The sequence below is a fragment of the Lucilia sericata genome, unplaced genomic scaffold (genome assembly GCF_015586225.1).
Source record: "Lucilia sericata isolate MDLA Ls3-8-SP2 unplaced genomic scaffold, ASM1558622v1 Contig000136F_arrow, whole genome shotgun sequence".
Lineage (NCBI taxonomy): Eukaryota > Metazoa > Arthropoda > Insecta > Diptera > Calliphoridae > Lucilia > Lucilia sericata.
In genome coordinates this window covers 295279-367367 of record NW_023994168.1, presented here as the reverse complement: position 1 = coordinate 367367, position 72089 = coordinate 295279, and positions in this window count along the sequence as shown.

The window sequence follows — 72089 nt, the reverse complement described above, 5'->3', positions numbered from 1 at the left end:
AAAAAATGTCAAAATTCTTCAAGTAAAATTTGAAGATTCTAGCTCTAATAATTTCTCAGATATACGAATTTTTCTATTCAATTCATATGGGGGCTTCAAGTCCCCCCAGATGAAAGTCCCCATTTTTTCCTCCAAAATGTTCAGATGAATATTTAAGTTCTCCGTGCAAAATAATCATATTGACACTAAAGTGGCTCCGACAAAATTTGAGGACTCTAACAGTTATATTATCTCAAATATACGGATTAAATATTTTCTTAATATGGGCGTGGCTCCCCGCCCACTTGGAATTTGAAAATAAAAAGTAGACCATTACCTATTCCAGACATGCAGGAATACGCTGTGAAAATTTGAAGAAAGTCGGTTCAGCCGTTTAGTAGTCTATAACGTTCAAACATACAAACAAACACACATATAAATATGGTGAAGGGTATATAAGATTCGGCACAGCCGAATATAGCACTCTTACTTATTTTAAATAAGTATTGGTTATTTTGCGTTTATATCATATTTAGGAGGTATCACGTTTCAATTTCTAATTTCCGCCAGTTCTTGATGAAATCTTTCACCTTGTTCATAACTTACTTTGCGAAAATAACAACAAATGAGGGTGTAAAAAGTGAATTTTTATTGACATTTTACATCCCATTTGTTCAGATGCTTCCAGAAATTCCTTTATTACTTCCCAGCAAAAATAAAACGAAGTACTTCCAAAAGAATAACATTTATCACCACTTCAAAAGTAGCACTAAGTGAATTGTTTTACTTTCTGTGGAAATGATGTTTAATGAATTCCGAAGAGGCAAAAATAATTCAATTTTTTCAATGCTGAAAATATATTTTTTTGTTCTTCTTTGTATGAGATAGAAAATGTTATTTTTGGGCTTTTGTATTAAATGTGTCTACCTATTACCCTTATTGTTAATATCACTTAAGTAAAATTAGTTGTATTCTATAATACTACAATTTCACTTCCGAATAACTTCCAAAAAAATATCATAACAATCAAAAATCGATCAAATAAAAAAAGACATCCCTCCTATGAGAAGACTGTTCAAACCATCACTTATTCAGGCTTTTTTCGATTTCTTTTTCGCTTCTTTGGAAGTTTATAATTCCCAAGAAAGTTTTTGCAGAAAGAAATGAAGATTTCCATGCCATGCGTTCTATCTCATTTAATTTGCATGAAAAACTTTTATCAAAAAAAATATTTCTGACTTGAGGCCCAAAAATATACCTCAAATAATGAAATTATGTATTAAAACTGATGGTATCGAAAATTGGAATTTTAATACCTTCTTTTATTTTAGCTTCACTCAGCCTAGAAAATATTGATGAATAATCCTATATTATTACGGTGACCAGACGTTCTGTATTATACAGAACAGTACTGTATTTTAGAGAGCCCTGTTCTCTATAAATTATTCTTTGCTAAAAAACGTGAAGATGTTCTGTATTTAATTTAGTGTTCTGATTTGTTCAGTATTTTGTTATTTTTTCAGTTTTACATAAAAACGCATAGAAAAACACATAAGGAATACATACATAAATATTAAAAAATTCTGACACAAATGTAGGTAATACAGTTTTTTCAACTATAAACATTTACCAACGCAGTGTCGATATCAACTGTCATCTACTTATATTACATATATATAAAATTCTAACGTTACTGACTGATTCATCATCGCACAGCATAAACAGAAGCTAAAGAGCTGAAATTTGGACAGGAGGTTGGTCTCCCACCAAATAGATCCACTAAGACGGGATTTCGAATGTTTAGGGGGTAAAAAAGCGTAAATTCGGTTACCTCATATCTCCTAAACTATAAAAGATACAAAAAAAGTTTAAAGCTTATCGTCGTTCATTTAAAAAATAAGCGTGTGTCTGGTACTTTTTTCAAATTCTCCCCCTTTATGGAACAAGCGGGTAAAAACGGTTTTTTTATTACTTTTTTTGCACATCATGTATCTTTTAAACTAGAGAACATTCAAAAAATATTTTTGACTCCTTCATAACATGACGAAAAAATGTTTAAGGGGTGAAAATTGTACCTTTTTTGGTACTTTTTTCATAAAACATTGTTTTTGGTTTATTAATTTATACATATGAATACATAATAACGGGCTCCCAATACGTTGTTGCAACTTTTTGGAACAGAATTTTTATTTCCTTAATGGGGAAGAAAAAAGTACCAAAAGGGGTAAAAACGGGAAATTTGATTTTATTCAAACACAATGATCCAATTTATATAAAACTTTTAGATCTAGAAACACTAAATATGCTAATGGGGTGTTATTAGGAACACCGGTACCAAGTAAAATTTTTTGGTACTTTTTCATTCTCCAACTGGTACTTTTTGAGTTTTCTATGATATGGAAATCGAAACATGAAATTAATAATAAATGGACTTTTCGGTACTTTTTCGTTCTACAAAGGTACTTTTTTGAGTTTTGTTTAAAATTAAACCTAGAAACATAAATGTAAGCATGTAGAGCCCGGAGTAAATGATAATCTATAAAAGGGCACTTTTTCGTTCTTTGACTGGTACTTTTTGAGTTTTCTACAAAATTTTAATATAGAAACATGAAATTAATCACTTAGAGCCTGGAGTAAATGAGAATCTATAAATTTTTTATAATATTAAACCTAGAAACATGAAATTAAGCATGTACAGCCCGTATTAAGTGATAACATGTAAAAGGGGACTTTTTGGTACTTATTCGTTCTTCAAAATGTACTTTTTGAATTTTCTCTAAGCTACAATTGATTATACCCTACACCACTATAGTGGGGAGGGTATTATGCGTTTGTGCTGATGTTTGTAACACCCAAAAATATTGGTCCTACACCCACCTTAAAGTATACCAATCGGCTCAGAATCACTTCCTGAGTCGATTAAGCTATGTCCGTCTGTCCGTCCGTCCGTCTGTCTGTCTGTGTGTCCATGTAAACCTTGTGCGCACTCTACAGGTCGCAATTTTTGAGATAATTTGATGAAATTTGGAACATGCACTTCTCTTGGTCCAAGGACGAACGCTATTGAAAATGGTTGAAATCGGTCCATTATTTCACCTAGCCCCCATACAACCGGACCCCCCGAATAGGGCTTTTGACCTCATAATTATGTTAAATGAGCTACTATCTCTACAAAAATTGGAAAAATTTAGTTTTATATATGTCTTAATAATTCTAGTGATTTTCGTAAAGATCGGACATTATTTGACCCTTGCCCCCATACAAAGTCCCCCTCAGAAAATGACTTGAATGTCCATTCATCATTTATAAACAATAGTATTACGATGAAATTTGCCACAAATAGATTTTATATAAACATAAATGTCGACATTAAATTTTATAAGGATCGGACCAAGTTTTGCCTTAGCCCCCATACAACCGGACCTACCGATTTTGGCCTTTTAGCTCATAACTACGACAAATATACTATCTTCCCAAAAATTGGCACAACTAAGTTTGATATAATTATAAATAACACTGTAATTTTTCGCCATGATCGGAAATAAAAAGGAGCCTATTGCCAGATATACAGGAATACGCTGTGAAAATCTGAAGAAAACATATAAACACACAAACATATAAACATACAAACATACAAACAAATACACATTCATTTTTATATATATATAGATAATTCCCAATAATACATTTTATAAGGATCGGCTCAATTTCTGCCTTAGCCCCCATACATCCGGACGTCTAATATACTACTATCTATCTAAAAGTTGGCACAATGTGGTGATGTTTGTAACACTCAAAAATATTTGTCCTTATTAAGCTATGTGCGCCTTTGTGACCGTGTAAACCTTGTGTGCACGCAACAGATCACAATTTTGAATATAATTTGTTAAAATGGGTCACATACTATTCTCTGGATCCAATGACGAAGGCTGTTGAAAATTATTGAAATCGGTCTTTTATTTCTCCTAGTCAGCATACAACCGTACATGAACAGACATTATTTGGAACCTATATAAGTTTAACAGAAATGCTTCATTATTGAAATTAATCACATTTAATATTCGCAATTGGTGTAGGGTATCATATGGTCGGCCACGCCCGACTATAACTTCTTACTTGTTTTTATTTTGTAATAATTTTTGAAAAGGTCTGCTTATGATTTTTATTTTTAAAAGCAAAACAATAAATCGCAAATGTAAATACAATATTAGGACACACATACACATATACTTTCTTCAGAAATCATAGCTTGGAATCCAAAACCAAGTATTTTTTCTTTCTTCAACGGTACTATTTGAATTTTCTATTATAATGAACCTAAAAACATAAAACTAAGCAATCAGGGACTTGATTGAATGAAAATTTTAACTAGAATATTTTCTGGTAATTTTCCGTTCTTTAACTGGTACTTTTTGAATTTTCTATAATATTGAACTTAGAAACATGAAATTAAATAAAAGAGGTCTTTTGGTACTTTTTCGTACTTCATCTGGTACTTTTTGAGTTTTCTAAAATATTGAATATATAAACATAAAATTGGACACGCAGCTTCCTGATTGCGTAAAAATCTGTATGCGAGGAATTTCTGGTTGAAAATCAAACATGCATCATCCTGATTTAATTAAAATCTATAAAAAGGCACTGTCTGGTACTTTTTCGTTCTTCAACTGTTTTTTTTTTTTAATTGTCTGTAATATTGAGACTAGAATCATAAAATCAAACTTATATAAAAAGGGACTTTTTGATATTGCAGATATGTGTTTATATGTATGTATATACATTTACAATAATAATATTTATTTTATTCCATTACGATGAGGGTAGCGAAGCACACTGGGTATAGCAATTAATATAATGTTTTAAACTTTATTGACAATTGAAATTTTGACGGTTAAAAATAACCTGATTTAGAAAATGGCGTTTGGTGTATTTTATTTTCTCCTGTTCTGTATTTTGCTGAAAAGAAAAAATGAGAGTATGAATCGTGTTCATTTTTTAAAAACAAGATGGTGAATGACCTGCATTATGTCGGACCATGTTCTGGATCATATACTCCCATAATTTAAGTAAATAGTTAGTTAGTTTGAAAGGAGGATGTATATACATCAAATCCGAAGAAATACACCTAGGCCTCTATCGGGCCTGTTGTGCGCTCCTTAACCAGTGCCTCAGGTGGGAATCGAACCCACCACCTCCGGTCTACCAGCCTAGAACACTAACCACTAACCTACCGGAGGATTTTTTTAGGGTAAACAAAATTTGCTAAATTACTCAAAATATTAAGAAACAATAATTTATTAGTTCTTACTCTTGGATGAGCCATCCAAGACTAACTGCCAACCTGAAAGACAATGGTGACGGTTCAGAGAGGAAAACAATTGATCTCTATTTGTGTTCGTCATATTTAAAAATCTGTTCAAATAATGACGTATTGTCCGACCTTTGAAACGTAGTTTTGAAAACGGGATCCCAAAATCTCTGTCTGTCTCCTAGATAGACTTATGTATGTCTCTAAGAAGATCACAAAATTCATTTTAAGTAATTAAATGTCGTCCCTCCGATACTGTTCAATGAATAAACCACATACATATGTACATTAGGATGGGTGGAAAATACGCTTTCCTCTCCGATCAGTGAAATTATGTCAAATGGAAGACTGTAAATTATTATTCAATTATTTTGAGGGTAACAACCCGCGAATCTCCGTCATAGTTTGTAAATGCGTTTATATGGGAGAAAATTAGATTTTTTGGAGTTTTTTCACAAAATGAGGCTATAAGTACGCAAATCACTTAAACGCAGATAACTCATTACAAAATTAAGATATCCATAAAAACTTCTTGGTTCTTATTATTCATTGTACTCATAACTACGTTATTGAACAGTTAGTTTTTCTCAATGTACAATATCTTTTGCAAAGTAAATAAATATTCTGAATTATTATTAAACATAACAATTGTGGCGAAGAGGATCGTGAATAAGAAAAATCCTGACGATTTTTATTATTGAACACACGTAAATAAACGGAACAACAATGTCTGACGAGAAAATCGTAAAATTACTCGTAGATCACCAAACGTCTATAGACAGACAAACAGAATTATTGTTTTAACTAACTCAACTCTGCATTGCACAAGGAGCAGGTTCAGCAAATGGTAAAAATGAACGAAAGCTACTAATTTCACATATGAGCCAGAAAGTGGCCTAGTTTTCGAATCATGGTACAATCAATACAGTCATGTTTTCGAACGGGAGGCTGATACACTTGATGATACATGCAGAGTATCACTACTATGGAGGAAGATGTCAAACCAAGTGCATGAACGCTTCAAAAACTACGTTTTGCCCAAGCATCCGAGAGGCATAACATTCACAGAGACAATTGAAAAGCTAACAATTCAACGTTGACCGATTCAAGTGCTTAATTTTTGTTAATTCAAACGCGACTACTAAGATACCTTAATGATGGTAAGGATACAGTAAATTTGGACAATCTTGTCGATGAAACGCAGAAGAATTTGGATTTGAAAACCGACACAACGTTGATTGAACAACAACCACACGCTATACAGGCTATATCACAGCCATCCGATCAACACAAAATGACTCCAAGAACACCATGCTGGTTTTGTGGCGATCTTCACTACGTCAGAGATTGCCCATATTCCAAACACACAAGTGTAAGCAGACAGGTCACAAAGATGGCTACTGCGCTACCGCCAGTCAACGTAAGCCAGCAAATCCCAAGGGGAAATCATTTGGACAACAGTCAAACTACAGAATAAAGACAGTATTTTCTACGAATGCTATCAATTTTAAGGCTTTACGTAAGTATGTCACTGTCTCAATCAATGAACACACTGTTCAGTTGCAAGTCGATACAGCATCCGACATAACGATCATTTCCACACGAACATGGAAATCTATTGGCCAACCTCCAACTTGTGACACAAAGGACACGGCCAATGACGCCAACTCAAACTCAATTTCACTTTTAGCTCAATTTACATCAGCCATCGGACATCGACTGGATTCAAGCATTCAATTTATGGGACACTCCTATAACATCATGGTGCCGTCAGATAAATTTTGAGGACAACATAGCAGCATTGAAAACCTCTTTCAGCAGAGTTTTCGACAACACGTCCTTGGGTCCCTGCACCAAAACAAAGGTACACATACAATTGTTACCACAAGCTAAGGAAGTTTTTATACCAAAACGGCCAGTTCCATACGCCGCTCGTGCGGAAATCGAAGAAGAACTGCAACGTCTACAAAATGCAGATATCATAACACCAGCTGTGTTATGTGGTGATTACTCTACAGGTCTGAATGACATTATTGAATCAAATCAATACCCGCTACCAACTCCAGAGAAAATTGTTTCCGAAGTGCATGACTGTAAAGTTTTCATTCCGCCTACCTACAAGCGGAAATAGATGACGAGAGCAAGGAATTAGTGACTGTTAACACACAAAAGGTCTATTTCGTTTCAACCGTTTAACACCCGGAATAAAATGAGCACCTGGTGCTTTTCAACGCATCATGTACCAGCTATGAACAGGCATAGAAGGTGCCACAGCGTATATTGATGACATCATGTTAGCCAGCAAAGACTTGTCCGAGTATAAAGTAAATCTTCAGAAATTACTACAGCGGATTGACAAGTTTGGTTTTCGACTCAAATTTGAAAAATGTCAATTTTTTAAAAATCAGATTAAATACCTTGGCCAAATAATAGACTCTGTTGGTATTCGTCCAGATCCGGAAAAAAAATTAAGGCAATCCAGGACCTTAAAGTACCCGAAAACGTATCGGAGGTACGATCGCTGTTAGGATCCATTAATCATTATGGTAAATATGTGCCTAATATGAAGAAGTTAAGAAATCCATTGGACGATCTTCTTAAAAAGGACTCCATTTTTAAGTGGACATCAGAATGCCAAAATGCCCTTGACGAATTTAAGAATATTCTCACTTCGGATTTGCTTCTTACGCATTATAATCCAACTTTACCCATACATGTAGCAGCCGACGCCTCCAGTTACGGCATCGCGTCACGACCATTAACTGCCCCAGAGAAAAATTATAGCCAGATAGAAAAGGCCCTAATTTTTGCAGTGAAGAAATTTCACCGTATGCTTTTGGGACGTAAATTCACCTTACATACCGACCATAAACCTCTGCTGACAATTTTTGGATCCAAAAAGGGCATTCGGGTCTACACAGCAAATCGTCTGCAAAGATGGGCGCTAACGTTGTTGGCTTATGATTATGACATTACACAAACACTAAGGATTCATAAGCTCCCATAAAAAGCCATCCGATGATTACATTATAGCTTCAATAAATCTGGAAAAGAAATTCGAAAACGATCTTAATGAGTATTTTTCAGTGCTTCCTGTTACCCATAACATAATTGTGAAAAGTACTGAAAAGGACAAAACACTTCAGAGAATATTGCATTACATGAATACCGGCTTGCCCCACAAATCAAATGATTTGGAACCAGAAATTGTACCATATTTTAAAAGAAGGGCTCCCTGTCCTTTGTCGATGGATGTTTACTTTTGAACACTCGTATAGACGTACCAGGATTATATCGTAAACGCATTTTAAGACAACTACATCGAGATAATTTCGCAATTGAAAGGTGGAAATCATTGGCCCGGAGCTACGTATACTGGCCAAACATTGATAAAGACATCGAAGAGTTCGTAAAAAAATGTGACAAGTGCCAACTTGCAGCGAAAAACCCGGTGAAGGCATTTCTACTCTCCTGGTCAATAACTGAACGGAACCTTGAAAGGGTTCACATAGATTATGCAGATCTCGTAAATGGTAATTATTACCTAATTATCATTGACGCATATTCTAAGTACCCGGCAATATACGAAACGAAGACCATTACAACATTCGCTATCCTCAAATTTTTGAACGAGTACTGCAGCCAATTTGGAAATCCCTAACAGTTCATATCCGACAACGGCACACAGTTTTGTTCCGAAAATTTCGAAAATTGGTGCAAAGGTCGTGGCATTCAACACACCAGAACAGTTCGATTTCACCCAAGCTCAAACGGCCAAGCAGAACGATTTGTGGATACATTAAAGCGAGCTTTAAAAAAATTTAAGGGAGAAGCCACGATGACGGAGATACTTAATACGTTCCTTGAAGTATATCGTTCTAAACCTAATGTAAATTCACCAAATGGAGCATCTCCAGCAGAAGCTTTTATTGGCAGAAAAATGAGAACCATTATGGACGTATTGAAGAAGCCTCAACCCCCATCAGAGGAGAGAAGCGAACAAATGGAGCTACAATACAATCGTTAACATGGCACAAGACAAAGACACTTTGAAAATGGTGATACTGTTTTCGTCAAGGAATTTAGAAACAACAAAAGCTTTTGGGTTCCTGGTGAAATCGTAGAGAGGGTAGGAAATGTTATCTACAACACAACTATTCAAATTGGAGACCACCATTATAAACTCATCAGAGCACACGTCAACCAACTACGACCAAGATCGTCGAATGATGTTAACTCACAGATAACTTCTAATGGAAAGTTAACTCTCGACGTTTTTATGGAAGAATTTAATATACCTAATTCATCAGCGGAAGAAACCTTTTCGACACCTCCAACTACTCCTCCTCCAAACAGTGTTCCTAGACGTATCACCGCTAGAAGACAACCAATGGACAGTGAACAACCAGAAGGGAGATGTTACGGCAACCCTAACAAATGTATAAGAGTTCGACCATCTGGCAACTTCATTAGATAAACTTCTTTTTATTCTTTTATCATCTTGTTCTTATTATTCATTGTATTCATAACTACGTTACTACAATATCTTTTGCAAAGTCAATAAATATTCTGAATTATTATTAAACATAACAATTATTATTATTATTATTATTATTATTATTATTATTATTATTATTATTATTATTATTATTATTATTATTATTATTATTATTATTATTATTATTATTATTATTATTATTATTATTATTATTATTATTATTATTATTATTATTATTATTATTATTATTATTATTATTATTATTATTATTATTATTATTATTTATTAATATCAATTCAAGATAAAATTGACTTTTCAAAATGGTATAAAACATTAACCTCAAAGGAAAATTTGTAAGGGTTGTTAATGGAGTTGCAATTTTGTGGATGTAAACAAAAACTTTGATTTTCAGGTAATAAATTAACAGTAAAATGTTAATTCCAAAATAATTGAAACTGTTTTATATGTAAAAATGTTAATATGTTGATAATTATTTAAAAAATATAGTTAAATTATTTTACAAATTAATTTCAATATCTCATGGAGTCCATAAATGTGAAAAAGTACTTACAATAGGTAATATTTCTTCCCTTTAAGTTGAAAGCATCAAAAAACAAGTTAGAGTGCTATATTCGGCTGAGCCGAATCTTAAATACCCTCCACCAGGTATTTTTATAGTAATACTTTTTTAATTGATCAAATATTTGTAGAAATAAGTTTTCGCATGTCTCAAATAGAAAAACCCCAAGATTTAAACAGCTTAAATCTGTTACAATTACAAGATTTATTGAACATTACAAACCCCATTTTCTTTTATATTTTTATAGCGACCTAAAATATGCTTTAACGATATTTAATAATGTGCATGTGTGTGAAAGATTTAAGGATTTTCAAAATACATATATATAATTTTGTTCTACACAAATTGATAATGCAATTAGTTAAATACGGTTAAATTTCTTTTAGTGGAAGGACTTAATATGGGAGATATGACCAATTATAAACCGATCGTAAAAAATTGTATTGTAATTTAGTAATAAATAATGTGTGTTCAAGTGATTTTCTGAAGGAACATTTGCATGGGACCGACCGCACCCATGTTATGGACCGATCGTGAAAAAATCTTGAAATAGAATTTTTGTATACCAAACTAATATTTGTGCCAAATTTTGTATCAATAGCTTTATTTGGTAATGAGTAATGTGCGTTTGAGAGATTTTCGTAAAGGCGCTATGACCAATTATGTATATAAAGACAAAATTTCAAAATTCTGTATCTATATCATTATTTGGCAATGAATATTGTGCATTTAAGTGATTTTCTGGAGGGGACCTAGTATGAGAGCTATAACCAAATATGGACCGATCGTAAAACAATTTTATAGTGTAATTTTTGTACATAAGAGAAATATTTGTGCTAAATGTATGGATATCAATATTTTGTAATGAGTTATGTGCGTTTAAGTGATGTTCGGGAAGGGTCCTTGTATGGGAGCTATGATCAATTGTGGACCGATCGGAAAAAAATTTCATAGTAATATTTCTGTATATGTGAGCAATACTTATTCCAAATTTTATATGGATATCTTAATTTAGTAATGAGTTATGCACATTTAAGTGATTTTCGGGAGGGGACCTTGTATAGAAGCTTTGTCCAATTATGGAGCGATCCAGAAAATTTTTTCTCTCAATGAATTGACATAAGATTTTAAGTTGTAAAATGTTTATGAAAATATCAACATTCTGACGGAAGTTATTAACAAAAAACTCATTTTAGATGATAACTTTCATGAAATTATCTTGCATAGTTTTCGAGAAAATTACATCAGAATGTGTAAAAAATGCTTATTTTTTCGGAGTTGTTTTAAATTTTGATTTATAACTTTTGTCAATGTGAACCAATTTCATTTGCAATACCAAACTGTACCGGATAATAATGAATGTTTTGGGTGAATTTGGTTAAATTATCTTGCTTCGTTTTAACGTGAGCGTGTTTTACACAGACAGATAGACGGACAGACGGGCATAGCTAAATCGACTCAGAATTTCATAAGGACCCAGAATATACACTATCAGACAAAATAAAGTGCAAAAGCACTCATGCTATATTCTTTCAGCGAAAAATCGGTTAAATGATTATTGAATATGGAAATTTTTTTCAAAATCATTTGGTTAATATACAATGCTACAAAAATAACAATAAAACTAAATTGTTGTACTTAAAATTTTTCTGTATATCATCTTAAATTAAAGTAAATTCACTTTTTTGTCGGACAAAATAAAGTGTAAATTTTATATAACACTAGCTATACCCAGTGTGCTTCGCTACCCTCATCGTAATGGAATAAAATAAATATTATTGTAAATGTATATATATCTGCAATATCAAAAAGTCCCCTATTTAAATTTATGTTTATATATTCAATATTTTAGAAAACTCAAAAAGTACCAATGAAGTACGAAAAAGTAACAAAAGACCTCTTTTATTTAATTTCATGTTCCTAAGTTCAATATTATAGAAAATTAAAAAAGTACCAGTTGACGAACGAAAAATTACCAAAGGGTCCCCTTTTATAGATTCTCATTAACTCCGGGCTCCACATGGTTAATTTCATGTCATAAAAAACACAAAAAGTACCTTTTGAAGAACGAAAAATTACCAAAAAGTCCTCTTTTATATGTTCTCACTTACTCCGGGCTCTACGTACTTAATTTCATGTTTCTAGGTTCAATATAATAGAAAATTCAAAAAGTACCTTTTGAAAAACGAAAAAGTGCCGAAAAGTCCCCTTTTATAGGTTATCACTTAATCTTGGCTGTACTTGCTTAATTTCATGTTTCTAGGTTCAATATTATAGAAAATTCAAAAAGTACCTTTTGAAGAACGAAAAAGTACCAAAAAGTCCCCTCTTATAGATTCTCATTTACTCCAGGCTCTACATGCTTAATTTCATGCTTCTAGGATCAATATTATAGAAAATTCAAAAAGTACCTTTTGAAGAACGAAAAAGTACCAAAAAGTCCCCTTTTATAGATTCTCATTTACTCCAGGCTCTACATGCTTAATTTCATGCTTCTAGGATCAATATTATAGAAAATTCAACAAGTACTTTTTGAAGAACGAAAAAGTACCAAAAAGTCCCCTTTTATAGGTCCTCACTTAATTCGGGCTCTACATGTTTAATTTCATGTTTCTAGGTTCAATATTATAGAAAATTCAAAAAGTACCTTTTGAAGAACAAAAAAGTACCAAAAAGTCCCCTTTTATAGTTTCTCAACTAATCCAGGCTCTACATGCATACTTTCATGTTTCTATTTTCAATATTATAGAAAATTCATAAAGTACCTTTTGAAGAACGAAAAAGTACCAAAAAGTCCCCTTTTATAGATTCTCATTTACTACGGGCTCTAAATGCTTATTTTCATGTTTCTAGGTTCAATTTAATAGAAAACTCAAAAAGTACCAGTCGAAAGACGAAAAAGTACCAAAAAGTCCCCTTTTATACATTCTCATTTACTAAGGGCTCTACATGCTTAATTTCATGTTTCTAGGTTAAATTTTATAGAAAACTCAAAAAGTACCAGTCGAAGGACGAAAAAGTACCAAAAAGTCCCCTTTTATAGATTCTCATTTACTAAGGGCTCTACATGCTTAATTTCATGTTTCTAGGTTCAATTTTATAGAAAACTCAAAAAGTACCAGTCGAAAGACGAAAAAGTACCAAAAAGTCCCCTTTTATAGATTCTCATTTACTAAGGGCTCTACATGCTTAATTTCATGTTTCTAGGTTAAATTTTATAGAAAACTCAAAAAGTACCAGTCGAAGGACGAAAAAGTACCAAAAAGTCCCCTATTATGGATTCTCATTTACTCTGGGCTCTACATGCTTAAATTCATGTTTCTAGGTTAAATTTTATAGAAAACTCAAAAAGTACCAGTCGAAAGACGAAAAAGTTCCAAAAAGTCCCCTTTTATAGATTCTCATTTACTCCGGGCTCTACATGCTTAATTTCATGTTTCTAGGTTAAATTTTATAGAAAACTCAAAAAATATCAGTCGAAAGCGAAAAAGTGCCAAAAAGTCCCCTTTTATAGATTCTCATTTACTAAGGGCTCTACATGCTTAATTTCATGTTTCTAGGTTAAATTTTATAGAAAACTCAAAAAGTACCAGTCGAAGGACGAAAAAGTACCAAAAAGTCCCCTTTTATAGATTCTCATTTACTAAGGGCTCTACATGCTTAATTTCATGTTTCTAGGTTAAATTTTATAGAAAACTCAAAAAGTACCAGTCGAAGGACGAAAAAGTACCAAAAAGTCCCCTTTTATAGATTCTCATTTACTAAGGCCTCCGCATGCTTAATTTCATGTTTCTAGGTTAAATTTTATAGAAAACTCAAAAAGTACCAGTCGAAAGACGAAAAAGTTCCAAAAAGTCCCCTTTTATAGATTCTCATTTACTAAGGGCTCTACATGCTTAATTTCATGTTTCTAGGTTAAATTTTATAGAAAACTCAAAAAGTATCAGTCGAAAGACGAAAAAGTACCAAAAAGTCCCCTTTTATAGATTCTCATTTACTAAGGCCTAAGGCCTGCTTAATTTCATGTTTCTAGGTTAAATTTTATAGAAAACTCAAAAAGTACCAGTCGAAGGACGAAAAAGTACCAAAAAGTCCCCTTTTATAGATTCTCATTTACTCCGGTCTCTACATGTTTAATTTCATGTTTCTAGGTTCAATATTATAGAAAATTCAAAAAGTACCTTTTGAAGAACGAAAAAGTACCAAAAAGTCCCATTTTATAGATTCTCATTTACTCCGAGCTCTACATGCTTAATTTCATGTTTCTAGGTTTAATTTTAAAGAAAACTCAAAAAAGTACCTGTGTAGAACGAAAAAGTAGCGAAAAGTCCCTTTATTATTAATTTCATGTTTCTATTTCAATGTCATAGAAAACTCAAAAAGGACCAGTTGGAGAATGAAAAGTACCAAAAAATATCACTTGATACCGGGGTTCCAAATAACACCCCATTAGGATATTTAGTGTTTCTAAATTTAAAAATTTTATCTAAATTGGATCATTGTGGTTGAATAAAATCAAATTTCCCGTTTTTGCCCCTTTTGGTACTTTTTTCCTCCCCATTAACGAAATAAAAATTCTATTCCAAAAAGTTGCAACATCGTAGTGGGAGCCCGTTATTATGTATTCATATGTATAAGTTAATAAACCAAAAACAATGTTTTATGAAAAAAGTACCAAAAATAGGTACAATTTTAACCCCTTAAACGTCCGAATATCCAAAAAGTACTAAATTCATATTTTTATTTTTTCGTTAAGTTATGAAGGAGTCAAAAATATTTTTTGAATGTGCACTGGTTTAAAAGATACATGGGGTGCGAAAAAAGTACCAAAATAGAGTTTTTACCCGTTTATTCCCTAAAGGGGCCGAATTTTAAAAAAGTACCAGACACCTGTCCGTTTATTTTTTAAATGAACGGCGATAAGCTTTAAACGGTTTTTGTATCTTTTCTAGTTTAGGAGATATAAGGTTACCGAATTTACCCGTTTTTACCCCCTAAACATTCGAATTTCCAAAAATCCCGTCTTAGTGGATCTATTTGGTGGGAGACCAACCTCCTGTCCAAATTTCAGCTCTTTAGCTTCAACCGTTTAGGCTGTGCGATGATGAATCAGTCAGTCAGTCAGTCAGTAACGTTAGAATTTTATATATATAGATAGATTATTTAAATTTCTTGTATATCAAAATTTTTATCTATTTTGGTTTTGATTTGAATATCTGGATCTACTTAAGCCATTTTGCTAATTTTTTTCCCCATTGTTTTCCGCAATCGCCTTGCCTTCCCCTTGCTTTCCCCATATGATTATTTTGAAAGAAAATCCGTTTTTATTCCTATTTCATCGGAAGTTTTTGATCAATTGTGGTCCAAAATTAATCTATTGGATTTAGGGCGGTGCTCTGAGCAACTTATTCCAATTTTTCAGTGTTCTTTCCTACAGTAATGTTATTTTTTAACTTTATCAAGTGCTTAAGCTTATTATCTTGCCGAGATATAAAGGTGCCCAAGTTCATTTCGAAGGCACTGATCTTAAGATTTGACTGTAATATGCTCACATAGTATTCACTGGAGCTTTTTGAATAAATTTCCCCTAGATTCCCCATACCTGGCGTTAAAAATTGGACACATACGAAGAGTCAACTGACCCATATCTTCAATCTTTCACCAACATATTTAAAAGCATGGACATTTTTTTTCGATTTTAGTATTTAATTTTGTATTTTTTAGCTCAAATTTTCGTAGTTGGTCAGATGAGTCCCAATTTGTACCGAAAAATTATAAATGTCGACAATTAGTGTGAGCAAAACAATACCTAAGGTTTTAAACATTATAGTGGAGGGCTATCGGTATTGGTACATTATTCATTTTTAGATGCGGAAATCTTAGTGAAAATGATGTAAACAATAACAAATGAGCAATTCACGAGCGTATTTAATAAAAATTTTGAAATAAATGCCGTAAAAATGTGTTTGGGATACTTAATGCCTCAACAGATTCATGACTTCAAACACACGACAAAGGTTAAAAACATTATTGTAAGAAAAAAACACTGAAAAATTGTAATGACCTGCTCAGAGCATCGCCCTAAATCCAATATATTAATTTTTGACCACAATTAATCAAAAAATTCCGCTAAAATAGCGAACAAAAACGGATTTCTTTTCAAAATAATCGTTTGGGGAAAGCAAGGGGAACGGAAGGTGATTGCGAATAATAATGGTAAAAAAATTAAAAAATGGCTTAAGTAGATCCAAATATTCAAATCAGAACCAAAATAGATGAAAAATTTTTGATATACAAGAAATTTAATTAATGATATATAAAATTTACACTTTATTTTGTCCGACAAAAAAGTGAATTTACTTTAGTTTTATATGTTATACAGCAAAATGATAGGTAGAATGATTTTGTTTTATTGTAATTTTTGTAGCATTGTATATTAAATAAATGATTTTGAAAAAAAATCCATATTCAATAATAATTTAACAGATTTTTCGCTGAAAGAATATAGCATGAGCACTTTTGCACTTTATTTTGTCCGATAGTGTATATACTTTGTTAGGTCTCAGATGACTATTTCTTAGTGTTACACACGGAATGACAAACTTATATATACCCTCTATCACCACTGATGGTGGTGGAGGGTATAATAAAGTTTACTCATTAAAGGGTTAATTCATAATTTTGTATACTTAATATACAATTATACCATACACCACTATAGTGGGGAGGGTATTATGCGTGTGTGCTGATAATAAATTAAAAACCCACTACGATTTTTAAAGATTCTAACTGTAATGGTTTCCTAGATATACGTTTTGTGCATTAATTTCATATGGGAGATTCCACGCCAGGATTATAGCTCTAATAGTTTCCCATTTATACGAATTTTAGTATTTATCTCATAAGTTAGGTATCCTGCCCCTAATTCTAGTCCGCCACTTTGTTACACAAGTGTTCACATGGATGTCAAAGTTCTTCGTGCAAAATTTGGGAATTCAAACTCTAATAGTTTCCCAGACATGCAAATGTTTGTATTTAATTCATATGGGAGGTAACATCCTGCTCTTTTTAAATAGTTCCGCAATTATCCCCCAAATTGTTCATATGGATTTTAATGTTGACCGTGAGATAGAGAATTTGAGAATTCTATCTCTGATAGTACCCAAGATATACGAATTTTTGCATTTCATTCATATAAGAGGTGTCAAAATTCTTCGTGTAAAATTTGAGGATTCTAATCTAATAGTCTCCACGACATGCAAATTTTTGTATTTAATTCCTATGCTAGTCCGCCAATTTAGCAGCCAAATGTTAACATGGATGTCATATAAAATTTGAGTACTCTAGCTATTGCAGTTTCTGAGATATGTTAATTATATCCTACACCACATTAGTGGGGAGGGTATATTGGGTTTGTGCTGAAAATGGTTATGATCGGTCCATTGTTTCACCTAGCCCCCATACAGGGCTTGTAAACCTTTTAATCAAAGTACAGGTCGCAATTTCAAGATAATTCAATGAAATTTTGCACATGATCTTCTATTGTACTAGAGACGAATCCTATTGAATATGGGTAACATCGCTCGAATGGCCTAGCCCCCATACAACTGAACCCCCTGAATAGGGCGTTTAAGTTCATAATTATATTCAATAAACCCGTATTTCGACAAAAAGCTGCAAAACCACAATACTAGCCTTCATGACCCTGATGAATTTTCTGATGATAGGGCCTCATTTGATTTAAATGTACGCAATTTTTATCAAACAAAATGGCGAAAGTTTATTTGAGACAAAGTACAATTCAACTTTTATGCTTTATTATGAACACTAAACCACATTTTATTTTTATAACTGGTGTAGGGTATTATATGGTCTATTAAAAAAAATTTGCATTACATTCAAAACAAATTTCAATAATTTATTGCTTTATAATTTAATAATTATTACAAATAGGGCCTTAATTGCATGACTTGCAATATAATAAACATAAAACTGACTTTTAATTTTCTTAAAAAATCAACTATTTGTTTAGAAATTTTAAGATATTTTTATAAAAGGGTAGAATTTGTTTAATATAATAATCCATATAAAAATCCTACCTTTATATTAATTTTCCTATTTTAAAACGTAAAATTATGGCTTGAGACGTTAGTGTTCGTTTTAGTCGAAATTATTGAAAAATAACATTGTAAAAATTTTTTACAATGTTATTTTTCAATAATTTCGACTAAAACGAACACTAACGTCTCAAGCAACGATGTCCATTTCATAGCACAATTGTGCTGACTAAAACACACACATATTCTTATTCTCTTTTGTTTAGTCGTCACTGAGCCAGCGATGAATGCACATGTGTAGCGGGTGTACGATTTTATTTCAATATTTTTGTTTACAGCACTGAAAGAATTTAATATGGCATGCGAAAAATATTTTATGATTAAGTATAAATGCGTTTGACAATACTCAATGTCTATTATGTTATAAAACATTTAAGGAAATTAGGGGATTTGTTTTAAAAAGACATTATGATTCTTTTCATAGTAATATGGATAGAGTTAGTGATAGGGAAAAAGAAAAATTATTTTTAAAAATTAAATTATTTGTTTGGAAAAACTTAAGAATTGGTTATCTGATAGGGAAGCCAACGAAAAGAATTTAGATGATAAAAGTTTAAAAAAAGAGTTGTCAACTCTTATAAGTTTAGATATTGTTAAACATGATAGACCATTTTCTGATGGAATATATATTAAAAATATTTTATATAAATGTTTTGAAAAATTGAAGTACAATTTAAAGTTTATAAAGTCCCTCCCGTTATCTCGGAATAGCGTAGTTCGGCGAACAGATCAACTAGGAATTTTTGTAGAGTCCGCTATTACTAAAAAATAAAAAAACTGTGAATTTTTTCATTTTGCATAGATGAAAGCACAGATATAAATGATTTGTGTCAACTTATCATTTGTGTCAGATGCGTAGATGCAAATAATAACGTTTTTGAAACAATGTTTTCTCTTGAAACATTTCATGGAAATATAACGGGAAAACTGTTATTTGATATTACAAATGAAAAACTTTTTTCTTTAATAAATATTAAAAAATTAGCAGGACTTTGCACGGATGGTGCTAACGTAATGACTGGTAAGTATGAAGGTTTCATAGGACAGTTAAAAAAGCATGGAATCTCCGTCCATTCCTTGCATTGTATTATTCACCAGACCGCCCTTGCTTCCAAATTTTTAACAGACCACCCCTCTATGAAGACTTCAGAAAAAATAATAAATAAAATACGAGGGCATCATTCACTGACCCATCGGAAATTTGTAAATTTTTTAAAAAACAAAAATGCAGCTCTCTCCGATTTAAAAATGCTTACGGAGGTTCGGTGGTTAAGTCGTGGCGAATGTCTTAATAGATTATATGATTTAAAAGATGATGTGCTTCAATTCATAGAGACCGAAAACATGGACAAATCCGAAATACAGCGTTTAAGTGACAATGAATTTATTTTAGATCTGGCATTTTTAGCGGACACTACAGCATTACTAAATGATTTTAATATACAATTACAGGGTAAAGAAAAAACTTTATTTGATCTTTCAAATAAACTTTTCATTTTTAAAACTAAATTATTTTTACTTTAGTCAGAAATTCAAGCTGAAGATTTTTCAAACTTTCCAAAAACTTTACTTCTTTTTAATAATTTAAATATTGGTAAAAACTTAAAACTATCTAAAATTCATGAATACCACATAATATTTGAAACATTATTTTCCAACTTTAAAGAGAGGTTCCAAGATTTTAAGAAAGTACAGCTCCTGCTTGATCTTTGCATTGATCTTCGCTTGAAGCTGAGGTATTTTCGAGTTGATTGTCGGTTGTTGGTCTTCCTAGAAGGAATGGGAGCCAGTGAGTGCCGCTCAAAGTTGAATATCTAGGGTCTCAATTTTTTTTTAATATTCGCCAAAAATATATTTATGATCCGAATGAGTTGATATATAAAATACTAGCATACCCTGGGTGCTTCGCTACCCTATCTTAAATTAAATTCATAAAAAAAATTATAGAAAATTAAAATTGATTAAACATTGTTTTAATGTTTCAGTTTTTTACGTTCAATATAACCTGGATAAATTCGCATTCAGTAAAAATCTCTTATTTTTAGTTTCATTCGTTTAGCTTCCACATTATAGAAAATTTCGAAAGTACTTGAAAACAAAGTACTATAAAATACTTCTAATAGATTATCAAATAGATTTAATCAAAAATTTTATGTTTCTGTGTTCAATATTATATACAATTCAAAAAATATAATTTGATGAATGAAAAAGTACCAAAATTCCCTTTTAGTATATTCTCATTCACTAAGGTCCCTAAATTTTAAATTTGATTTTCAATATATGTTCAATATCGTAAAAATATCATAAAGTTCCATCGGAAAAACGAAAAAGTACAAGTTAGAATGCTATATTTGGCTCTGCCGAATCTTAAATACCCTCCACCTGCAAACTACTTTTTATTAAAACCCAATATAAATATGTTATAAATGGTTAAAGTTATAGGGCCGAATTTATAATGTATACCAAAGAAATAAATTTTACTTAAGTATTAAAATACATACTAAGTACTAAAGTACTTTATTTCCCTTATGGAGAACTGTCAAACCCGGCTCATGTTTTGTTTCCGTAATTAAGATACTATTTATCATTTTGTAACTTCTTTATGCATGTATGTATGTAACTAATTTTGATTAGGCCCAGAAACATTTGTATTAAGTGATTTTCAGATACCGACCGATTATTCTTCGACCTATTATGTGCCGATCCTGCCGATAATTTATATGGGAACTGTGACCAATAATGGACCAATTCGAAAAAAACAATAATCAGAATTTATCTATACACAGAACATACTCATGTCGAGTTTAATAATAAATTATGTGGCATTAAGTGGTTTTCAGAAGTGAACCTTATATGGGAGCTAGTTATGGACCGATGCTGAAAAAATTCCTTATATGGAATGTAACCAATTATGGACCGATGTGGAAAATGTTCACGAATGATTTATATACATATATATGAAATTGAAATTTTTGCATAAGAAGTGAGGTTTCAACAATAAGAACAAAAATATATAGGGATGTGTCCTGTTATGAATCTGTTAAACACCGGATCTTCGAATCTATCCAGGAGTATAACCATTTTACCAGCAAGATGGAAAACCCAGAAACTTTTAAACAATTTGTAAGTAAACACTTAAAAAATTTAATTATGTACTATGTTTTTATTTTCATTGACAATATTTTTTATTAAGGTTAAACAGCTGTCCTTTCATCCGAAATATCCTTTGACAACTGTATGTGTGGTTCCTGATAGAAGATGTATACCAATTACTTAGCAGAGCAATGCATTTGTGGTAGCCTGGTAAGTCTATTTTTAAATTGATTTATATGTATATAAATATTTATACAAATAATTTAATTTCATTTAGATCGCTGTATGAACAACTCTGCCCTGAAAATCACACAAATGCATTTCCAGTACGGCCTTCATAGACTGACAAACATACGCTTCCAAAAAATAAAAGCAGGATCACGAACAGCTGCCACCTTAATCTTCAAATATTTATTAATATTATTAAAAAATTTAATATATACTATAAAATTATATATACATGAATTCATGTATTTTTAATATAAAATATTTTTACATACAATTAATGTTAAATATGAAATAATTTTTTTAGTTTTTTAAAGTAATACAAGAAATAGCCTTTTTTATGGGAATTAAATGGAATTGAAACAAAATATTCATTCTCGAAGTATTGCTATCGCATTACCAACGAATCTTTAGCAATATCGAATGTAAACTGTTAACAATGTTTCTCGATATCGTTAAATGTATCATTTACGAACACGTTTGCAATACCAATAAAAACATTTTATTAACTTTTCTCAGTATCGAGATTGCAACTTAAAATATGTTTTTTTTTTAATTCATAATAAATATTGCTAAATAGATCAAAAGATTTGCTGATGATTTCATTATTCGTTACACTCATTTGTTTTGAATAGTGACATCTCAAGGCTCGTTTTATACCAAGTTCACACGAGCCGTTGAATTACTTAATTCAGCCTCTGAATGACGATAGCCAATTAACCCGTTTCTACGACACATTCATAATTCTTTGTGACAGTTCATCGCCATGTTGTTTTTTTTTTCATTCATTATTTTGTCATTTTTTGGAATATTTGTGTCAGTCTCTGAATGACGATAGCCAATTAACCCGTTTCCACGACACATTCGTAATTCCTTTTGACAGTTCATCCCCATTAACATGTAAAGTTTACATGTTAATAAAACAAGGATACAAAAAAAGTTTACTACATTAAAACTGATACTTCCAAATAAATTATTGTAGTATGTTTTGTACTCATAACTCTGAACCTATTTCACTCATAACTCTGAACCTATTTCACCGATCTTGCTGATTTTCAATACCAACTGTCTTAGGATATCAATGAATATTTTGGGACAACCTCAAAAAAAATTGTGCTTTTTCAAATATTTATTTGTATTTTTTACATCAATAGCTGCAGATAAATTGATGAATTTTGTTATTTGTTAAAAATCGGTTCACAATTACATATACCTCCAATACAAATGTACATATTCCCCGAAATTAATTTATTGTTAATAACTTCCGAAATAATGCCGATACCTTTACGAAATTTTACATTTTACTATGCCAATAGATTTTATATAAAGAAACAATTTTCTGAATCGGTCCATAATTGGTCATAGCTCCCATATAAGGTTACCTTCCGAAAAACTTTTAAACGCACATAACTCATTACCAAATAAAGATACTCATTCAAACTTTGGCACAAATATTGCTTTTATCTACAGGAATCTTACTGTACATTTTTTCACGATCGGTCCACAATTGGTCATAGCTCCCATACAAGGTCTCCTTCTCAAAATCACTTAAACGCATATTTCTCATTACCAAATAAAGGTATCCATACAAAATTTAGCACAAACATTGCTTTTATATACAGAAATGATACTGTAAAATTTGTTTACGATCGGTCCGTAATTGGTCGTAGCTCCCATACAAAGTCTCCTTTCGAGAATCACTTAAACGCATAATTGGTCATAGCTCCCATTTAAGGTCCCCTTTCGAGAATAACTTAAACGCATATTACTAATTACCAAATAATGATATCCATAAAAAAATTGGCACAAATATTTATTTTTGAGTTTTGTCATACATATAGTTTGGGAATCCACTGACTTGAAAATCGAAATCAGTCCACAATTTCTTGTACCACCCATAGGGATTAAAAAATTGATTATTTTTCGCAAAAAAATAAATACAAACTGTCCAAAACGAACGGGATTCGAACTTAAAATCTCCCAGTTGCTAGTTTTACGCCATTCCGAGTACACTATTAACTAGCTTCGTAATGGTTTGCAACTAATGTTCACATAGAAATTCTCTTTCCTGTTTGTGTAAAAAATTGTTGTTAACCCAAGATGAAATAAAATGTGCACATTGAGAAAGTGTAACTGTTAATTTCTTATGCTATTCAGCAACATCAGTGTTGATAAAAGTTATTCAGCAGCAATGTTTTGTACAAACAGAAAATAACATGGCATTTTTATATGAAAAATATTAGTTAACGAAGGACAAAATAATGAAGTGGTGTAGTGGATGGAAGGGAAAATTAGCAAACTGAGCATTGCAGGTTCGATTCATGGTCGATTTATCTTTTTTTGTAATAAATAAATAATAAATAAAATCAAATTAAGTGTTGAAATTCGGTTCAACAATAAAAATTTAAAAGCAATTTTTTGCTATTTTTTTTCATAGGATCAACAACGTTGAAAATCTATTGTACCTCCCGTACAAAATTATATAAATTTTATAACTATAACTATTACCATACATTTCTCTCACACATAGAAATTATTTTATATACAGAACATAGGTTAAATTTAGTACGCTCTGTAACAGTCTGTTAAGTGGTAGTTTTGTAGTAGGTAGTTTGAATAACTTCCAAAAAAGAGCATTAAAATTATTTGATTCCATTTGAATCACTTTCTGAGTCGATTTAACGATGTCCGTCCGTGTGTCAAAGTAGTGGTCGCAATTTTCAAGATTATTTGGCATACGCGTTTCTTTTGACCCTATTGAAAATGTTTAAAATCGTTCCATTATTTCACCTAGCCCCCATAGAACTGGACCCCCCGAAAAGGGCTTTTGAGCTCATAATTATGTATAAGATAATTGTATATCGATAAAAGTTCGCACAACTAAGATTAATAATTAAGAATATGTATTGTGGTTTTAATTTGTGGCCACCTCAAAAAAAAGTGGCGTATTGTCCCCCTTCTAGCATTTTAGAAATAGCGTTCGATGCAGGAAGTTTTTTCACAAAATTAACTTAAAATATAGCATTTTATTATCAGGACAGTATTGGCCATAAGGCAGTGCTTTTGTATTTTGTAATACCCTAATATAGATTGAATGTTATTCCGGTATAATTTCATTGGTTGAGCTTATATAACATTCGGCACAACATTCACGTATTGAGAAATATATATGAAATTTGTATGAAAAAAAAAATAAAATTACACAGGACAAAAAATGTTTAGTCCTGAGAGCAAGCTATACTATTAAGGATTGAATTTCGAGTAATATATTTAAGGCAAACATGACACGAAATTTTTAGTGGCAATCGACTTTTTTAAAATTGTTGTTGGTCTGTGTTAAAATTTAATATTAGTATAAATAAAATTTTTTATACAGCATATTTCGTATGTTTCTCGAGAATTCTGACTAAAATCTGAATAGTCAAATATCAATTGAAAAAATAAAAAAAGGAACTCCTTAGTTCTCCTGTTTGTTAAATATTAGTGTGTTCTGAGGGTTTGAATACATAGTCACAACACAGTTGGCAATATCTTTTTATATAATTTTAGAAAATGGAATGGTCGATGAGTCCTTTAGTAAAAGCATAATTTTTTCAATTTTTAAAAAAGGAAATATCAATCTGCCATCAAATTATAGAGTTATATCTTATATGAACTGTTATTTATTTTTATAAAATATTTATGGGAATTCTCAATAAGAGAATATCATCTTGGTTTGAGGAGAATGGTGTTTTAAATAAATAAGCTGTGTTTAGGAAACAATATTCAACAGTAGATAATATATACAACCTGTCTGCATTAGCATACCTTAAATTTGCTGAAAACAAAAAAATTTACGCATTCTTCGTTGTTTTTAAGGCTGCCTTTGATAGTGTTCCGAGACAGAAATGAATATATAAATTGCACACGATTGGCCTGTCAAACAAAATTGTAAAAGCATTGGATAATATATACAATAACACTAAGTATGCTGTCTGGACTGGATCTGAAATTTCTGAGTATTTTGAAACTTTTACTGGGGTCAAACAAGGATGTATTTTATCTGCACTGTTATTTATATTATATCTAAATGACATGCATGATTTCTTAGGCGATGGCTTGGTGGTTGAAAATGTTAATGTGCGATTATTGCTATATGCGGATGATATCGTAATATTAGCAGATGATAAAAAGCCATGAAGACAATGATAAACCGGTTAGAAACATATTGTTCAACATGGAATAGGGAGGATAATCTGAGTAAGTCGGAGATTATGGTTTTCAGGAAAGGTGGTAAGCTGGCCAAAGATGAAAAATGGTTTTATAAACAAAAAAACTATTGAAATTGCTTCAACATTTTCTTACTTAGGTGTCATTCTTACTCCAAAAATGTCATTTCAAAGACATGTTGAGTATAAGAACAATTCTGCTAAAACGAGTATTAATGCAACCTGGCAATATTTCATTAATAATCCAAACATAAACTTAAGATCAAATTGGAACATTTTCCAAGCCGTATGCAGATCGATACAGTCATACAGTGCTCAAGTTTGGGGATTTACAGAATTTGAAACGGTAGATAAGGTACAGAGGTACTTTATCAAACGGATTTTGAAATTACCTAAGTCCACTCCGAATTATGCGGTGACATTGGAAACTGGAGAGGAAGGGAGTCACATTTATAAATTATGTCTACATCTCAATTACATATATTTGCAATACAATATATAAATACAGTTTGCATAGATTGCCTAATAAACTGGGCAAATTGTTATTGAGAAAAAGCATTTTTTGGGTAAAAAGTTTAAATGAAATGTCAATACCTTTTCAGACTTTATATGAAATTGTTATCAATAAAATGAGGATAATTAAAATTCACACTGGTCATAAAATTGGATAGATATTTTTTGTAACTCACTCGCCAAAAAGCATAACTTCATAAGTTGAAAGTCACGGGTCCAAAAAGTTAATTTTCACTTGGTACTAAAAGTAATATGATTAATATTTAAAAAATAATATTTGGCGGGATGTTTGGTCACGTTAGGTATAATAAAACAAAACAACTGGTTTAATTTATTTAATTTCACTTAAAATTTTATGTTTTGTAGAATATTTGCTGATTTTAATAAAATCATTCTTTCTCTTGTACACAATCATCTCCAGAACCCACTAAAAAATTTCACGATATCAATTTTGAATTTCAGCCGATAAATTGATTCTTAGGGATTTCTGCTTCTATTTGCCAATAGTTCGCCAAGAAAATGCCAATAACTCCATCACATTTCCCCCATTGTGTTCTATGATTTCTCAAGAACACTTTGTCTATAGTAATATGATTGGATGGGGATAGGTTCATATTTGATGAAAAAATGTGTTCATGCTGTACTTCAAACGTTCAGCAACAACAAAAGTGTTGTTGCTGAACGTTTAATGGGTAAATATGACAAATTATGTGGCGTTTTCACGACGTATTAGTGGTTCTATACGCAAGATGGAAGCACAAATGGTTCAGTATGACTATCAAAATATACTCTTAAATACTTTAGTAAAAAATTAGAGGACAAAATTTAGTATAATTTTTCGATCCCAATCCAATAGAGAAAATATGAAATGATATGGAGCAACAAATAAAAGCATAAATCCGTAAGAATTTAGACAATTTATAGGATGAAAGTCAAAAATTATGTGGTTCTGATAAAGATTGTGTGCAGGAATCAAAATCTATTTGCAGATTTTGAGAATTTCTACATAAAATTTTAACTGAAATTAGATAAATTTAGCAAGTTGTTCTGTTTTATTATTTAATTTTTAAATGATTTCTTTATTTTGTGCTAAATGTCCAGATTTTTTTTTTGGGGTAGATGCACTTTGAAAAGAAAACAAGTAAGAAATTATAGTCGGGCGAGGCCGATGTGATTTTGTTTTCATAATAAAGCATTGTAGTTGAATTGTACCTTACCTCAGATATACTTAAGCCATTTATTGTTGAATAAAATTGTGGACATTTAAGTCAAATTTTGAAGGGGGCTTTTTATAGGTGCTATGGTCAAATGAGACCCTATAATTATAAAATTCATGAGAGTCATCAAGGCTAGTATAGCACTTGGTTTTGCAGCTTTTTGTTGAGATACGAGTATATTAAACATAATTATGAATTTAAAAGCCCTATTCGTCGGGTTGGGGGCTAGGTGAAATAATGGACCGATGTTAACCATTTTTAATAGGCTTTGTCTCCGGTACTATAGAAGATCATGTGCCAAATTTCATTGAATTATCATCAAAATTGGGATCTATAGTTTGATTACAAGGTTTACAAGCCCTATTCAGGGGTTCAGTTGTATGGGGGCTAGGTGAAATAATGGACCGATGTTATCCACTTTCAATAGGCTTTGTCTCCGGTGCCATAGAAGATCATGTGCCAAATTTCATTGAATTATCATCAAAATTGCGACCTGTAGTTTGATTACAATGTTTACAAGCCCTATTCAGGGGTTCAGTTGTATGGGGGCTAGGTGAAATAATGCACCGATCTTAACCATTTTCAATAAGCTTCGTTCCTGGGACAATAGAAGATCATGTACCAAATTTCATTGAATTATCTTCAAAATTGCGATCTGTAGTTTGATTACAAGGTTTACATGGACGGACAGACGGACGGATATAGCTAAATCGACTCAGAAAATGATTCTAAGCCGATTGGTATACTTTAAGGTGGGTATAGGACCAATATTATTGTGCGTTGCAAACATCAGCACAAACACAATATACCCTCCCCACTAAAGTGGAGTAGGGTATAAAAATCTATATTAAACAAAGCAGCAGAACAAAATGTAATGTATCGTGGACCTCGAAAGACATATTTTATTAAGAAATGAAGATATCGGTATAAAATTTGTCAAGAATGTTTTAAGGTACATATAAACCACCCTGCGAAAAATTTTCTGGAAAGGTATATATATCCCACTCGCATCCCACTAAGTGACCACAAAGCTCTTAAAGAAAATGGTCTAAGATTTCTTTTGAGTAAAAAAATACAACGAAAAATTCATTTTGAAAAAATAGGGGAAAATTAAGTGAAAAATATTGAAAAACTTTTATTCTTGAGTTAAAAAATATATATTTTTTTTGATATCCCACTCGCATCCAATTATGGGACTATAAAGCCCTTCAAAGAACTTTTATAAGCATTCTTAAAAAAAGGGGTCCATTTGGAATAAAATTTAAAAATCCTAAAAAAAAATTTTGGAAAGAATGAAAAAATAGCTATCTGAACTCCTTTGGACAGTTTTTGCTAGGATTAATAGGTGAAAAGTTACACTCATTTGAATAAAACCCTGTATGACCAAAATGTCCAATTTTGACCCCCTCTGACTTCCGCAGTTCTTGACCGATAGAGCTGAAAATTTGTGCCTACTATCTCATAATACTAACCTTGGAGAGAAATTTCCCATATGTATTTATATGTTCTGATCGCCCCATAGTTAGTCGTATCTCTCATATAAGATCCACATTTCATTGATAAATAGAAAAAATTTACATGAGTATATTTTGTGTATATACAAATCATTCTGAAAAAATTTTTCGGATCAATCCACAATTGGTATAGATGGGATTCACCCGATGTTTGAGTAAAAACTGGGTAAATACCAGGTATATTTCTTTTTTTTTTAATTTTTTGGGGTATTTAAAAAATTTTTAATATGACTATTTTTCAAAAATTGATTGACATATCGTAAATTATTTTAAATGAGCAATTTGTTTTGATAAATATCAAAACAAATTAAAAAGGCAAATTAAAAAAATGAAATCAATTCTTCAGTTAAAGAATGGAAATGTAGACAAGAGATGTTGTATGTAGCAACATATAAGAAAGATCTTCATCCACCTGGTGGAAAAGTACGTATTTGCGCGTCCACACAAATTAGCGGTGTAGCTGTTTATATCTAAATATATTGATTGTTCCACGCACTTCAGCTACAGAACGACCATTACATGCATAGCTTCATTCATTCAAAGGACTCAATTGATTAATTTTCGATAAATTCACACAATTGGATATCTTCAATAAATATACAAAACAGAAGAACACTTCTCTAACATTTTTCTGATTCATTTGATCATGAACCTTCCATTTCTACTGGTATTTATGAAGAGAAACTGATAATGGAAGTTTTAGCGACACAGTGTAAATACATCAGGATAGAACATCGCTTTAAGTCTTTACTTGGTAAATGATATGTAAAAATGTTAATTTTTCTTAAAAAAAAAAAAAACAAAAAATAAATAAAAATTGCATTAATTTGTGCTGCATAATGTGTTTCTTCTCCAAAATATCTGCCACATAGTTTATACCCACCTTTTTGGTAAACACCTAAGTATTTTCCCGTTTTTACCTAATTTTCCCATTTTACCGGGTATTTACCTATTGGGTTTTTACCCTTTTCCCATCTCTAACAATTGGTCATAGCTTCCATATCATACACACCTCCTTATATCACTTTATCCTATAAATTTCATTACTATATAAGAATATTATATACGATCATTCGGATGGAGATATGACCAATTATTGACCAAAATTTATTTATTATCTAAAAATATTTATAAGGGTTTTTATACTTTTATTCCGCATAGCCAGATATAGCCCTCCAACTTGTATAGATATTTTTGTTTACATCACTTTGACATGCAAAACAAAGACCAAACAACGCCAAAAATACATGATTTTTTGTCAATAACTTTGATGTTTTTTCTTTGATATAAATGTTTTATACCTATTTGTATGTATCATTTTTTCTGGAAGAGAAGATTTTGTCGAAATTTTAAGAAAATATAATTTAAATTGCACAATTTTTGAAGAAATCAAAAAAGTCCTACTATTTACCCAATTTTACACTTTTCAATCGATTTCCGGCACGAGTTCCCGTTTTCCTATTGGACTAAAATTTAACTCAGTTAAATTAACAGTTAGTTTTAGACACTAACTTCCAAACGAAATCGATATTTTTTGGGCTGCCCTAATGTACACACTAGTATCACGATGAAGTTCAGCATAAACAGTAGTTCAATATTTGATCCTAGGCCCATGCAGAGCCTCTTTCACTTCTTCAATTATAACTTTATTTAAATAATCACACATATCCGATGTAGTTTTAAAATTTAATTTGTAATACATATGTATGTACATGTGAACCAAAAAATTTTAATATATTGTTAAATTTGTTTTATTAAACTACATTTATTTTTAAATAATTAGTCAAAATATAGTACTTCTAAAACAAATTGTATACAAGAATTCATAAAAGTATAGTAATTTTTAGTATATAATGGCAAAAATAAAAAAATAGTTTCTATTCAGCCCTATGTAATAATATATAATATAGTGTGATGTTGATATATGTAAATGTGTACCTTTACTCACCTTATGTGTAAATATGTGGTAAACCTATTTTTTTCCAGAACTTTTCACAATTTAAAATAAAAAATATTTTTCACAACACTTTGTTTAAATTTTCCTTAATAAATAATACAATTAAATATGTACTTTTCATTTAAATCTATAAAATATTACGAACACAATAATATTTATACCAAAAATTGGTTTTATTTAAAAAAATTATATGATTTCATTTTTGTGTTTGATTTTTAATTTCATTTAACATTTTTAAGCATTTAATGAACGAACGCACACACCACTGTCGCCGATCGCGAAAAAAACACAAAAATAGGTGGTCTATATATTTAACGCAACAGTTCTTTTATGCTCAGAAAATTCAATGCATTTTCGATAAATAATTTACAAATTCAAATATTTTTTCATTTATTATTTAATTACATCTTTATTTCAAATTATAAAAATCCAAATACAGCCTCTTATTTTGTCTTATTTTCAAAACAATTTAAATAACATAAACATTTGTTTAAAAATCCATGTGTGTGCATTATTTTCTTTTTTTAGTAAATGCCTAAGACATGTGTCAAAAAATTTTTGTTTCAGAGCTGCCTGAGTGTACAGTATCTAAATATAGTTCTATGTGTACACTGTGCAAAACAATTTTAAAATAAACTATTGCCATACATTTATATAATATTTGAAATATTTCAAACATGTAAAAAAATGTTACTAATAAACATTAATAATTTGAATTTCGGTTTTGATGCATAATGTGGTATGTGATAAAATATTGTATCAACTTCTTTTTTATAAGTTTTTCGAACATATGTATGAAACTTTTTGATAACTCTTGGAAGTGAGCTATTGCCAAAGACTCATTTAAATGTCACTAGGAAGTCGCTTCTTGGAATGTCTTCTTAGTATCAACTAGAAGTGTCCCTATCTTATCCTCCAGAAGATGAGTTTTCACTTCTATTTACACATATGTATACTCACCAACATAAAAACAATTAAAAATACAAAAAAATATTAAATTCAACAACTAATTTAAAAACGTGATAAATAAATTAATAAAAATATAAATTATAATTTGTGCAATTACATATCTTAACGAAATGTAATAAAATTGTATTCAATACATTTGTATTTATTAATATTACCTGTATTACTCTGTAATTTGTAAAGAGTTTTGTTCTACCTGATAATTTTTTCGTTAATATTAAATTCGCAAAAGCCATATTATCCATTGTCTCCTAGACAAATTTAAAATTATTAAATATTCCTCTATTTATACCCTACACCACTTTAGTGGGGAGGGTATATTGGATTTGTGCTGATGTTTGTAACATACAAAAATATTCGTCCTAGACCCACCTTAAAGTATACCAATCGGCTTAGAATCGTTTTCTGAGTCGATTAAGCTATGTCCGTCCGTCCGTCCGTCCGTCTGGCTGGCTGTCCATGTAAACCTTGTGCGCAAGCTACAGGTTGCAATTTTCAAGATAATTGGATGAAATTTGGCACGCACGTTTTATTTGACCCAAGGACGAAGCCTATTGAAAATGGTTAAAATCGGTCCATTATTTCACCTAGTCCCCATAGAACAGAACCCCCCGAAAAGGGCTTCTGAACTCATAATTATGTTAAATATACAGATATATCGATAAAATACGGCACAACTAAGTTTTATAGAAGTCTTGATGACTCTGCCAAATTTCATAAAGATCGGGCCCCATTTGACCCTAGCTCCCATACAAAGTCCCCTTCAGAAAATTACTTGAATGTCCCAAATTAACTTATAAACACAAATATCGCGATGAAATTCAGCACAATGAAATATTATGTAAATATAAATATATTCACAAAATGTTATCGGGCTTGGTCCATATTTGCCCCTAGCCCCCATATAAAGCCTCTTTCAGAAAATTAGTTTTTCATCCATAAATTGCTTAAATGTATCGGAATAAGGGAATATTGAAGATAAATGCTTTATTATGAAAAATAAATCACATTTAATATTCATAATTGGTGTAGGGTATCATATGGTCGGCCACGCCCGACTATACTTTCTTACTTGTTTTTGTTTTGGATCAATAAATAACATTACCTTCCTGTTACTTCAACATAATATAGAATTAAATCTATAAAGATCTGGAACTATTACAATTATTTACAATGTCTAAGAAATAAGGAATCGTCAATATTTAACTTTGAATTTAAAATTTATTTAATATTTTACTAATTTAACTTACTTTATAAAATTGTAAATTGAATTTTAAACAAATCCATATGAAACTAATCTATTTTTTGTTTGTTAGTAATTGATATTGTTGTACTATACAATCAATTACTAAACAGGGCACGACAGGACAAAATTCAAAACATCACTAAACTTAAAAACTTTTGCTCTATTTATTTTGTTGTTTTTTTTTTCCAAAAATATGACATTTTTATTGTTTTTGTACTGTTCTAGCTATCATCCAGAAGTATATAAAACGTATAAGTAGAAGAAGATGAAAATTGAAAAAATGTATTTTGTTGTTGTAAAATATGTCCTCTTCCCTAACTATCATCCAGAAGTAACTGCAATGTACCCTTCAAACATTTAGAAGACAAAACGATTGCGCATCACCCCCGACGCCACGTTAGAAACACTTCTGGACGATTGTCAGACGAGAACGCACATTTTACAATAAAAAAATACATTGATTTCGAATTTTCGTCTTCTAGAAATATACTTTTAAGTTGCTTCCGGATGATAGTTAGAAGAGTGCATCCATTTTGCTTAAACAAAAAACCATGACTGTTGAATTTTTTTCATCTGGAAGTATACGTTTTAGTGACTTCTGAATGAGAGTTGGGTGAGAACACACATTTTACAATAACAAAATACATTGTTTCCTAATTTGTATCTTCTTGATTTGTATGTTTATGTCACTTCTGGAAGACAGTTTGAAGAGTGTTCACATTAATGTTATATTTTATTCATCTTGAAGTGTGGATTGTAGTCACTTCTGCACGATTGTCAGACGAGAGCACACATTCTACAAAAAAAAATACATTGATTTATAGTTTTCGCCGTCTGGAAGAATACTTTTAGGTTACTTCCGGATGAGAGTAAGAAGTGTACAAAAACAAAAAAAATATAAATACTCCATTTTTAGCGTGAACGCGAAAAAAAATAAATAATGCAGAAATTTTGTTAAGTTCAGTGATGTTTTGTGTTTTGTCCAGTCATGTTCAGTTTTAATTATTCATTGTAAAATTTAAATGAGTTATTGAATAATATTCATAATATTCATAGAAAAATAGTGTAATTAATATATTGTGAATCTTAAGTAATAAAAAAACAATATGACAGTGTTGTGTTAAAAGTCAACTGTTAATAAACATTTAAGAAGGTTTTGTTAATCGGTGAACTTTATTAAATATATACCAAAAAGTAATTATCTTCAAGGATTATATAAAAATATTTAAAAAGTAAGTTGTCATATTTTACATTAAAATACTATTTTAGGAATAAGTTAACAACTCTAAACGGCTTCCATTTCCATAATTTTTAAACGAAGTCTAATATGTTAAATTAAAAATGATTTTATATTAAATTTCGTCTCTCTCTTAATTGGTTTAGGAGTTATAAGCATTTAAAGACTTTCTCAAGTTGTACCTTTCGGCTTTCATTTGATGAATATTTCATTTTAACCTATTTAGATTTATTTGAGTTAAATCTTAACTTTCAGCATTTTTTAAACTATTTGCGCGTTTAGGTCCTGTTTCTAGATTACGTATGATCACTTTGTGCTAAAATTTTATTTGTATTTCATTTTCGTAACAAAAAAAAATACATTAAAATTTTACTTAAGTATTTAATCGCTAGCTGGAATCATTATATTCAAATTAATACTACTATTTTATACATACATAAATTATTTTTTGACTTGGGTCACTTGACACGAAATTGCCCATATAAGATATTTAATATTAAAATCAAATATTTTTAAAACCACCTTTTTTAAATACAATTTTATTAATTTTCATATATGTAGCTTTGGATTTAATTATTCTAATTATAGGCCTTTACTAATATTCTTAAGTTTTTGAAAGTATATAACTCCTTAATTAGAAGAGAGCAAACAAAAAATAGTATTGCAGTATTAGTATCAAAAGCAATATCCCGTTTAGGGTCGTTAAGGTGTTTCTATCGTTAGTGACTGTAAATAATTTTAAAAATAATACATGACTTAGTAATTTCAGATCTTTATAGACGGTTTAATTCCAAGTTATTTAAAAATTGTTCATGAAAGGTAATGATTCAAAACATTAAAATGTATTGATTCAAAACCATAAATAAATAAGTAATTAATTTTTAATTATATTATTTTTTTAGAAAACAGTATCTAATATTGTACCTCCTATTAAAATACTTCTAACCGAATTAAAATATAAAAAAGGGATCTGATAAGTTATATATGTCTTATTTCATCACGCGGTTCCATTAAAAATGTCGATTATTTGCAGAAAATGTAAAAAATGGATCTGAACGTTTAAATTTCGGTGGGAAATGTATTGATCATAAGACAATCCTATTTATTTATAACACTATTTTTGTTTATTTCGTTGAAGGATTAATGTGTTCCAAAAAATAACTCTTACAATTTGATGGATTGATCATAAAATCTATGAAGAACTACAAAAATATTTTAGAGTCCAACGTTTTACAATTTTTGGAAGTATACCAGTCAACAGTTGGAATATTAATACAGATTTCCTGAAAATTATCTTATTATAAGGTAATAATTCTAAATTTTTGATACATATGTACATTATACCCACTCAGTCTGTATGGAAAGCAAAAACGTGTTTTTGTTACCCCTCTCAAAATTTACATTGCTTTGTTTTATGATGATTCCCAAAATATTTTAAGTCTAGCGATGACCGTTCGTGAGCTGGACCAAATAAAAAAAGGTATTTTGGAATTATTTTTTTAAAATTTTTGTTTGTTTTGAAACAAAATATCCAATACTGGGTATCGTTTAAAAGGTATTTTAAAGCAGCGTCCAATGATTGTTAGGTTTTGTCATATTCCAAAATATTTAAAATTGTTAGGTTTTTCACTAAGAAAAATAAAATGTATGCACAATTTTGCAAATTAGACTTGGCTTTAAAAAACCTTTCAAATGATACGACATACTGTATATATTGTTTAAGAAATGCCGTACAATTAAAAAAAAAAAATAACTAAAAAGGGACTTTTTTGTAACCGGTTCAGCTCACGAACGGCCATCGATAGACTAGAAATATTTTGGGAACCATTATTAAACATTACAATGTTTTTTTGAAACTGGGTAAAATATTGAATTTTTTCTTTAAAACTGTCCAGCTCATGAATGGACAACACTTAACCGAAAATATTTTGGGTAACATCATATTACATAACAGCGAATATTTTGACGTGGGTAACTCAAGCACCATTTTTTGTGAGTCGGTCTAATGTACATATGTATATTACTTTTTTTTAGATTAGTTGTTAAATCTATTATTTTTTCTACTATTTTAATTTCAATTATTTCAATAAAAACTATAAAATTTCATTTTATTTAGATTTATTTTTATAGATTTTATTTTGGTGAGTATACAAATAGAAGAAGAGAAAACTCATCTTCTAGAAGACGAGAATACTCACCTTCTAGAAGAAGAGAATACTCATCTGAGAAGAGAAAACTCATCTTCTAGAAGATAAGATAGGAACTCTTCTAGATGATACTAAGTAGTCACTTCAAAAAGTGACTTCCTAGTTACATCTAGAAGAGTCTTTGGCAATACCTTACTTCCAAGAGTCATTTAGAAGTTTCTTCTGCGGGTCTTCTAGAAGTATCTTCCACGTTACTCTTAGACGTTCCCCAGCTCGGCATCAGTTCTTCCCGACTGGTGACAAGAATTCTTATACTTCCGCAACATCGCTGGCGAGCTTTTAGCACGTTTGGAAGTTTCATACGGGTAACTTCCGCAATAGAAAATGTTTGTAGGGTATATTTCCAGATGATTAAAATGTAATAGTATGTGTGGACTCTTTAAGAAGTGACAAGAGAGTGATGATAAAAATTCGGAAGCATCGTATTTTGTTATTGTTAAACACTTGTTCTCTCCTAATAATTATTCCAAAGTCACTAAAACGTATACTTCCAGATGTGAACAATTTTCGTGTTTTTTGTTATAACAAAAATTGGTTTACTCTTTTAACTATCACTCTGAAGTGACTTAAAGGTATATTTCAAGAAGATGAAAATTCGAAATGAATTTTTTTGTAAAATGTGTGTTCTCGGCTAACAATCGTCCAGGAGTATTTTAGGCATGGCGTTTGGAGTGTTCGGTAACAGTTGCATGTACATTAGAGTCTCCCGAATACCACTCAATCGATGCGTATTAATATACTAAACACAATAAAAATAAAAGTATTTTGTTTTTTTTTTTGGAATGGTTTTTGAGGCAATAAATCACAGAAGGCACGTAGGGCTTTAAAATTTTGTATGGGTCAATCGAAACGCTTCATAAGTATAAAAACAAAGTTTCAAAATTATAGGATATTTGACCCTAGCTAACGCTCATAACTAACTTAAGAATACAGAACTTTTCGCTTATAGTCACAACCCTTAATTGCACACAAATTGAGGACTAGTTCGCTAACGTGATTATAAACAAAATTTTTTGTATTAGCTTATAAAGAAAATCTTTCAATATACATATTCAATATACATATATCGTGATATTTGCAATATTGTGATATGTATTGAACGTGTGTTATGTAATATGGATCGTGTTCCCTATCATAGAAAACCCCAATTTTCTGAAATCCAAAATTCGTATCAATATTTATGATGGATCACGTGATAATTATTAAACGTCTAGCATGATTTGTGATATCAATCACGATACATTTGTAAAATTTAAAAAAATAAATAAAATAAAATAAAACAAATCAAAATGAAATATTGTTTTAAAAGTTGTTAAAAAATATAAAAGAAAATTTCCTTTTTTAAATTTGTTTTCGGGATTTTCGCGGCATTCGTTTAATCATCCGCTAACCCGTATACCATGAAATATTGCGAATACTGACGTAAAAAATATTGAACGTGTAGCATACCCGAGGTATTCATCAATCCATTAAATTGGGTCGTGATCCAAATTGATCAATATATATTGAAAGTGTGCAAGTGCCCATAAATATTGTTTTCATAAATTCATTACATTAAAAATATATTGCTTATATTATTTAAAAAATCAACAATTTTAGTTTGTTTTATCTTGGTTACAGTTGTATCTTCTATTGTAATTTTCTAATAAAAATTTGAATTTATATCTTGCTCTAAGCAAAAGAGATATGTATTTCAAATTTCATTAATATTTTTTAACAAAAACTTTTTCTTTTGGATCGTTACTAGTTAATTTATGATACATTTTTTTGTCGTAGTAGTGGTTTGCGTTTGAAAACCAATTTTTTTAGAAAAACGATATGACTTTTAATAGTCACTATTAGATGGCATATATGGGAAAAGTGCTTATATCAAAAATGCACTATAAAGTAATCTTTTTATATGAAATTTATCGACAGAGACATTTAAATCTAATAAAATTGACAATATAACTAATGTGACTGTAACAGTGATGACGATAAACGAAAACTACTGTACTTGTATAGTTATGAAATTCAACATAATCAATTTTTATAGGAACCGAAATGTTTCTACCAAATTTTATGAGTATCGGTCCGTACTGATTGACCCTATCGCCAGTATATGATGCACATTAGAAAATGTCATTATTGCTCATAACAGGCTTAAAAATATCAGTATAGTCATAAAATTCGACACAAACTTGTTTCTTAGAAACCAAAAGCTTTCTACCCAAATGTTTGTCGCTCGGTTCATTATTGACCCTATTGCCCGTATAAGGTCCCCAATATAAAATTACTTTAACGCTCAAAACTGGCTTAAAAATGACATTATAGTGATGAAAACCAACTTTTATGTATACAATTTTTATGATGATCGGTCGATATTTGTCTCAAGCCCTCATGAAAAGCCTTGCGATCCAAAGTATTGACCCACTTTTGGGTCGCACATGCAAAAAAATATTCATTTTTCTTTTACTTACTGTTATCCAACAAAAATTTTGCAATTAGCGCATTTTGGATTTTTATGCCATCAAAAATCATTAATTTTGCGGACGGCTGCAGATATGAGCAGTTAGAATTACAAAAATATCAAAGTATACATCGATACCATTTTAAACATATAAATAGCTCAGTGAATACGTCCCGATAAACAAAGTACTACTCCATGTAAAACAACAACCATTACCAAAATCATATAAAAAAGACGACCCACTTTACTGCATTCAAAGGAATGAACTCTCACTTTTAAAATGTTACCTAACAAATAGGAAACAATTTGTTCAAATTAAGGACAAAAAAAGTACGTTGTTCACTGTAAAATACGAAGTTCCTCAAGGAAGTGTCCAAATTGGATTTATTAAATCCAAAAAAATATTTGGATTTAGCTAATTTCAATATGGCAATGCTTTGTATTCATAGAACAAAACCAAAATAATTTTAAAATAAATTAATTCGTTTTATTTTGCTACTAGCTGCGTGTACCCGGCGTTGCCCGAGTTTCTTATTTATAATATTTTATATAATATTATTCTATCTGTAATGACTATACTTTTTTTAAATAGATGTCAAAATTTAGCTTATAAAATTTAAGAAACTTTTTTTCCAGAAATTATACTGAAATCAGCATTTTCAATCACTGGTGGGGAACTAATTACACTTTCAAATTAGTTGTTTTAATTTTTCCACGTGCAGTAGATTTTAAGAACTGTTCAGTTTAAATTTGGTCACACTTTACTTTGAATTGTAGTGCCCCTGGTGTAAAGAGGCAAAAGGCTCCGGGGCATTTAATTAACTACAAAAATACGTACCATTAAGCATACAAAATTTCAAGCGATTTTCTTGCTATTTGAAAAATTACATGCAATTGAAGAAACTCGGAAACGATTATGAAAAATTCTGGACAAAATCGTGAAAAAGTTGGGCTCATTGCAAGATTTCAAAATTCTTAAAAAAGAATAAAATTACTGTCATAAGTTGTTCATTAAAGAGTAAAACCACCGTTTTTGTCTCATTATACAAAAGAATGTTTAAAAATATTATTTTTATTCATTAGCTTTTATGCATCCACACTTAAGTTTTGGCTGGATTTAAATAAGAATAGTTTTCCGGTGGAAGAGATAAGTGATGGCAGTATTATATACGGATCTACAACCGATTTTACGCTTTAGATGAAAATCGATTTTTGATAATAAATTAAATTGATTACAGATTTTTATTTTACGTAATCGTAAAGTTAGTTAAACATTATAGAGTTTTCAAATAAAAATACATTTTTGATGAAAAATTTAACTAAATAATAATTCTCATATAATATAAGAACATTCCTGAATTTAGTGGTATAGGTGTATTTTTTTGGATTTGATGTATTAAATATTCTCTTCCTCAAACTAACCTAACCTTCCACGCTAGAACTATTGTCATGCTAAATTTCATGAAGCATAAAATCCAGATCAAAAAGTTGATTCCAAAAATACACTGTATGTTGCCAAATTTCTTGAAAATCGGTTCATATTTTTTATATTTAGCCTAGAAATTTGGTGTTATAGCTGGTATTCTAAAAGTGAACATAAAAATATGCGTAGCATCCAATCAATATAATATAGAGTCTTTTTTAACGTCTGAGGTTACACCATTAATATGCCGAATTTTATGTAAATCGGTTTAGTAGTTATGTAGTGAAAGAGTAAAAAGGGTCTCATATACATATATTTATTATTAAATAAATATTATAGGTTTTGAAGATGTAATGTTTCGTACTGTTCATTCCACAACATTCATTATAATAGTTTTTATAAAAATCGGATCAGTAGTTTTTTGTATGCCTGAACGTAAAGTTGGTTTAATAATTGTTTTACAAAAAGTTGGTGTAAAAAGGGGCATGGCGTCCAATCCAGATCCTGAGGTCAGACCTATTGGTATACCAAATTTCATGTAAATCGGTTCAATAGTTTTCTGTAAGTCTCGAATGGAAATTTTGTATGACAATTATATGGAAAAAAGTGAGGATAAGAAGAATCGTGACGTCAAATCATGATTTTATATAGCATATTGTTCCACTTTAGAATAGAACTATTAGTGTTCTAAATTTCATTAAATCGGTTCAGAAGTTTTGCCATGAAAGCGTAACAAACAAACACACAAACAAACAGTCTGTTTTATATATATATAGGATTCACTAATAGATGACAAATATTTTTTAAAATGTGTAAAAATAGGAAAATAAACAAAATTCATGTAAGTAAAATATTTCACACATGATATTCCAGTGCAAATACCAATTTTTGCAACAAATTGTTACCAATTTTATGGAAAATTTACAATTTTAAATTTTGAAATAACTCCATCTGTCGGCCGCTGCTGACATTATGATTTGAAATTTGTTTAGCCTCGATTAAAACCTTTTGCCTTATCCACCTGGCGTGCAGAGGGAGAACTACATTTTGGATTTAATAAATAGAATTGTTTAAAAAATGCTGCTTATATTTACTTTTTTTTACAATTATTTTAATATATTTTCTTTATCAAAATATTTTTAATTTTCACAAACCAAAAAATTATTTTTATAATTATTTGACATTTAATTTTTTGTTTTTCTAATTTCAAATAGTAGGTGCTGAGTAACTTTTTTAATAATAAACAAATTTCTGAAAATCGAAAAAAAATTTGAGAATTTTACATTTTAACAAATGTAGAATGCATGAAAAATATCATGGTTTTATAAATGCAATCTACAATTTAAAATGTAATAATTTAAGAAAATTAATGCAATAAAAACATTGTACCATTATTTCGAACGATTTTATGCAACCATGTGGGCATTTTATGTGTGGAAAAAGCTTTTATACACTAACACTTCTACAGAAAATCTTACTAATACATCCGAGCAAAAATAAAACGAAGTATGTACTTCCAAAAGAATAATATTTATCACCACTTGAAATCTCGTATACCCACCATCAAACTGTATATCGTAAAAGGAATGAAGGAGACATTATATAGTAGGATGTAGGGTCATTTATAAGCCGTTTTTCAAATTTTAGTTTTTTTTTTTAATAAAATATCGGTATCAGTATTCTAGCGTTATCGGTATTTTGGCTTATTTCGGTACTGGCGTTTTAGCGTTATCGGTTTTTTAACTTATTTCGGTATTGATATTTTAGCGTTATCGGTATTCTAGCTTATTTCGGTAGCGGTATTTTAGCGGTAACGGTAGTTGTATTAATATTTAATATTATTTAAGTCAAATTAGTTGTATTCTATAATACTACAATTTCACTTCCGAATAACTTCCAAAAAAAGTACCTTGGAAGTACTGAAAAAGACCTGATTATTTTAACACAGGCTTGTCATAGGAGGGATGACATTTTTATTTAATTACAAATTCACAACATCTGAAGTTGTTCTCAAGAAGTAATTTTATGGAAGTTGTTCGGAAATGAAATTGTACTATTACACCGTGCAACAGTCATTATCACACATGAAAAAATCTATATGTACAAGAAACTGTGGACCATTAGTATTAACTCTGTGTACTAAGTTTTCCATAATCAGCTTATAAGAGCTGATTATGAAAGTTTAAAGGACATTCGATTTCAAAAGATGGAATTCCCAATTTTTATAAAAAATTGGTATTAATATCAAATGAAGCTGAGAACCTCTGCTTAAAAATAATGTCATTTATTTAAATCCATCAGGATTAAAAATGATATGGAAGCTTATGGAAATTTGTTACAAAAAATAAACATTTTTGTTTTCAAAACAAGTAGGAAATTATAGTCGGGCATGGCCGACCATATAATACCCTACACCATGAGTATATTTTAAAAATGTTTATTTTTCATAACGAAACTTTTATGTTGATTTTTAACTTAATTGCAAAGTATGTAAGCAATTTTTTGATAAAAAACTAATTTTCTAAATGAGGCTTTATATAGGAGTATAGGTCAAACATGGGCCGATCCTCATTAAATTTGGGAAAAGGATATATTTTTAAATAACAGTTAGTTTTGTTGAGTTTCATTGCGATACAAATGGTTACAAGTCTATTTTACACGTTTAAGACATTTTTGAAGGGGGGTTTGTATGGGGACTAGGGTCAAATAAGTCATTACGAAAATCTGCAGTGTCATTTATACTTATATAAAACTTATTTGTGCCAATTTAGAGAGATAATTAGAGAGATAATAGTATATTTCACGTAATTATGGCATAAAAAGTCCAAATCGGGAGGTACGGTTGTATGTATAATGGACCGATTTCAACTATTTTCAATAGGCTTCGTCCCTGTGCCAAAAAACATGTTTGGTCCAAATTTCATCAAATTATCTTGAAAATTGCGGCATGTACCTTGCGCACAAGGTTTACATGGACAGCCAGCCAGCCAGCCAGCCGGACGGACGACATATATACTTTAAGGTAGGTCTAGGACCAATATTTTTGTGTGTTACAAACATCAGCACAAAATCCCCATCCACTATAGTGGTGTATGGTATAATGAGAGCATTTTTAAATTTAGACAAAAGTCTAAATGAGTTCAATAAATAATATAGATATTATATAAGATTCCCAGCTTTCATTTGATACTAATATTTGTGTCATACAGTACATATAAATATTTAAAAAATCAGTTTGAAATTATAAGTCCTTTAAACTTTGAAGTCCTTTTATAAGGACATAAGAGCTGATTATAAAAATCGGAGTATCCAGAATTGCTCTAAATGGACTCTAGTTTCACATGCATATCAACTTTTCTATGTGTGAAAGGTTTCTTTCCAAATTGTTACAGGGTGTTATAGAATACAAGTAATTTGACTTAAATAATATTAACATTAATAAGGGTATAAAATACAAAATCAAAAAATAAAATTTTTTATCGCATAAAAATGTAAGAACAATAATAATCATCAGCATTGAAAAATATAATTATTTTCGCTTCTTCGGAAGTCTTTAAACATCACTTCCGCAGAAGGTAAAAAAAATCATTTTGTGATACTTTTGAAGTGGAGATAAATGATATTCCTTTTTAAGTACTTCGTTTTATTTTTTGCTGGGTAGAGTTAGGTTTTTTTTGGTTTAGGTTTTTTTTCCGGGATAGTTGGCCTTCTACGGTAATATTCTATGGTACATATGTATACTGGTTACAAAATTCAAAACAATGAAAATTCATACAATATGAAATCTTGCCGTAAAAAATTCAGCAACTATTACATTTTTGAAGCTTCTACACTTGATCAGGGTTATATTTTTTCCCATAGAACAAAGATAAACTTAATAGAAAAATGTATCGAACCAAAAAAAAAAAAAAAAAAAAACATAAAATTGTATTCTTAATACATATGTATGTACCTGCATTTAACTTTTCACGCATTATAAGTTGCAATTTACAAAATTTCGTCCAACATTCCTATACTTGAAGGGCTTATTGCAGTAAGCAGTAAGTCGATAAGCCACCAACCATCACAATTCGATTTTATGTGCTTTTTGAATTGCTAGGAATCATATCTTATGTCTCTAAAATGATTCTTAGCATATTATGGTAAATTGCCGATATATTGGTCATGTTCTTTTTCAATTTTAACTATTTGTAAAAATTTTTATTTCATAAATTCGATATGCCACATTAATATTTTTCACTTTATAAGAAAGTCCTGAAGATAAAAACGGAATTGATAATTTTTGATGTTGTTAGGATAAAACAAGGTAAGACAAGTATCACTATACTAAGAAAAAATTTTATTGGTCAAAATCTCGAGAGATATAATTTTTTGAAATTAAAGTGGCTTCCCACGATACTGCATAAAAATAATTTAATTTATAATTATGTTACTTACCAAGTTCTTGCTGTTTGAAAAATGTTTGATTGTAAAACATCAATAAATTTTGTTTATAAATTGACTCCATTTCGGGATAAAGATCTTATATAAAGTTCAAACTATGTGCATAATATAAAATCATATTAATCATACCAAATCACCAAAAACATTGCAGCATATCCTATAATCTTTGTAAAACATGTCACAATCATCAGCTTATACAAAATCATAATATTATAGCGCCTGTTATATAAAGTGCATATCGAAACCTTTTTTGAACAATGGACTTGAAATTTCTAAAATCCGTGCAAGACTTCTGACGCAACATGCATCGAAATTGGTTCAGATGTTTAAATTGATGACCAAGAAGCATAAAATCAACTATGCTGAATAAACGCAAGATTATATAAAATTTTAATCTGAATATTTAGTGCAAAACCCAAACCAATGTATTTTGTCATTCTATTTAAAATATATTTTGCCTACACCGAATCATACTACAGGACCTGCCTTTTACTGCAGAATAATTTAGTTAAGTATATTTAGCCAAATTTATTCTCATATGAAAAAGAAACTAAAAATTATATTTTAAACTTCATAAATTTCATATTGAAAATAAAATTTATATATTATTTGTTGCAAGAACATGATAAGCCACTTTGAAAATGTACTAGAACTTGTTTTTTGAAAATAAAAAATGTTCAATTATTGTTAGGCAATAACTTGATAAGCCACTGTAAAAACTCCAAAAAGTTAAAAGTTGCTGAACTTTTTAGCCCAGATTTCGTATTGTATGAATTTGCCCGAGGCGAATTCATATAAGGTGGTGGCAGTTCTGCAACAACAACATTTTACACAAGGCGAATTCAGATAAGGTGGTGTTATTCAATCAGCTGATAATTTTTTTTCTTAATTCGCCTGGTTTACGTAGCTGTCAAAGTTTGTTACTGTTTACATTTTTATATTTAAAAATTTCCGTTAAACGAAGAAAAACTTCGTTAATATTTTGAATTATTTATTTAAAAAATCTAAAAATACCAAGCATCTCGTAAACGTAGATAACGTGATTAACTAAAAAAATCTCTTCCGGAACACTTTATATAAAGAAACACATATGAAGAATTTAGCCGAACAGCGGCAGCTTACTTTTACATATGGCTTAATTTTGAAATCTATTAAATGTTAACAAATTAAACAATATTGTTTTATGTAGATAAAGAGATTAACTAAAAAAAGTCTGTTCCCTAACGCTTTATATAACAAAACCCATATGAGGTATTTACCCGTCCGGCGGCTGCTACATTATGGCCAAATATTGAAAATTACTCCGCCGGAGTAGAATTATCCATTCGCAACAAATATTCATTCATTCGTAATATAATATTTTCATGACTATGTACTTTTTTATGTTTATTTTTCACAAAAAATTAAGTTTTACTTAACTTCAGGCACTCACTTAAATTTTGCAAATTTTGCAAATTAATCTGACGGAATAGAATTTTTCGTTTGAAACAAACATTATTCAAGTCAGAATATATTTTCTTCACAAATTTACATGGTGGCAATAAAAACCTGATATGATAAAAAAATTATAATGCCAGATTCAAATTTTAAGTACCAATTCTTCATTTCGATTTATAAAATTTCTTGTTGGCCTATGTTATTAAAAGATCAGTATCAATTTAACTTTTTATATGAAATATTAGTAAAAAAAATAAAACAAATTAGAATGGGACTAAAAATAGAACTAATTTTTTCTCCTGATTGTTAAATATTAGTGTGTTCTGATAGATCATATACACAGTCACTTTAACTGAGAAAAAAAATTAATTTTCCAGCTTTATAAGTTAAAAGTCATGGGTCCAAAAAGTCAATGTTCACTTGTCACTTAAAATAATAATTTTTTTAGACCATTAACTTTAAAAATCAACTTTGTTCTTTAAAAAGTGGATGTCTACTTTTACCCACATTTTGAAAAATTATTAAACAAAACTAGAATAAGTAGTTTTTTTTTAATCCCTTTGTCTGTTCAATAACTAAAAATTGTTACTAATTTTTACAAAAATATTTGAAATTTATATTGAATATGTTATTAAAAAGCGGGATTGAAATCTTAGTCGGGATCAACCTTTAAAAAGCGGGATAATCCCGCTTTTGGCGGGATGTCTTGTCACGTTATGTATACCCAACAAAAAATTATCAGAAAATGTAAGCGATAAAATTGGGTAGAGGCAATATAATGCTTACTTAATTAAAAAAGCTTCCAAAATGCAATAAAGTAAGGCAGTGGTTTTTTTATTTTTAAAGTTCTGATATATCTTATTATTTCTGAATCTGCATAATTTTTGATATTTTATCATAATATTCTTCTGTGTGTCCATGTTGTGCGCACGGCACAGCTCGCCTTTTTCGAGATAATTTACCAAAATCCTCCCCAAATGGGGCAAGTACGAAGCCTATTGGAAATACTTAAAATCAGGTAAAAAGGGGAAAAAGCGGGTAAAACAGGTTTTCCTAATTAGCTTACACAATATTAATGATACAATAAAAATATTAAATGCACCTGTATCTACTCTTAAAATGAGCAGATGGGTGTCTGGTAATTTTTTGAAATTCGTACTTTTAAGGGGTAAAAATGTGTAACAGGTGATTTTGGTACCTTTTTTGGCCCTTTTTAACATTTGAACTAATTAACATAATAAAATGTTTATAAATATTTTCGATACATCTCCCAAAATTATGAGACACCTGTTTCGTACTTTTTAAAATTCAGTAATTTTTGGGTGTAAATGGGAGAAAACTGTATTCATGGTACTTTTTTTAACACATTCAGAAAACTTTTTCGGTTTATTGAATTATTCCTATTAAATTACGGACTAACTCTGTAATATTTATTGTAATAAAATTTTTGCTATTTCACTGAGAAAAAAGGTCCAAAAAGGGAAAAAAACGGCAAATTTAATTTTATTCAAACTCATTGAGCCAATATTTATAAAATTTGAAAATGTAGTTTGTTTACTCACACAAAATAAGCTGTTGGTATATTATTTTGGAATTCGAGTACTAAGGCCTAAATAGGACCAAATTCGAGTAAATTGTTTGGAACTTTTTGAAAGCACAAATGAATGCAGATTTGAATCGTTTGAGTTTTATCTGTGATATATAGATTTAAATACGGAACATTTTGTAAACTTAATTCTCGAAAAAGTTCTAAGCGAAAAGGGGAAAAATTGTACTCTTTATTAGTACTTTCCACTTAGGTAAAATTTATTCCACTTTTGATACTTTTTCTTTCTTCAAATGATACTCTTTGTATGTTCTTTAATATGAATTCAAAACACATGATTATTAAACATACATTGAATAAGATTCTTTAAGAGAGAACTTTTTAGTACCTTTTATCTCAAAAATTGTACTTTTTTAATTTTCTAAAATATTCAACCTAGGATCATTAATTTTAACATACATGGTCTTGACTGAATAGTATTCTGTAAGTGGGAATTATTTGCTATAATATATAATAGTTCCTTTTAGATTCTTTATAATGGTTAACCGGAACACACGGTCCTTATTAAATGAGAATTTATTGAGAGAGATTTTAGTACTTTTTCGTTTTTCCGATGGTACTTTTTGATATTTTTACGATATTGAACATAGATATTGAAAATAAAATTTAAAATGTAGGGACCTTAGTGAATGAGAATCTACTGAAAGGGACTTTTGGTAGTTTTTCATTCATCAAATTATATTTTTTGAATTGTATATAATATTGAACACAGAAACATAATATATATTAGTGTATTTTATAGTACTTTTTTTCAAATAGTACATTGGAAATTTTCTATAATGTGGAAGCTAAATGAATGAAACTAAAAATACAAGCTTCTTACTGAATGCGAATTTAATCTCGTGATATTGAACGTATAAAACTGAAACATTAAAAAAATGTTAAATCAATTTTAATTTTCTATAAAAGTAAACAAAATTTTGTATGTATTTAAGTTAGGGTAGCGAAGCACACAGGGTATGCTAGTGTATATATATATATATATATATATATATATATATATATATATATATATATATATATATATATATATATATACATATATATATATATATATATATCTATCTACTTTTTTTATTACTTATATTATATTATTATTATTTATTTTATTTATTTATCAATTTATTTACATAGGTATTATTAGTCCCGCGAAGCTTAAAGCTTGTCTGCAGGAATTAAAAATAATTAAATTTGTAATGTAATTTGTAATATATAATTTCATTGTGAACTTATAAAGTAGTTTTTTAAGAGTTTCTTACTTTTATTTTTAAGTTGTATATTCAAAAGGCTGACTGGTAGTATTTATTGTTTTGAATCAATAAAAACATTACCTTTCATGAACATTTTTTCAATAACTTGGAATTAAACCGTCTATAAAGATCTGAAATTACTAAGTCATGGATTATTTTTTAAATTATTTACAGTCACTAACGATAGAAACACCTTAACGACCCTAAACGGGATATTGCTTTTGACACTCATATTGCAATACTATTTTTTGTTTGCTCTCTTCTAATACTTAGGTTCAATAACTTGGGAACGGCATGCTAAATAATAAGAATATTAGTATCATATGATAGGTCATAGAAAGACCTGGTGTTAATAACTAAAAAAGTACCTATAATTAGAATAATTAAATCCAAAGCTATATGAAAATTAATAAAATTGTATTTATTTAAAAAAGGTGGGTTTAAAACTATCTGATTTCAATATTAAATATCTTATATGGGCAATTTCGTGTTGAGTGACCCAAGTCAAAAAATAATTTATGTATAAAACAGTAGTATTAATTTCAATATAATGATTCCAGACCTAAACGCGCAAATAGTTTTAAAAATATTGAAAGTTAAGATTTAACTCAAATCTAAATATGTTAAAAATGCAATGTTCATCAAATGAAAGCCGAAATGTACAACTTGAAAAAGTCTTTAAATGCTTATACCTCCTAAACGAATTAAGAGAGAGTCGAAATTTAATATAAAAAAATTTTTAATTAAACATATTAGACTTTTTTCAACATAATGGAAATGAAAACCGTTTAGAGTTGTTAACATATTCCTAAAATAGTATTTTAATATGACAACTTACTTTTTAATTTTATTTGTATAATCCTTCCTTATACTTTTTGGTATATATTTAATACACTTCGCCAATTAAGAAAACCTTCTTAAATGTTTATTAACAGTTGATTTTTAACACAACACTGTCATATTGTTTTTTATTACTTAAGATTCACAATATTTTAATTACACTATTTTTCTATGAACATTAAATTCAATAACTCATTTAAGTTTTACGATGAATAATTAAAACTGAACATGACTGAACAAAACACAAAACATCACTGAACTTAGCAAAATTTCTGCATTATTTATTTTTATTTTTTTTTTTCACGCTAAAAAATGGAGTATTTATATATTTTTGTTTTTGTACTCTTCTTACTATCATCCGGAAGTATACTAAAAGTATACTTCCAGACGGCGAAAACTAGAAATCAATGTATTTTGTTTTTGTAAAATGTGTGCTCTCGTCTGACAATCCTCCAGAAGTGACTACAATCCACACTTCCAGATGAATAAAATACAACATTAATGTGAACACTCTTCAAACTGTCTTCCAGAAGTGACATATACATACAAATCAAGAAGATACAAATTAGGAAACAATGTATTTTGTTATTGTAAAATGTGTGTTGTCACCCAACTCTCATACAGAAGTCACTAAAACGTATACTTTAAGCAAAATGGTGCATCCATTTTGCTTAAACGTATTGTTTAAGCAAAATGGATGCACTCTTCTAACTATCATCCGGAAGTAACTTAAAAGTATATTTCTAGAAGACTAAAATTCGAAATCAATGTATTCTGTTTTTGTAAAATGTGCGTTCTCGTCTGACAATCGTCCAGAAGTGTTTCTGACGTGGCGTCTGGGGTGATGAAACAAGTTATGACTGTTAAAGTTGCTTTTCGAGGGTCCACTTGTATGAGAGCTATCCGAAAACGTGGACCGATATTGCCTATTTTCAATACCAAACAAACCTTACCTATAAAAAATATTTATGTGAAATTTAAAATCTCTAGCTCTTTCCATTCGGACTCTATCGTGCTTTCAACAGACAGACAGACGGACGGACGGACATGGCTAGATCGTCTTAGAATTTAATGAGGACCCAGAATATATATACTTTTGTGGGTCTTTGACCAATATTTCGATGTGTTACAAACGGAATGACAAAATCAATATACCCCCAAATTTTTTGATGGTGGGTATAAAAATCAAGTCAGGGTTCGAAAAACAATAATAATTCTGAGGGTTCGTATATAAATAGTTATAAAGTTAACAAATTAATACACGAATCAAATTGGAATGCGATTTTAGATCAAAACTCAAACACTAATGATTTATATGAAAATATACAAAATAAATTTAATGAAATTTATGAAAAATCAAAGAAAATAAAACAATAAGTAAACAAAGAACAAAAAATCAGTGGATAAGTGAGGACCTCATAAATAAATGTGATATACGCGATAAACTTTAAAAAAAATGGCAAAATAATAAAAAATAAAAAACTCATTAAATAAAGAAATAATATACATGAAAAATAAATCTTATAGAAATAAATTCATTGAAAACAGAAATAACCCTCGTATAACGTGGCAACTTATCAATGAAATAATTGGAAAAACTTCAAATAATATCGATATGTCTATTACGCAAAACATTAAAAACGAAAGTATTAATAATATCGTTAATAAATTTGCAATTAACTTTAATAAAAATGTTGAGAAAATAATACATAATTGTCATATCAAAACACTAAATATCATCGAAAATACACTACAACACTTTATCTATGTCGAAAACACCAACGAAGATGAAATATATAATATACTAAACACATTAAATATCAGAAAAGGACCTGGAATAGATGGAATTAGACCAAAAGATTTAAAAAATAATGCCAGAACTTTAACCCCGAGTGGTCAAATACCTAAAGCAATTAAAACATCACTAATAAGGCCTATATACAAGAGTGGCACTAAATCAGAATATAACAATTATAGACCAGTTTCAATCTTACCAGTAATAGAAAAAGTATTAGAGGAAATAGTGGTAAGAAGACTATTAGTAAGACTTAGAAAAATATAAAATAATAAATAAAAATCAATTTGGTTTCCAAAAGGGAAAAAATATAAATAATCTTCTAGGAAACTTTTCTAATTATATTAATAACTGCCTAAGTAGAAAAATGCGTTGTCTTGTGTTGTTCATTGACTTCAGCAAAGCCTTTGATACTTTGTCACATTCCAAATAATGGAAAGTAATGGCATAAGAGGAAAAACTTTGAACTGGTTTAAGAATTATCTTCAATACAGAACATATCGTGTAAAGATCAACAATACTCTCAGCGATGAAGTATTGACGGATTTTGGTGTACCACAGGGATCCAAACTTGGGCCAATCCTTTATATATTGTATGCCAACGATATGACCAACACTCTACAAGGAAACACAACATATGCATATGCAGATGATGCTGCTATTGTGGTACCCCATAAAAATATTAACGAAGCTATAAATTTAATGCAGTCGCAACTAAATATTGCGACTAGATGGTACCACGATAACGGATTAATCATAAACGCACAAAAAACTAAACTTATGCATATTAAGCCGCGACATTTAATAGATACTGATATTAAAATCAAGTTCCATGATATGAACTGCCTTCACAGCGTAAATAATACCAATGATGCTTGTACCACTCATATTGAACTTGTGAACATAAACTCTAGAAGTTTATGTAGATAACAACTTTAAATGGAACGCACATGTTGATTATCTGCAAAAGAAACTACGAAATTCAGCTTTTATGTTGTACCACTTAAGTAATTGTGCAACATATAATATTCTACGACAAGCATATTTCGATGTAGTGGAGTCATACTTAAGACACGGAATCGCCGCTTGGGGAAATGCTTCACACTGCAGATTGTTACAAAATACCCAAGACCGCATACTAAAGATCCTTAAGAAAAATCAAATGTCAAGGGCAACAATAATTTAAACGACGAAATAGACGGCAACAACATCAACAATGTAAATAATACCAGCAACAACACTATATTAAACAATATCAGCAACCACATAATATATACCAACAACAGCTATGCCGAGAATAACATCAACAACAGTACAATATACAACAACAATACTATTTACAACACACACAACGGTCAACAACAACAGTAATCGCAGTATTATATTGATGATCAATTTTTTGGAGAAACCTGGCATCTTTGTATAATTCGATCGCTAGCGTTGTATAGTATATAGCTTTAACATTTAGTACATGTAGTTCTTTTGCTAAGCAATTACTATGACTGCGATTACTGTTGTTGTTGACCGTTGTGTTGGTGTGTAGGATGTGGTTTGTGTTGTTGTTGCTAGTTTTGATGTTGTTGTTATGTTGTTTAGGATGTTGATGTTCCTAATGTTGTTGATGTTGGTGTTACTGCTACTGTAAGTGTTGATGTTGTTTACAGTGTTGCTTTGATTACTGCTGGTATTTCTGTTGTATATGCTGTTGTTATTACGTGAGTTATTTCTACTGATGTTGTATATTGTGCTGTTGTTGTCTCTGGCGTAGTTGTTGTTGCTGACAGTGTTGATGGCGTTGTTTTCGGTGTGAGTGCTGTCATAGTTGTTGTTATTGTTGTTTATGTTTGCGATGTGTTGTAAATAGTATTGTTGTTGTATATTGTACTGTTGTTGATGTTATTCTCGGCATAGCTGTTGTTGGTATATATTATGTGGTTGCTGATATTGTTTAATATAGTGTTGTTGCTGGTATTATTTACATTGTTGATGTTGTTGCCGTCTATTTCGTCGTTTAAATTATTGTTGCCCTTGACATTTGATTTTTCTTAAGGATCTTTAGTATGCGGTCTTGGGTATTTTGTAACAATCTGCAGTGTGAAGCATTTCCCCAAGCGGCGATTCCGTGTCTTAAGTATGACTCCACTACATCGAAATATGCTTGTCGTAGAATATTATATGTTGCACAATTACTTAAGTGGTACAACATAAAAGCTGAATTTCGTAGTTTCTTTTGCAGATAATCAACATGTGCGTTCCATTTAAAGTTGTTATCTACATAAACTTCTAGAGTTTATGTTCACAAGTTCAATATGAGTGGTACAAGCATCATTGGTATTATTTACGCTGTGAAGGCAGTTCATATCATGGAACTTGATTTTAATATCAGTATCTATTAAATGTCGCGGCTTAATATGCATAAGTTTAGTTTTTTGTGCGTTTATGATTAATCCGTTATCGTGGTACCATCTAGTCGCAATATTTAGTTGCGACTGCATTAAATTTATAGCTTCGTTAATATTTTTATGGGGTACCACAATAGCAGCATCATCTGCATATGCATATGTTGTGTTTCCTTGTAGAGTGTTGGTCATATCGTTGGCATACAATATATAAAGGATTGGCCCAAGTTTGGATCCCTGTGGTACACCAAAATCCGTCAATACTTCATCGCTGAGAGTATTGTTGATCTTTACACGATATGTTCTGTATTGAAGATAATTCTTAAACCAGTTCAAAGTTTTTCCTCTTATGCCATTACTTTCCATTATTTGGAATGTGACAAAGTATCAAAGGCTTTGCTGAAGTCAATGAACAACACAAGACAACGCATTTTTCTACTTAGGCAGTTATTAATATAATTAGAAAAGTTTCCTAGAAGATTATTTATATTTTTTCCCTTTTGGAAACCAAATTGATTTTTATTTATTATTTTATATTTTTCTAAGTCTTACTAATAGTCTTCTTACCACTATTTCCTCTAATACTTTTTCTATTACTGGTAAGATTGAAACTGGTCTATAATTGTTATATTCTGATTTAGTGCCACTCTTGTATATAGGCCTTATTAGTGATGTTTTAATTGCTTTAGGTATTTGACCACTCGGGGTTAAAGTTCTGGCATTATTTTTTAAATCTTTTGGTCTAATTCCATCTATTCCAGGTCCTTTTCTGATATTTAATGTGTTTAGTATATTATATATTTCATCTTCGTTGGTGTTTTCGACATAGATAAAGTGTTGTAGTGTATTTTCGATGATATTTAGTGTTTTGATATGACAATTATGTATTATTTTCTCAACATTTTTATTAAAGTTAATTGCAAATTTATTAACGATATTATTAATACTTTCGTTTTTAATGTTTTGCGTAATAGACATATCGATATTATTTGAAGTTTTTCCAATTATTTCATTGATAAGTTGCCACGTTATACGAGGGTTATTTCTGTTTTCAATGAATTTATTTCTATAATATTTATTTTTCATGTATATTATTTCTTTATTTAATGAGTTTTTTATTTTTTATTATTTTGCCATTTTTTATAAAGTTTATCGCGTATATCACATTTATTTATGAGGTCCTCACTTATCCACTGATTTTTTGTTCTTTGTTTACTTATTGTTTTATTTTCTTTGATTTTTCATAAATTTCATTAAATTTATTTTGTATATTTTCATATAAATCATTAGTGTTTGAGTTTTGATCTAAAATCGCATTCCAATTTGATTCGTGTATTAATTTGTTAACTTTATAACTATTTATATACGAACCCTCAGAATTATTATTGTTTTTCGAACCCTGACTTGATTTTTATACCCACCATCAAAAAATTTGGGGGTATATTGATTTTGTCATTCCGTTTGTAACACATCGAAATATTGGTCAAAGACCCACAAAAGTATATATATTCTGGGTCCTCATTAAATTCTAAGACGATCTAGCCATGTCCGTCCGTCCGTCTGTCTGTCTGTTGAAAGCACGATAGAGTCCGAATGGAAAGAGCTAGAGATTTTAAATTTCACATAAATATTTTTTATAGGTAAGGTTTGTTTGGTATTGAAAATAGGCAATATCGGTCCACGTTTTCGGATAGCTCTCATACAAGTGGACCCTCGAAAAGCAACTTTAACAGTCATAACTTGTTTCAAAATACGAATATAGCGATGAAATTCGACATAAGTAAGTTTCTTATGATCCAAAATCAAAATTTTATGAGGATCGGTCCACAATTGACCCTACTCCAGTCAGAAAATGACTTTAATGCTTATTTCTGGCTTAAAAATACTAGTATGTAGATGAAATTCGACATAAGTAAGTTTCATACGAGTCAAAATCTATCTAAAAATACTTTATGAGGATCGTTCCATGATTGACCCTACCCCCCATATAAGGTCCCCTTCAGAAAATCACTGCAACGCTCATTAATGGCTTAAAAATACGAGTGTAGCGATGAAATTCGACACAAATAAATTTAATACGAACCAAATTCTGTCTACCAAATTTTATGAGGATCGACCCATAATTGACCCTTCCCCCCTATATAAGGTCCCCTTCAGAAAATTACTTTAACGCTTATAACTGGCCTAAAATATGAGTATATATATGAAATTCGACATAAGTAAGTTTCATTCCAGTCAAACGAGGTTTGATGGTGGGTATATAAGATTCGGCATAGCCGAATATAACACTCTTACTTGTTCTTCTTTGTTTTGATTATTACTATAAAAAAGAGAGTAATGATCCGATATTGTTGTTGTTACCACTACTTTTGTAGTGGTAGTTGGTTTGAGTTTTTTTGTTTACATTTAACGACCCTTCAAACATCCAAAAGAGAAAACTATTGCGCATCACCCCAGACGCCACGTCAGAAACACTTCTGGACGATTGTCAGACGAGAACGCACATTTTACAAAAACAGAATACATTGATTTCGAATTTTAGTCTTCTAGAAATATACTTTTAAGTTACTTCCGGATGATAGTTAGATGCTTAAACAATACGTTTAAGCAAAATGGATGCACCATTTTGCTTAAAGTATACGTTTTAGTGACTTCTGTATGAGAGTTGGGTGACAACACACATTTTACAATAACAAAATACATTGTTTCCTAATTTGTATCTTCTTGATTTGTATGTATATGTCACTTCTGGAAGACAGTTTGAAGAGTGTTCACATTAATGTTGTATTTTATTCATCTGGAAGTGTGGACTGTAGTCACTTCTGGAGGATTGTCAGACGAGAGCACACATTTTACAAAAACAAAATACATTGATTTCTAGTTTTCGCCGTCTGGAAGTATACTTTTAGTTTACTTCCGGATGATAGTAAGAAGAGTACAAAAACAAAAATATATAAATACTCCATTTTTTAGCGTGAAAAAAAAAAATAAAAATAAATAATGCAGAAATTTTGCTAAGTTCAGTGATGTTTTGTGTTTTGTTCAGTCATGTTCAGTTTTAATTATTCATCGTAAAACTTAAATGAGTTATTGAATTTAATGTTCATAGAAAAATAGTGTAATTAAAATATTGTGAATCTTAAGTAATAAAAAACAAGTAAGAAAGTATAGTCGGGCGTGGCCGACCATATGATACCCTACACCAGTTATGAATATTAAATGTGATTTATTTTTCATAATATCGCATTTATCTTCAATATTCCCTTGTTCCGATACATTTAAGCAATTTATGGATGAAAAACTAATTTTCTGAAAGAGGCTTTATATGGGGGCTAGGGGCAAATATGGACCAAGCCCGATAAAATTTTGTGAATATATTTATATTTACATAATATTTTATTGTGCTGAATTTCATCGCGATATTTGTGTTTATAAGTTAATTTGGGACATTCAAGTAATTTTCTGAAGGGGACTTTGTATGGGAGCTAGGGTCAAATGGGGCCCGATCTTTATGAAATTTGGCAGGGTTATCAAGACTTCTATAAATCTTAGTTATGCCGTATTTTATCGATATATCTGTATATTTAACATAATTATGAGCTCAGAAGCCCTTTTCGGGGGGTTCTGTTCTATGGGGGCTAGGTGAAATAACCGATTTTAACCATTTTCAATAGGCTTCGTCCTTGGGTCAAATAAAACATGCGTGCCAAATTTCATCCAATTATCTTGAAAATTGCGACCTGTAGCTTGCGCACAAGGTTTACATGGACAGCCAGCCAGCCAGACGGACGGACGGACGGACATAGCTTAATCGACTCAGAAAACGATTCTAAGCCGATTGGTATACTTTAAGGTGGGTCTAGGACGAATATTTTTATATGTTACAAACATCAGCACAAATCCAATATACCCTCCCCACTAAAGTGGTGTAGGGTATAACAATATGACAGTGTTGTGTTAAAAATCAACTGTTAATAAACATTTAAAAAGGTTTTCTTAATTGGCGAAGTGTATTAAATATATACCAAAAAGTATAAGGAAGGATTATACAAATAAAATTAAAAAGTAAGTTGTCATATTAAAATACTATTTTAGGAATATGTTAACAACTCTAAACGGTTTCCATTTCCATTATGTTTAAAAAAGTCTAATATGTTTAATTAAAAATTTTTTTATATTAAATTTCGACTCTCTCTTAATTCGTTTAGGAGGTATAAGCATTTAAAGACTTTTTCAAGTTGTACATTTCGGCTTTCATTTGATGAACATTGCATTTTTAACATATTTAGATTTGAGTTAAATCTTAACTTTCAATATTTTTAAAACTATTTGCGCGTTTAGGTCTGGAATCATTATATTGAAATTAATACTACTGTTTTATACATAAATTATTTTTTGACTTGGGTCACTCAACACGAAATTGCCCATATAAGATATTTAATATTGAAATCAGATAGTTTTAAACCCACCTTTTTTAAATAAATACAATTTTATTAATTTTCATATAGCTTTGGATTTAATTATTCTAATTATAGGTACTTTTTTAGTTATTAACACCAGGTCTTTCTATGACCTATCATATGATACTAATATTCTTAATATTTAGCATGCCGTTCCCAAGTTATTGAACCTAAGTATTAGAAGAGAGCAAACAAAAAATAGTATTGCAATATTAGTGTCAAAAGCAATATCCCGTTTAGGGTCGTTAAGGTGTTTCTATCGTTAGTGACTGTAAATAATTTAAAAAATAATCCATGACTTAGTAATTTCAGATCTTTATAGACGGTTTAATTCCAAGTTATTGAAAAAATGTTCATGAAAGGTAATGTTTTTATTGATTCAAAACAATAAATAAACAAGTAAGAAAGTATAGTCGGGCGTGGCCGACCATATGATACCCTACACCGATTATGAATATTAAATGTGATTTATTTTTCATAATAAAGCATTTATCTTCAATATTCCCTTGTTCCGATACATTTAAGCAATTTATGGATGAAAAACTAATTTTCTGAAAGAGGCTTTATATGGGGGCTAGGGGCAAATATGGACCAAGCCCGATAACATTTTGTGAATATATTTATATTTACATAATATTTCATTGTGCTGAATTTCATCGCGATATTTGTGTTTATAAGTTAATTTGGGACATTCAAGTAATTTTCTGAAGGGGACTTTGTATGGGAGCTAGGGTCAAATGGGGCCCGATCTTTATGAAATTTGGCAGAGTCATCAAGACTTCTATAAAACTTAGTTATGCCGTATTTTATCGATATATCTGTATATTTAACATAATTATGAGCTCAGAAGCCCTTTTCGGGGGGTTCTGTTCTATGGGGGCTAGGTGAAATAATGGACCGATTTTAACCATTTTCAATAGGCTTCGTCCTTGGGTCAAATAAAACGTGCGTGCCAAATTTCATCCAATTATCTTGAAAATTGCGACCTGTAGCTTGCGCACAAGGTTTACATGGACAGCCAGCCAGCCAGCCAGCCAGCCAGACGGACGGACGGACATAGCTTAATCGACTCAGAAAACGATTCTAAGCCGATTGGTATACTTTAAGGTGGGTCTAGGACGAATATTTTTGTATGTTACAAACATCAGCACAAATCCAATATACCCTCCCCACTAAAGTGGTGTAGGGTATAATAAATTAATTAATTTTTAATTATCTTATTTTTTTTAGAAAGCAGTAGTTAATATTGTACCCCCTATTAAAATACTTCTAACCGAATTAAAATATAAAAAAGGGATCTGGTAAGTTATATATGTCTTATTTCATCACGCGGTTCGATTATTTGCAGAAAATGTAAAAAATGGATCTGACCGTTTAAATTTTGGTGGTAAATGTATTGGACATGAGAGAATCCTATTTTTATTGCTTCCTAAAGTATAACTGGTAATTTCAATAAATACAAAAGTATGTATATTCAATATTAATTATAAGATTATTTTGGTTTATTTCGTTGAAGGATTAATGCGTTCCATAATACACCTCTTACAATTTGATGGATTAATCATAAAATTGATGAAGAACTACAAAAATATTTTAGAGTCCAACGTTTTACAATTTTTGGAAGTATACCAGTCAGCAGTTGGAATATTAATACAGATTCCCTGAAAATTATCTTATTATAAGGTAATAATTCTAAATTTTTGATACATATGTACATTAGACCGACTCACTCTGTATGGAAAGCAAAAACGTGTTTTTGTTACCCCTCCCAAAATTTACCTTGCTTTGTTTTATGATGATTCCCAAAATATTTTAAGTGACCGCTGGACCAAATTAAAAAAAGGTATTTTGGAATTATTTTTTTTAAATTTTTGTTTGTTTTGAAACAAAATATCCAATTCGGGGTATCGTTTAAAAGGTATTTTAAAGTCGCGTCCAATGATGTATTAATCATAAATAACCGTTTGCTTATAATTGTCATATTCCAAAATATTTAAAATTGTTAGGTTTTTACTAAGAAAAATGAAATATATGCACAATTTTGCAAATTTTGCGCACCACTAGACTTGGCTTCAAAAAACCTTTCAAATGATACCACATACCATATAGTAGGGATATAGGCGAAACTGAAGGGGTTGTCAAACAAAATTTGTTATTCTCTTCACACAGACGAGTTCTGAGAGAATAAAACACACTTGAGAGAACTAAACGTACTCACAAAACTTCAAATTTTCTTCGCGAAATTGCGAGGATATTAGCACTTAATAGTTTTTCTTATCACTTAAACATAATATTTATTATTTTTTGCCAGCCATACTTTTAATGTATTTAAAAACCCGAAAATAATTTATATTTTACAAACGAAAAAAAAAAATATTTTTTATTCTTTGACATTTCATTTTATTTAAAACTGAAAAAAGAAAAGTTGTAAATTTTCGTATTGAAAATGAAAAAAGTATTTCACATACCTTTTTTCTTTTTCCATTAGTGCAGAAAAAATAACAAAAAGATGTGTTTATAATATGTTTTAAGATGAAATATCTTCTGAAAAAAATTAATTAACTAATATTTTCATTCACTAGTATATGAACTCCCAGTAATAACATACAAAAAATAACGTATCAAAAATACATTTATTATTTAGTACCTTTCTAACAACTGTGTTTATTTTCGTGCTTCTACTAATACATTCTCACCAGTTAGGTTTTTGACAGGGTACTTAGGTCTTTGACAATCCCTTTCGCCTATATGCTACTATATGCCACATACTGTATATATTGTTTAAGAAATGCTGTATAATTTAAAACAAAATAACTAAAAAGGGACTTTTTTGTAACCGGTTCAGCTCACGAACGGCCATCGATAGACTAGAAATATTTTGGGAACCATTATAAAACATAACAAAGATTTTTTGAAGCTGGATAAAATATTGAATTTAACATGAAGAATCGTGTTCCCATACGATATTTTCTTTAAAACTGTCCAGCATCATATGTAACATCATATTACATAACAGCGAATATTATGAGGGGGGTAACTCAAGCACCATTTTTTGTGAGTCGGTCTAATGTACATATATTACTTTTTTTAGATTAGTTGTTAAATCAATTATATTTTCTACTATTTTAATTTCAATTAATTCAATAAAAACTGTAAAATTTCATTTTATTTAGATTTATTTTTATAGATTTTATTTTGGTGAGTATACAAATAGAAAAAGAGAAAACTCATATTCTAGAAGACGAGAATACTCACCTTCTAGAAGAAAAGAATACTCATCTTCAAGAAGAAGAGAATACTCTTCTTCTGGAAGAAGAGAAAACTCATCTTCTAGAAGAAGAGAAAACTCAACTGCTTGAAGATAAGATAGGAACACTTCTAGAGGATACTAGGTAGTCACTTCAAGAAGTGACTTCCTAGTCACATCTAGAAGAGTCTTTGGCAATACCTTACTTCCAAGAGTCATCTAGAAGTATCTTCCAAGTTACTCTTAGACGTTCCCCAGCTCGGCATCAGTTCTTCCCGACTGGTGACAAGAATTCTTATACTTCCGCAACATCGCTGGCGAGCTTTTAGCACGTTTGGAAGTTTCACACGGGTAACTTCCGCAATAGAAAATGTTTGTAGGGGAACAGATGATCAATGCAAGTGTTTGTGTTATTGTTTATATCTTCACGTGTAACTTCTTTTATCATGCATTGTAACCCATCCGATATAATCATATTAAGGTAGTTTGTTATTGTGATATTCTCTTTCTTAATATCAATATTCATGTCTCCAACAAGTATCATCTCTTGTTTTTGTTTATTATATTTATTGTTTCATCAAGTTCTGTAATAAAGGCATTGACGTTAAGGGAAGGGGGTCGATACACAGATATAAGGGAAATTATATTGTTATTTACGTTTAAATCTACTCTTATATTTTCAAATGATTGTGTTTGCGATGGAATTTGAGTGTAAGTTAGAGTTTCTTTAATGTAAACCATTACACCGCCTCCTAATTTACAATTTCCATCCTCATCTTTTCTGTTGATAAAGAGAGAATTAAACCCATTTATTTTGAACAGGTCGATTTCGGCATCAGATATATTTGTTTCAACTAGTGTTGCCAGAACTCCCGCAGAATAAAGTGCAAAATGACGGTCAAAAAAGTGCTAAATTCAAATCAAGTTTTTAAAAGTCCATTATGCCATGTCTTCCCGTCTGTGCGGCTGGCTGCCCAGGTATAATGTACAGGTCGCAATTTTTTACATAATTAAACGAGATTTTTTATATGAAAACTGCAAAAGACTATTTCGAATTGATCCATGATTTTATCTTGTCTATATAAATATCCCTTTACAAAATCAATAAGGGGTAATTTCAAAAAATTTCGAACAAAAAAGTAGATTTTGAACATGACCCTCTCCGATTGCGATGAAATTCGGTACACACATTCTTCTTGTAAATATGGAATTTATAGTTCTCCAAAATTTTCAAATTCATTACGGCCCAGATTTTATCGATGAATTGGAAATCGTAATGAATTTGGAAATTTTGGTGAACAGTTTTATCAAATTCGGAAAAGGTTAGGTACAAAACCTGTTCGAAAATTTTTTAATGTCTCTAAGAATAAGTATATACATACATACATATGTATGTATATAAAATAACTAATAACACTAGGTAACAACGATTTTGTTTAGGTTATAAAACCTATATGGTTTTCTTTGTTTAGGAAGTCTAAGACCAGAAAAAGTATTTAAATAATCTAAGATGTCAAATCTTTTAATTATTCATTAAGAAAAAAATTCTAAAAAAGGGTTCGGAAGAAAAAATTTGATATTTATAGTTCTAGTTATCTATATACATATATAAAAATTAATGTGTGTTTATTTGTTTGTGGGTTTGTTTGTTTGTTTGAAGTCTATAGACGGCTAAACTGCTGGACCGATTTTCTTGAAATTTTCACAGTGCCTTCCTGTATGTCTGGATGGAACTATAGGCTACTCTTTATTTAGAAATTTTAAGTGGGCGAGGTGCCACGCCTACATCCAAAATAATAATTAAAAGTTGCATATGTGCAACAGCTAGAGTCCTCAGATATTGTATGGACAACATATGTGGAAAAAATGGGCGGCTTATCTATAGTGGGCGTGACACCTCCCATATAATAAAATCTTAAATTAGTATATCTGAGAAAATATAACAGTTAGAGTTCTCAAATTTTTCTTAGCTTCTTTATTAACAACATGAATATTTAGGACAAAAAATAGGCGGACTAGCAATAAGGGGCGAGGCACCTCCCATATGAATTAAATAAAAACATTAGTTTATCTGAGAAACAATTAGAGCTAAAATTTTCAAATTTTGCAGGAAGAACTTTAAAATCCATGTGAACATGTGGGCGGACATTCTGAATGAATTAAATGCAAAAATTTGTATATCTCAGAAACTATTAGAGCTGAAATACTCAAATTTTGCACGAATAACTTTGGCATAAATGTGAATATTTGGGTAATAAATTGACGGACTAGCAATACAAACTATTAGACAGACCTGGGATAAGTGCATTAAATATGTTAATGCATTACAATTTTTTCAACATGAAAAAAATTAATGTTAATGAAAGTTTATTGCATTAACATTAACATGGGTACATTTAATGCATTAAATTTGCATTAACATTAAATATTTTTGAATTTAATGCATTAATTTTACATTATCATTATATTATATGGGGCATTTCACGTCAAGTGAACCAACTTTTGAAATCGATGAAATCGCGATGAAATTTGCACCATAGTTAGTTCTATTGGATAGTAATTCAGACACAATTTTTCAACAAGATCGCTCGTGAACTTTCTAAGTTAGAGGCGGTTAAAATTTGACATTTTGGCCATGCAAGTGTTTTTTCTCATCCATGTAACTTATTACCTATTGTTCTTAGCAAAATGTGTCCCAAATAGTTTAGATAGCTATTTATGCAATCTTTCGAAAAAAAAAAAATTAAAAAAATTTAATAAAATATTTTAGATTTTTTTTTTTTAAATCAAAAACATTTTTGACTTTTTTTTTCAAAATGGGCCCTTTTTATTTTAGAAAGCTTAAGTCTTTTCCTAAGCGACCTATATGGTCGCTTAGTGGGATGCGAGTGGGATATCTATCAAAAAAAATATTTTGTAACTCAAGATTTAAAATTTTTGAATTTTTTTGCAAAATCAAAAACTTTGTTGACTTTTTTTAAAAAAATGGACCCATTTTTTAATTTTTTTTGCTCAGAAGAAAGCTTATGTGTTTTCCTTTAACACCCTTTTTGTCGCTTAGTGGGATGCGAGTGGGATATCTGTAAAAAAAATGGTTTGTAACTCAAGACACACAATTTTTTACTTTTTTTTGAAAAATCAAAAACTTTTTTGACTTTTTTTTTCCAAAATGGACTCTTTTTTTTTCTCAAAAGAAAGCTTAGGTCTTTTCCTTTTGGTCGCTTAGTGGGATGCGAGTGGGATATCTATCAAAATAAATGTTTTGTAACTCAAGACAAATGTTTTTAAATTGATTTTTTTCATATTTGTGACCGATAATAGCCACTGGAGGGGTGCAATATGAGGCCGACCGCTATTAATTTTCCACCCCCAAAATATGTCTGCGTTTTGTATCTTGCGGCTTTTTTAGTCAATCCTAGAGGTAGTTTTCAGCGCACGTGATTTTCATTGTTAAAATATCAGGTGCTGAATCTAATAACGCCAAGAAAGGATTGACAAAAAAATGCAGCTAATAAAGGTGACAAATAAGGAGGATAAAAGTATGGATATTTGAAAATTTAAAAACTTCATAAATTAAGTGTAAAAATAGTTATTATATAAATTGATCTATTGTGATTAAGATTAAATTTTACTAAATTATTCATCTTTTTATTATTATTATTATTATTAGTATTATTATTATTATATATTAAATTAATTATTATTACAAATAAATAACAAAATTAAATTATTCAACATTTCCATAAAAAAAAAGTGATTTTTATTCCTGAGGTTAACATATTATGGGTATTACAGTATCGAGGCTATGAAATTTCAGTTGGGTATGTTACATACCATCGGAAAGGCTAATGTGTCTAGTTTCTCTGCGTAAGTTTAATTTTTAAGGTTTACACACAAATATAAAAAAAATCAATTTAAAAACATTTGTCTTGAGTTACAAAACATTTATTTTGATAGATATCCCACTAAGCGACCAAAAAGGTTTTAAAGGAAAAGACCTAAGCTTTCTTTTGAGAAAAAAAATTAATAAAAAAAGAGTCCATTTTGGAAAAAAAAGTCAAAAAAGTTTTTGATTTTTCAAAAAAAGTAAAACATTGTATGTCTTGAGTTACAAAACATTTTTTTTATAGATATCCCACTCGCATCCCACTAAGCGACAAAAAGGGTGTTAAAGGAAAACACATAATCTTTCTTCTGAGCAAAAAAAAAAAATAAAAAATGGGTCCATTTTTTTAAAAAAAGTCAACAAAGTTTTTGATTTTGCAAAAAAATTAAAAAATTTTAAATCTTGAGTTACAAAATATTTTTTTTGATAGATATCCCACTCGCATCCCACTAAGCGACCATATAAGTCGCTTAGGAAAAGACTTAAGCTTTCTAAAAAAAAAATAAAAAGGGCCCATTTTGAAAAAAAAGTCAAAAATGTTTTTGATTTAAAAAAAAAAATTAAAAATATTTTATTAAATTTTTTTAATTTTTTTTTCGAAAGATTGCATAAATAGCTATCTAAACTATTTGGGACACATTTTGTTAAGAACAATAGGTAATAAGTTACATGGATGAGAAAAAACACCTGCATGGCCAAAATGTCAAATTTTGACCGCCTCTAACTTAGAAAGTTCACGAGCGATCTTGTTGAAAAATTGTGTCTGAATTACTATCCAATAGAACTAACTATGGTGCAAATTTCATCGCGATCGGATCGATTTCAAAAGTTGGTTCACTTGACGTGAAATGCCCCATATATAGGATTTAATGTTAATGTAAAATTAATGCATTAAATTCAAAAATATTTAATGTTAATGCAAATTTAATGCATTAAATGTACCCATGTTAATGTTAATGTAATAAACATTGTAATGCATTAACATATTTAATGCACTTATCCCATTTCTGTCTAATAGTTTGTATTGCTAGTCCGTCAATTTATTACCCAAATATTCACATTTATGCCAAAGTTATTCGTGCAAAATTTGTGTATTTCAGCTCTAATAGTTTCTGAGATATACAAATTTTTGCATTTAATTCATTCAGAATGTCCGCCCGTTTTTCCCCCACATGTTCACATGGATGGGAGGTGCCTCGCCCCCTATTGCTAGTCCGCCTATATTTTGTCCGAAGTATTCATGTTGTTAATAAAGTAGCTCCGAAAAATTTGAGAATTCTAACTGTTATATTTTCTCAGATATACATACATACATACATACATACATACATACATACATACATACATACATACATACATACATACATACATACATACATACATACATACATACATACATACATACATACATACATACATACATACATACATACATACATACATACATACATACATACATACATACATACATACATACATACATACATACATACATACATACATACATACATACATACATACATACATACATACATACATACATACATACATACATACATACATACATACATACATACATACATACATACATACATACATACATACATACATACATACATACATACATACATACATACATACATACATACATACATACATACATACATACATACATACATACATACATACATACATACATACATACATACATACATACATACATACATACATACATACATACATACATACATACATACATACATACATACATACATACATACATACATACATACATACATACATACATACATACTTATATAGAGACAGATTTCTATGTAACAGACTATTATACAAAGATTTTTCAATACAATAAACCTTATAAGGTCAATTTCTAAAGAAAAAGTTAAATTGAGCCGACAATTTAGCCGCCGCCGATATTTTCTGTAATAAGCCACCGACCCAAAATGGTTGCGCCGCCGCCGCCGATCATTTCGCAATGGCTTGTATCTCTGGTTTGGATGGCTGTGTGTTTCATTGCCTTGTGTATATTGTTTTTGTTTGTTGGTTCATTCAGTTTCATTTGTTTGGATGTCTGTTGGTTTCATTGCGTTGTGTATTTTGTTTTTGCTTTTTTTTGGAGTATTTCGTTTCGTATGTTTCATTGCCTTGAGTACAGTGTGACCAGGTCTCAAAAAATGTTGCGGCTAAATCCCATCCAAAATAATGCTAGAAAAAATGCTAAATTGATTTTTAAATGCCAAAAAAATGCTAAAATTTTTTAAGTGTTTTTATGAACAATTCATATTAATTTGTAACTGAAATTCATTGTAATTTATAACAAGTAAGAAAGTATATTCTGCCGTGGTTTACCATATGAGCATGAAATTTGATTTATTTTTCGTAATAAAGCATTAATGTTGAATTGAACCTTGGTTCCGATATATTTAAACTAATTTTCTGAGAAAGCCTTTATACCTTTGTATATGTATGGGGGCTAGGTAAATTAAAGGACGGACTTTAACCATTTTTAAAAGGTTTTGTCATTGGATCAAAAAGCATACCTGCTTATTGTTTTGATAATTTCAACCTCTACCAGACGGTCAGACTTACATGGCTTAATCGATTCAGAAAATGATTCTTAACCGATTAGTATACTCAAACGTAGTATAGTGGAGTAGGGTAAAAAATTAAGTTCCGTGGTATTAAGATAAACAGAAATGCTAAAAATTATTTCAAAATTTTTGTAAATTTAGCAATATGTAATGTCTCTAACTTTAAAATATTTCTGAATGCAAAAATTACATTAAAACTCTATTAATTACACTAGTTGCTCATGGTATAAAACCTATATGTGTCTTCGGAAGGAAAAGTATAATATTTCTAGTTTTACTTTTTATATAAACAATTTTATTTGTCTTCCTCAAAACACTTTAAAAATGGTTTTCATGTCACAAAAATATTGAAAATTCCGTTGAAATAATTTTAAATCTCGGTGAATCAGGTTTATAACTCATACTTCCAAGATTTTTTCGGAAGAATATATATGAGAATGTATGAAATGAATTGAGAGATATATTAAAATCCGCAAGTTTGTAATTGTGGAATAAATTGTCAATATTATTTTCGAAATTTATGTATTTTTTTAATTAAAAAAAAACGTGACAAAAAAAAAAAATACTAAAAATTTGGTAAAAATAAAAAGAACAGAAAGTAGGATGAGAAAGTCTTAATTATATATTATTGATTTTTTTCAATACTTATTTTCAATAAATTAACAAGAACTCCTGAAGGATGATAAAAATTAAAACCTCTTTATTTCGTATAGGAAAAAATAAAATTTGTTAATTAACCGTCATACATAGCATTTTCCAAAATTATATGTTTCATTCAGTGAGCAAACAAAAAGTATTAGTTTGTAAAATAGCGTACTGAACGTATTTGTAAAAATATATGAAATCTCTTGAATTATTTCTATCACCTCGAATTTAAAAAAGCATTGGGTTCCAGAAAAATATTTGAGAATACAACATTTTAAAGTATTCACTTGTATTGGCGTAATTTTAAGTTATTTATCTTTATGAATCTTTTTGCATTATTTTGAATTACAGTGTAAATTATTACATTTCTCATATTTCTTGTTGCTTGTGTTTGAGTAGACATTTAATTCTGATTTTTTCCGGTTAAACCTATTTCCAATATAAATCTTTTTTGCAAAAATTTTTCTTTTTTTTGTTTATATACTAAAATTGCAAAAAAAGCTAAAAATGCTAAAAATATTTTATAAAAATGCTAAATAAAATGCCAAATGCTAAATTAAAATTTTACAGCTAAATCAAAATAAGAAATGCTAAATCTAGCTGCAAAAATGCCAAAATGGTCCACTGCTTGTGTATATTGTTTTTGTTTTTTGGTGTATTCAGTTTCGTATGTTTGGATGTCTGTTGGTTTCATTGCGTTGTCTATTTTGTTTTTTGTGTATTTCGTTTCGTATGTTTGGATGTCTGTTGGTTTTACTGCCTTGTGTATTTTGTTTTTTTTTTTTTGTTTATTTCGTTTAGCGTTGTTGGTGTTTGTTTTGCTATTGCTATAATAATGATATAACCGGAAAATGAAATAAATTAAAATTTTATAGAATTGATATTTTTAAATACACTGAGGTGAAGGGTATATAAGATTCGGCACAGCCGAATATAGCACTCTTACTTGTTATATATATGGGGCATTTCACGTCAAGTGAACCAACTTTTGAAATCGATGTCTTCCGATCGCGATGAAATTTGCACCATAGTTAGTTCTATTGGATAGTAATTCAGACACAATTTTTCAACAAGATCGCTCGTGAACTTTCTAAGTTAGAGGCGGTCAAAATTTGACATTTTGGCCATGCAGGTGTTTTTTCTCATCCATGTAACTTATTACCTATTGTTCTTAGCAAAATGTGTCCCAAATAGTTTAGATAGCTATTTATGCAATCTTTCGAAAAAAAAATTTAATAAAATATTTTTGATTTTTTTTTTTTAAATCAAAAACATTTTTGACTTTTTTTTTCAAAATGGGCCAAATATTTTATTCAACACCAAATGTATGTTCTGTCATACTTAATACTAAAATATGAAAAATATGAAATTAAAGGATACAGGTTTAAATGAACATATTTTTGAAAGTAATTGAGATATTGGCTTGAAAATTTTTGTAAAGATTCGAGAATTTCCATATCTAACTAAAAAAAGATATTAAGGAATAAATATGGACTAAATTGTTGTAGCTATCTGCGACCCTATTAATATTTTGATATAAATCATAGTTTTAGAAATTAAACAAATATGTAATATATGACAAAATCTTTATTTATGAACAAAACTCAATGAAATTTTCAACGCTTGTTAAATTTGTCATTTCAAATAAGAAAATGCAAAAAAAAAAATTGAAAAGGTCAAAGGGCATCCCGCAATTCCCAAAAATAGGAATGAAAATCCCAAAAATGGGATTTTTTACTTTTTTGCCCATAGGGTCCACATTTCTTCCAGGGCTGGGAAAATACTTTTGGAGTAAATAGAAAACATATTGAGCCGCCACAGCGCCGTCCCTGGGGCATCTGCAGGGTTCATCTTCAAAACTTAAATTCGAATACTCCTTGGCTACGCTTACGCCAAATTTTATCCCGATCGGACAAGCCGTTTAGAAATGCCAGATTTATTTCCAAAAAATTTCGATTCTGCCCCACTGTGTATAGGTATACCTCTGCATATAAAGAATGGTTCATATAAAATATGGATGAATTCATCTTTCAATATCTTTTTATACTTTTAGAAAATTATCCACCAAAAATTCTGCACGTATGTATGTAGCACCGTATTTATTCCAAGCTTTTCAAATTAAATAATGATTCTGAATAATTCCATTAACAAATTCCGAAATTTTTTAATTAGAGGAAGATGTGGATATTTTAATAAGTAAAATTATTTGGTAACTTTTTTGTACATCTAACGATATTTGATCTTTAAAACTTTATTTCTTCGGATATAATAAGTGGTGTCTAAATCCATCATAAACTTTAGTGTGGATTCATAAAAGCTAATGAATAAAAATAATATTTTTAAACATACTTTTTTATAAATGGATGTATTTTTGAAAAACAAAGACGAAAAAAACGGTGGTTTTACTCTTTAATGAACAACTCAAAATTGTTTGTCAAATTAAAAGTAGTTTTGTTTTCTCTGTCAATATTCAAGGATGCCTCATATTTTCCTAGAGCAGAAAACAACGTAATTTTGTTCTTTTTAAATAAATTTGAAATCAATGAGCCCAAATTGTTCATGATTTTGTGCAGAATGTCTCATAATCGTTTCAGAGTTTTTTTTCAATTGCATGTACTTTTTCAAACAGGAAAAAAATCGCTTGAAATTTTATACGGTTAATGGCACGTATTTTTGAAATTAATAAAATGCCCCGAAGGATTTTGCCTCTTTACACCAGGGGCACTACAATT